The sequence below is a fragment of the Neodiprion pinetum genome, chromosome 3, assembly GCF_021155775.2.
Source record: "Neodiprion pinetum isolate iyNeoPine1 chromosome 3, iyNeoPine1.2, whole genome shotgun sequence".
Taxonomy (NCBI): Eukaryota; Metazoa; Arthropoda; class Insecta; order Hymenoptera; family Diprionidae; genus Neodiprion; species Neodiprion pinetum.
Genome location: NC_060234.1, coordinates 16,445,761 through 16,517,849, shown reverse-complemented (window position 1 = coordinate 16,517,849; position 72,089 = coordinate 16,445,761). Strand labels below are relative to the sequence as shown.

The window sequence follows — 72,089 nt, the reverse complement described above, 5'->3', positions numbered from 1 at the left end:
GCGAGCGGCCGTGTAAGCAGTCTCAATACTGCTTCCCAGCGTAACGCACGCCTAATTTTGCTTATATATAAATTTAATATCACGCAACGCCCGCACTCACCATTGTTGTTATCAATTATGACGTAATTCTCTCTTTTGAATAAACGTATGAATATATACTATAATCGTTGCGTGATTTTCGCATGACAAATTTGGCGATCCTGCCGGGATTCGGTTTAAACCAACGAACGCGGCGCGCGTATTAAACGGCCGGATCATAGTGACGAACTTTGAAAGTGAGTGCATAAGCCCAATAAATTCACGCGCGAACCTTCGGCTACGCGTTTATAAGTAATTATTACGAATTGCACCTAGCAAGGGATAGAGTGAAAGGCCGCCTTGCGTAGACAATCAAGGACTGCGTGTAGACCGCTTGATAATCAGGGACTGAGTGTAGACCGCCCGATTCTACACTGGACAATTCCCATAGTAAACTTGTGTATTTATTGGAAAGGAAGCAAGTATAAAATTCTGCATCCTTAGATACAATAAACTTCGCGTTTAAACCATCTAAGTGAAGTGAAGTGAGAATAAGGACACTCAGACTCGAACTGCTCTTATATTCTCGCCCCCGGTGCCTGTCAGAGACTCCAGGACATCGAAGCCTCGTACCGACGGCTACGACGATCTTCGAGTGTGATGCTTCACACCTCAATTTGGCTACTCTTAGCGTGAGTACAAGCATTTTGTTACTAACTCGAGTCACTATAAACGTATCGAAGAAAAATCGTAATCGAAACTAAGAATTTGATGGTCAAACTTGAATCATTGAAATGAATAAAGACAAAGCTTGACTCAAAGTAAATTTAAAAATAAATTCACAATGGATGTAAACGAAAACAATGATCGGAGATCGGCAGTACCTCCTACTATTGTTGAGACTGCAGAAAATGGACAATCCGTCACTTCTGAATCCCGGTTTGAAGAGAGATTTTGGGATTTGACAAACCAAATGACTCAGCTTGTGAATAGGCTACAAGAAACCACCGAACGTAATGATTTAACTGCAATGGGCAGATACCGTCTTGGTCTAGAGCAATTAAACGGAGAGAGGTTAACTGCGCGTCAACTTGCTCCCCGTGAAGATTTGCCTATAGAAGAGGTTACCCGTTTTATTCAATTGAGAAATCAAGAACGCCGTGAACACGACTTCATTCGTCGCAATAATGTGAAAATAAATCGATAAGCAATCAATAACTATTATCGCTTAACAACTAGCGATGATCCGAATGTTTCTAATATTTTGAGACCGCCCGGAAACCATACCAGAGCAATACCGCGAATTCAAGTAGATACCGCGCGTCTCGTAGAATCAGAGGTGGAAGGTCCCACTCAGATAGCTTCCTCAACCGTAACAAACCCACCACGTTACTCGGAATTATACGGGCTCGCTCAAAACCGATTGCTGCCACCGACACCGCGCATCAATGAGGTCGGCTCCCCAGCCAATTCAGACTTGGATCATCAAGGTATAAATACGATGCCTATACCGATCCCTCACCAAAATCGCTTATTAGAAAACGACTGATTCTCCACCGCGCGAGCCAATGTAAACCATGATATCTTGTCGGATACGGATTCGACACTGCAACGCGTTCTCCAGGAAAGCCGACGTTCATCACAGATGCCGAACGTACGCCTTACACCAAGGCCTAGTCCACAGTGGCCTATTGGTCCGACGTATTACGAAATCCCACAAGGCACTGGTAGCAATACCCGTGGCAACGTCCCGCGTCGTCGTCTAGAACAGCAAGAAGAGGACGAACTTCGAAGAGCCTTGGAAATGTCTGCTACTTTACCACATCGTCGTCCGGACACTGTGACGTTCAGTATGACCCAGTTTCTGAGTGATCCCGAAGCTTTACGCGAACAGCAGGAGATAATAAGGAACATTGAGGAACTCGCTCGAAGAAACCAAACAAGAATTCCCCATGCTTCCCCCTCGGAATCCAAGAGACCCAGGCCCGTATGCACGAACGGAAGCTTACTTGAACGATGTCAGCCTACGCCCCGATGCTGCTGGAAGATACCCTGGAGAACCAAATCGCCCAGCGGACGAGCCCTATGCGATCCAAGATTTCCTACCCGCGTTTCAAGCCATCAAGATGATTGATTGCAGACTGAAAGGAAAAGCAGGCGAAGACGTACACGCTTGGATCATGCAAGTGAAAGCCGCCGATATGGTAGTTATGCCAACCCAACGTTTCCCGTTTTTGAGCATGGTAATCAGCTTGAAGACGGGAAGAGCTCTTCAGAAGACCATCAAGCAGAGGAGACCTCGTACAATCCCAACTTTACACAAAGTCATAAGATCAGCCGTCATTGTCGAGAAAAATGCCACCACATTGGAAATAAAGCTTGGCAGAACAGGCCAAAAGGGCGACACTGTGGACGCCTACAACCTCAAATTCAATCAGATCTACCAAGATCTCGTAGCTGCCTTCTCGAATCAACAACTGCGAGTGAACATCGATCCTAATCTTCAAGACCTCGAAAATAGAGTGTGCCAGTACTATCTGTACGGACTCAATCCGAGGATATTCCATCAAGTCAATAACCGTCAGTACTTCAAGTTATGAGAAGCCCAGAAGGCCGCGAAAGAAGCCGAAGGCGAGGAATTGGATTTCCGAATGCATCAACAACAGTTGATGAACACTAACGACACAGCCTCGAAACCCACGTTTTGGAACAAGTCCCAAATTTACGGGCCAGGCAGCGCATAAGATACGCAAAGATTCTAGGTACAACAAAGAACCTCGACGAACTCGCCGAAGTCAACTCCTCGATCACCAGCGTCTGTCCACCACCACGATGAAGCGGAACAATATAAAGATAAAGAACTCCAGAGATGTGAATGCCACACCTGTAACACACATCGGACCGCCCATGAACAACAAGCAGTATGTGATAACTGCGGAACCAAAGGACACCACAGCCAGAACTGTTACGCTCCGCGCCGACCACAGAACGACCAACGCAACGCCGTAATACTAATGGTAATAAGCGAGACGCAAATTTTCAAAACGCCAGCCTCAAAGACAAACCGCCCAACGACCAAGTCAATTGCACGTCAGAGGAATAAGATACACCACCTTAGTAGCGACCGAAAAGTTCGATTTAAACCAAATTCGGTGAACAGAATTGCCATCGATACCGACGAAAAGAATCTCGATCTCATGTTACTGTTTGGAAGAGACCGCGAATTTTGGTAAAGAGTGATCGTAAGGAAAATCGAGGATGGAAAAGATGAATAGGCCGCAAATAAATCGAAGAGTCCGCACACAGAAATTAACATAGAAATATAATTGAGATTTATTCTCCCTTGATTTTGGATTCATTTTAAATATGTAAAATTGGGTAACTGAGGTCGCGCGAACGATGGCGAAGCCTTCCGCGCACACGCGTTTTTTTTCGTCTGGAAGAGCTCAACGAATATTTATAAACTGAAGAGACCGAAAAACGAAACAATATCGCGGAACGGATCGCGGGCGTAAATCGCGAGAGTTCGTTGATTTAATTTGACGAAGTGAGCCAGGGATGTTTTAGTAAAAAACTGTTGGAAAACTGAAGAGCATGAGTTGAACGTATCGCGGCATTTCGAAGAATACCGGTCGAAGAAGATTGCGGCGGAGCCTCATGTCGAAAAGTCAAAAAAAGGGGGGGGGGGGGGGGGGGGGGGTGGTTGTTCGTCGGGTTCGAAGTCCGAGCGAGGCGACGGCCAGTATGTGCCGCCATCTCGAGTGAACTCCGAACGCTAAGAAGAATCCTGAACATTCTCCCCGCCTTCGGCGACCGTTGTCGTTGAAGAGTCCACTGGAAGCACCGCCAGTTTCGAAGTTGGTCTCTTGAAGGTTGAAGTCGCCGTACAAAGTGTCACTACTCGGGTGAGGCCATCGGATCCGGGGTGAAGCTCGATCACTCGAGCAAGCGGCCATCTTGAAGGCGGAAGTCATTCATCCGTAATTAGCACGAGTGAGCCGAGTTGGATTTCGTGCGAAGGATGACGCCATTTCGAAATTGAAAGGCTCCGTTGAAGGTACTCCGTTGACCATCGCTGCCAGAAATGTTGAAGTGTGGCTTGAAGAAATTGCCAACTCGAAAGTCGAGATTTCGGAATCGTAATCAGCGATGGTTCTGGCATAGTTGTCAGCGCCTCTCCGGTCGTGAAGTGGCCTGGTGTAAGAGGCGAAGTGTCCTCAGGGTCGTCCGACAATGGACAAAGTAGCCTTGAATTGAGAATCGCCTCGACTTGCGTAAGAAGAGTCGTAAATTCTTCATACGTGAGCGAAACGTCCACGATAACCCGACGAAGATAAAATTTTGCAGATTATACCGCGGCCTCCCACTTTCCACCCATGTGAGGTGCGGCCGGAGGATTGAAGGACCACGTTGTTCCGAGGTTGGTCAGAGAAGTGATTGTAGAGTTCATTTCTGCTGAACCAGCCCTGAAGAGAGCTCGAAGTTCCGCGTCAGCTCTGATGAATTTAGTACCACAGTCGCTGTACAATGTGTGGCAGATGCCTCGCCGTCCTGAAAACCGCCGATACGCGGCAATGAAGGCTTCTGAAGTGTAGTCGGTGACGAGTTCGAAGTGGACTGCAGAAGTTCCGAAGCAAACGAAGACGGCGAGGTAGCCCTTGTAGGTTTTCGCTGCTCGTCTGCGCCAAGTCTTTATTGTGAAGAGACCTGCGTAATCGAGACCGGAGTGAAGGAAGGCTCGTGAAGGCGTGACTCAGGCGGGCGGAAGTTGTCCCATAAGCTGCTGAGCTTGAAGTCCGCGAAGTCTTGCACAGGTGATGCATTGAACAATGTCGGCGCGAACCGGAGCTCGGCCGCCCAAAATCCAGTACGACTGTCGAAGATAGCTCAAGGTGGATTGCGTGCCACCGTGAAGGGTCCGGGAATGAGCGTCAGAAATGACCAACGCTGTTAGTCGCAACGTTCGTGGTAAGATCGGGGGGTGTTTTGCTTCGGGCTGCAGAAGTGAATGCTTGAGTCGGCCGCCCGCTCGGAGGGTTCCCTGTTGATCGATGAAGGGGGTAAGGTTGGCAAGAGGGTTGCTCTTATGATGAGATCCTTTCGAAAGTATTTTCAACTCAGCCGCGAAGTATGTTTGTTGCACGAGATGTATCCAGATATCCAGAAGTGTCTTGCCTCATCCACGTCCCCAGGGGTGAGCGGATAGCTCATTGAGGTGCAAGGAAGACGTCTGAAGCGCGCGACAGCTCGTTTACACACTGCCGTGATTCGAAGGAGTTTTTTTAGTGAAGAATAACGTCCGAGAAGGTCCCAAATCTGTCGGTCAGGGTCGGAAGTAGCGATTAAACCGAGCCCCGGTCTTAGTTCGAGGTCGGCATCCGAGGGAGGGTCCGGTGGAGCGTTGGGCCACGATCTTCGTGGAAGGGAGAGCCACTCAGGCCCGTCCCACCATAGTCGATGCTTTGAAAGTTACCGAGAAGTCATCCCGCGCGACGCGCAGTCCGCTGGGTTTTGTTTTCCTGCGACGTATCGCCAGGTTACCTTCGAAGTGAGCTCTTGAATCGAGGCAACCCGATTTCGGACGAAGTCTTTTCATCGTGAAGGATGCGAAGTCATCCATGTCAGGGCGACTTCAGCGTCCGTCCAAAGGGAAACCCGAACCTCCGACAATTCCAGCGTTCTCTGGACGCTTGACATCAATTTTGCCAGTAGAAGGGCTGCCGACAACTCAAGTTTCGGTATTGTGAGTCGCTTGAGAGGTGCGACCTTGGTCTTTGAACAGACGAGGGTGACGGTTGTTGTCCCATCGGCCGACGTCGATCGAAGATAAACCGCTGCTGCCATCGCATGAGTGAGAGGTCACTCAAACTCTCTCGAAACCGGAGCCATTTTTCTTGAAGTTGCACCGGCAGTTTGTTATCCCAATGAAGCTTTGCCAACTACAGTTCTTGCAGGAAAGCCTTCGCTTTGACTGTGATCGGTGAAATGAAGCCTAACGGGTCGAATAACGACGCCGTCTCCGAAATAACGGTCCTTTTTGTAACGTCTTGATGAAAAGATGTCTGAAGTGTGAACTTGAAGTTGTCCTAGGTCGAATTCCACACGAGGCCGAGAAGTTTGAGGTTGGGATCTTCCGAATTGATCGAGACCACGTCCGTTCGGGACTCTGAAGTGACGTATCGAAGGGCGTCCTTTACATTGGCTGACCACTTTTGAAGTGGAAAGCAGCTGCGCTGACAGATTTCTTGAAGTTGCCTTGCAGTCTCTTGAAGATCTTGAAGGGTATCAGCGCCCCCGAAGATATCATCGACATATCTTCCCTTTGTCAAGGGCGAGATAGCCAACGGGAAGTCGTGACCCTCGTCTTCGACGAGTTGAAGCATGAGCCGGATGGCGAGGAAGGGAGCGCAGCTTAGTCCGTAAGTCACTGTTGTCAAACAATATGGAACGACTTGATTATCAGAGTCGACCCATAGGATTTGTTGAAGAGCCCAGTCGTCCGGGTGGACTGCGATTTGTCGAAACATCTTTATTACGTCCGTCGCGAAGATGAAGCGATGGCGTCTAATCCATAGAAGAACGTCGGCGGTGTCTTGTTGAAGTTTGGCCCCGGTGTGAAGAATATCGTTGATCGACACGCCGCTTGTCATTTTGAAGGATCCATTGAAGACGACGCGAAGTTTCGTTGTGGTGCTGTGGGCGCGAAAGACGCCGTGATGCGGAAGGTAGAATCGTGATCTTGAAGAGTCCGTGTTGGTCGCACGAGCCATGTACGATAGCGTTTCGTATTCTCGAAGGAATTCGTTGTAGAGCTCGGGATACGGATTGTTCGTCGAGAGCCGCCGAAGAAGTTGATGAAGACAACGTTTTGCGCCAGCAAACTGTTGTAATATATGTGTTTATTATATTTGAAGAAAGATTTGTGTACAGGTGCGCTCTCGGTGAGCCTCGCGTTCAGAATAATCTACACAGATCAACGGTGGTTCGGAACTGTATACGGTAATTTGGGCGTTGCCAAAATTACCATCTCATACACACACACACTCATACACGCATACATCGTGCGACGCCTTTTCCAACACTCCCACTCGGCGTACGATGTACACATTATCATACTACTCGCATATGTTCACACATTCAAGCGCTCGATATTTTTCACGAATTTGTCGCTATGGAGAGCTTTTGTAAAGACATCGGCTAACTGGTCGTCACTGCATACATACTGCACTTGCACTATTTTGTCTTTATTTGCCTCTCTCACGTAATGCAGATGCACATCGAAGTGCTTGGTTCTGGCGTGCACTTCCGGATTCTTGATTAGTCGCAGCGTACTTTGATTATCGATGTTCAGATCAATTGGGTCTCGCAACTCCTTTCCAACGTCCTTGAGGAGCTGTCTCAGCCAACACGCTTCACGCGCACCCTTACAGCTGGCGGCATATTCCGCCTCGGTAGTGGAAAGTGTGACTTTCTTTTGCCTCTGACTTCTCCAAGTGACAGCCCCGCCGCCTCCCATGGTGAAAACGAAGCCTGTCGTCGATTGTCGAGTCTCCATGCCAGCAAAGTCTGCGTCAGTATATCCGACGATACCTGTCGCAGAATTGTACGTGATGCCAAACTCTGAGGTCGATTTGAGATACCTTAAGACTCTTTTGACTGCATTTACGCGCTCAGTGCTGGGTTTTTCAAGGAATCTACTGGCTACTCCCACCGCATACGCAACATCTGGCCTTGAAACCATCGCAGCATACAACAGTGACCCCACGACTTCACGATAAGGAAAAACACTGGCGCAGGTCTCTTTTGGAGCGGTCAATCGAATGTTTGCATCAGACGGCGTGCTTGACGGCACATCGTTCACCATGTTGAATTTTTCGATGAGTTTTTCGATGTACGATTTCTGCCCGATACTGAATTTTCTGTTGTCTCTGTCTCTTAATATCTCAACTCCGACATAATATCGACATGCTCCAACGGTCATTTCAAAACAGCTCTGCATATATTCAATCACCTTTTTCAAAACAATGCCACTCTTTGACAAGATGAGTCCATCGTCTACATAAAACAACAGAAATACATCGTGTCCATCCACTCTCCCACTGAACACACATGGGTCTGCTGTACTGGCCACGAAATTAAATTTTTGTAAACACGAAATGAATTTCTGATTCCACATTCGCGAGGCCTGTTTCAGTCCGTATAAATTTTTTTTCAATTTGCACACAAAGTCTTTACCTTCTATATCAAGTCCTTGTGGCGGTTCCATGAAGATTTCCTCTTCAAGTTCCCCATTTAAGAAAGCACACTTCACATCGAACTGAACAATCTCTAAGTCGTCTTGCGCGGCGATACACAACATGATTCGAACCGAATCATATCTCACCACGCGGGAGAAGACATCTGCGTAGTCAACTCCTTTTCGTTGTGAGAATCCTCTCGCTACAAGACGAGCTTTTGCTCTCACTTCGTTTGACCCTGGTGCGCTTTTCACTTTGAACACCCACTTGCACGTCACTACATTCTTGTGCGGCGGTCTTGCAGTCAGTTCCCACGTCTCGTTCCTTTTGAGAGCATCGAGCTCCTCACATATGGCTTGCCGCTATTTGTCAGCATCTTTAGAAACCATTGCCTCTTCATACGTATTGACTTCTTCGATGATCGCGCTATGTCCGTTCTCTTCATATCGATCTGGTTCATATATATATGGTCTCAAGTTGGAGCGTGCTGCTCCTTCACGGGCGTCCTCAACTGCATCAACAAAAGTTTCTGCATCGTTTTTATCATCGTCAACTCGCGTGTCTGCTGGTCTATGGTTCTCTTCGTCTACAGCGTCTTCATCAGCCAGGACAACGATGGGTGAGCTTTCTTCCTCGGACGTAGCGACACAGTTTTCGTTGATCACAGCGTCGCAGCTCACAATTATTTTTCTTTTGCTTGGGTCATACAGTCTGTAATTCTTCGCACTTGACTCGTATCCTACGAGGTACATCTTTTTGGCCCTGGCATCCCACTTTTTTCGACCGGTCTCCTTGGGGACGTACACGTACGCTTCCGAGCCAAAGATTCTTACGTGGCCCAGATCGAGCTTAGACTTAAACCATAGCTCAAAAGGAGTTTTTGATGGATTCTTGGCGTTGGGGGTTCTATTCAGGATATACACCGCTGTGCGAACGGCCTCAGACCACAAGCTCATGTGTAGGCCGCTGGTCAGCAACATCGTCCGGGCAGACTCTTGGATGGTCCTATTCTCACGTTTCACGCGGCCGTTTTGCTCAGGCGTGTAGGGTGATGTTCTTTCGTGGACAATCCCTCTCTCTCGCAGTACTTTCGACATATCTTCATTCGTAAACTCCAAGCCGTTATCCGTCCTGAACGATTTCACCCGATTTCCAGTAACGGTTTCGACTGCACTGACTTGCTCTTTTATTTTACTAACGACGTCAGACTTCTGTACTAGGAAATGCACGTATCGAAAACTTGTGGCCTCATCTTTTACCACCAGGATGTATCTGAACCCTCCCACTGAGGTCACATGCATTGAACCACAAGCGTCCGCGTGGAGTCTTTTCCCAGGTCGGCACTCACGGATTTCGCAAGATGGGTGAGACATGCGGTGCATTTTTCCCACAACACAGTCCGCACAGAAGAACTTATTTTTCGCGACGAATGATACTCCATTTACACTGTTTTTGTTCACCATGTTCTGCATCATTTTAAAACTCAAATGTCCCAGTCTCTGGTGCCACCTACTGCACGATTCAGTGGTCACATTGTATGCTTCGCATAATCGATCTACTTGCAGGCCTAAACGATATTGATTCATGCTGTCTTTGATACCGACAACTGCTATTTTTCCGTCCGAGAATCGCACTTCACACTCGTGCTCTCTCTCGATAACAACAAATCCGCGAGACGTCACCGTTCCCGTCGAGAAAAGGTTCGGTCCTAGACCGGGCACGTATTGTACCTTCTCTAACACACATGAGTCCCACTGAAAACCGTTCCACATCGATGCATGAATATTGCCCACGCCATGTATCGGTAGCTTGGCGTCGCTCGCTACACGCACATATCTCCCGGTCGGTGTCTCGTCGAGCTCACTGAACCAATCTTTTCTACTCATCATGTGCTGCGTCGCTCCTGAGTCAACGATCCATACGTCTTTCAGCGGGCTACTTTTGATTCCATTCGGCATTGCTACGAAAGCTGTCTCGTTCTTGGGAAAAATACAGGCTTGGAAAACCGTGTAGCTCTTGGAATTTTTTTTGTCTGTGTGCTCGTTGTTTACATTTTCGTTCTCTGAACATTCTCGATGCCAGTGTCCCGTCTGTCCACATTTATGACACTGTGATTCCCTTTTCCTTTGCGCGATTGGTTTGTAATCTTGCTGTCTCGACCACGGCTTTTGTTTTCCTCTTGCTGCGAAGGCACCGTCTTCAACGGCCTTGGTCTTGTTTATTAGATCCTCTTCTTGCCGTAAGCGAGCTAATAGGCTATTGAGATCTCGACCCTCTCGTATGTTGTACCACACCGTCTTGAAATTTTGAAATTTTGGCGTGAGGCTACTGATTATTCTTGACATTTTAATATTATCAGATAACTTTTCCCCTTGATCCTCAATCTCAGCTGCAATTTCATCACCTTCGAGACGTATGTCGTTACAGATTCGTCCTCGGACATTTTCAGGGCGAAATATTCTTCATAAAGAGTCATCACACTCACTTCACTTCTCTTTTCATGAATAGCACTCAGTTTTTCATAAATTTCTTTTGCTGAATTGCATGTTAACACATTCATTGCTTGGTCGCTTTCCAATGTTGCAATTGAGATGGCCATCGCTTTGCCATCTTTTTCGTTGAACTCATCGACTTCTGCTGAAGTCGCGGTTCTTGCAATCGTCTCATGGACGTATTTGTTTAGCTCTTTTCCACGCAATATGGCGTCCACTTGAAATTTCCACAATTTGTAATTGCTCTCATTGAGCTTGTGGACAATATTGGTCGACCCTGTGTCTGCCATTATTTTTATTCTTATTTTTACACCGACTTCGACGGCCACTAGTTTTATTCTTTACTTTGCACTCCTGGGCCCATAACCTGTTGTAATGTATGTGTTTATTATATTTGAAGAAAGATTTGTGTGCAGGTGCGCTCTCGGTGAGCCTCGCGTTCAAACTAATCCACACGGATCAACGGTGGTTCGGAATTGTATATGGTAATTTGGGCGTTGCCAAAATTACCATCTCATACACACACACACTCATACACGCATACATCGTGCGACGTCTTTCCCAACACAAACGAATCTCTGAGAGAAGACGGAGGTGCCTTAAAGGGAAGCCGAACCACGTAACGACCGTTGTTGTCTCTCGTATGCGTGTCCTTGAAGTGTTGTTCGCAAGATGCCTCTTCCGGCTCGGGTGTAGGGGCCGAATCCGAAGGAAGTTCCTCTTTTTCCCAGAACTTCGTGAGCAATAAATCGATCTTGTCGTCGATTGAAGTGTGCTTAACGCGAACCGAACTTGAAGTAGAATCGTTGACCGGGCCGAGCACGATCCATCCAAAAAGTGTCCGTTGGGCGATAGGCTCAGTGGCTCGACCCTTGATAATTTCTGGCTCGACTAAGAGACCATACGAGTCAGCTCCGATGATGACGTCGATTAGTCCTGGTCTTAAGAAGTCTGGATCGGCTAGAAGAAGTCCTTGAAGATGTTTCCATTGGATTGAAGTCGTGAACGAGGGGAGCGTTAGAGTGAGAACGTTGAGAACAAACGCCGTCACTTTGAAGGTTGAAGTTGAATAATAGATTGAAGACAGGGTGACGGTGGCAGCTCCCCGCGTACGGCCCGCAGACCGACTCCCGATTCCGAGAATATTGATCGAAGCGGCCATCCGTTTTAATCGGAGAAGTTGTACCGTGCGTTCTGAAATAAACGAAAGTTCAGCACCGGGATCAATCAGTAATCGGACTCGATGCGAGTCGCCGGAAGGTGACGTCAGAACTGCTTGGCTCGTTGCTAGTGGGACTGATGGCCTAAAAACCCGTGTCGTTGAAAGGTCCCTTGAAGTTGCGAAAGGGTTGAAAGAGTCAGAAGCGACCGAAGTCAGAAGTCGTGCCGGGGTGTCGAGCGAGCCAGTAACCGCGTCGCATAAGTGACTGTCGCTGAGTCAAGCCTGAGGCTCGTTCGGCGACGAAGTGGCCACTGGCTTCGACGTCGGTGGTCGGTTGCTCGAAGTATCCTTTGAAGTTGACTGCCTTAAGGTTGAAGCGGCCGGTTGGGTAGAAGACGGGAGGTGGATCATCGTATGATGTTTCCCGTTGCATTCGAAGCATCTTCCCGTGACGCGGCAATTCGTAGCCGAATGCGGTCCGAGGCAGTTGAAGCAGAGCCGCCGTTGTTCAGCGACGAGGCGGCGCTCCTGGGGGCTCTTTTGTTTGAAGAGGCCGCACTTTGTTATGAAGTGAGACCCGAGACAGAAGTGACAACACTGTGTCGCGTTGCCGGCTGGATTCAGAGGGGCTGTCGCTGCGACCGCTGCCGCTGTGTCGATATTCCGGCTTCTGCCGTCCGCTTAGTTGGCCTGCGGATTGGTTGTTTGCGACGTATACGCCTTGACCGAAGAAGACGACCGTTTCTGTGGTATATTTGAAGTGCCCGAGAATTTTGGCCGTGGCGAAGAGGCTTTTCCGATGTCGATACTCTCGAGGGCTCGAGCTCGGGTTGTCAGAAACTCTCGTAGCTGCGGAAGTGTCGCCGGTTCCGTTGAAGAGCCCAATCTCAACTCCCACTGTTCTCGTAGGTGATGGTCAAGGCGAGAGACGATGAAGTGAACCAGTATTGTGCCCCATTCGTCCACCGGCATTTCCAGAGACCTCAACGCGTTTAGAACCTCACTCGTAGTGTTGATGAGCGCGTTGAGGGACTTGTAAGATTTTGGTGTGATGGTTGGGATTCCGAAGAAGCGGTCCAATTGGGAAGTGACCAAGAGGCGCTTGTTTTCGTCCCGAGCGACCAGAAGATCCCAAGCAGCAATAAACGATTCTGAAGAGACCGGTAGATTGGCGATGAGCTGGGCGGCATCGCCTTTCAGGGAGAGCCAAAGATAATGCGTCTTTTCGACCGAAGTGATATCCGGGTTCTGGCCGACAAGGAAGACGAAGAGATCATGAAATGACCTCCACGAATGAAATTTTCCATCGAAGTCTGGAATCTTGATCTTTGGAAGTGCACTTCGCATGTGCGAAGATCCCGGAACGGCCGAAAGATCAGCCAGGTTAGCCCCCGTGGAATCGACCTGCTCATAGTGCTCCTTGATGGCGAGCAAAGCCACCTTGGCATCCTGGTACGCCTGCTGGCATTGGGCTTCGTGGCAATCCTTGAAGTATTCCGTCTCTGCCAAGTTCTCGCAGTTCATCTCGAGAAGAATGGCGTGCTCCCGTTGAAACCTTTCCCAGTTGGTTTCCAACAACGATAGGCGTGTTGTTGCCAACGTTGTATTGGTATTCTGCGGGGTTGACGCAATGGTCTTGTCCGCGAGGGTCTTAATGCACTGAAAAGTGCTGATGAGCCCGGCGATGCGACGCTCCCTCTTGGCGATGTTGCTCGTCATCACGGAAGTATCCGGATCTTTGAAGGAACGCGAAGTGACCGAAGAGCTCGAACGAGTTGCGGCACGAAATTGTCAGACGCGAACCACGCCCAGACTCGAGCAGATACTGTGTTTGAAAATTCACGGAAGGTCACTGAAAGTACTCAGGTCAAAGGGACCGGCGAATCAGAACGCGAATCGAGGCAAAATTGTCCAAAAAAAATCTCGAACCAACCGTAGCCCGAAAAACCCGAAATGTCACAAGGTCACGTAATACACTCGCAATTTGTCCCGAAAATATCACCCGAAGTATCGAACAACCGCACGGTCGAAGGAAAAAAACCGAAGCGCCCGAAGGACGCGGTTGTCGCGAACGCGAGTCACGTGAGCGCGCGATCTCAGCCGCGAGTGCGAGAGAGCGCGTATCACCGTTCGAAGTGTTCGAGTTCACTTGCACTGAGCCTCTACTGAATACGAGGCGTATGACGCAGCAGTGTACCGTAGAGCACGAGCGCGTGTGTGTATAACGCGAAAGTCGCGAGGGAGGTCGATCTCAGCAACGAGAGCGAGAGAGCGCGCACCATTGTCCGAAGTGTCCTATCCACACACACAGCTGAGCCTCCAATGCGTGAGGCGAAAAACCGTTATATTTGTCGAAGCACTATACCGACGAGCACAAGCGCGTGTGTATATAGCGCGAGAGTCGCGAGGAAGATCGATCTCAGCAACGAGAGCGAGAGAGCACGCACTATTGTCCGAAGTGTCCTATCCACACACACAGCTGAGAGAGTCAAGAGCGACTTGTTTACGAATGGCCGCACAAAGAGGAGACCGATAGCTCGAGCCGGCGTGACGAACGCGTGTTTGCGACGAAGAAACGCCGGTTCTCTCGCACACTGTAAGAAATAAACCCGAAATACACACGAAATTTCCTTCCTTTTCTTCAGCAAACACTTGAAAATCGCTCACTGTTCACTCGGATCCGGCTCGAAGGACCAGTAATGTTTGGACGAGACCGCGAATTCTGGTGAAGAGTGATCGTGAGGAAAATTGAGGATGGAAAAGATGAAGAGGCCGGAAATAAATCGAAGAGTTCGCCCACAGAAATTAACAAAGAAATATAATTGAGATTTATTCTCCCTTGGTTTTGGATTAATTTTAAATATATAAAATTGGGTAACTGAGGTCGCGCGAACGATGGCGAAGCCTTTCGCGCACACGCGTTTTTTTTTTTGTCTGTAAGAGCTCAACGAATATTTATAAACTGAAGAGACCGAAAAACGAAACAATATCGCGGAACGAATCGCGGGCGTAAATCGCGAGAGTTCGTTGATTTGATTTGACGAAGTAAGCCAGAGATATTTTAGTGAAAAACTGTTGGAAAACTGAAGAGCATGAGTTGAACGTATCGTGTCTTTTCAAAGAATACCGGTCGAAGAAGATGGCGGCGGAGCCTCATGTCTAAAAGTCAAAAAAAAGGGGGGGGGGGGGGTGGTTGTTCGTCGGGTTCGAAGTCCGAGCGAGGCGACGGCCAGTATGTGCCGCCATCTTGAGTGAACTCCGAACGCTAAAAAGAATCCTGAACAGTTACGCATGGTCTATGAAGACGGAATGCCTATGGAAAATATCCTAGTGCAGATTGTAAACACGAACAATCATGGGACTGCTTATGGAATCATCACCACTGGTGAAGAGGAAGATATCGAGCTCGGACTGGAGAACGTCCAAGTCCACCGAGTAAAGAGTATGTCAACCCCGGGTGTATAGCAACAACCACGTGATGAAAGAAAGCAGGCGCATCAACATACTGTCGACTAGAAACACATAGCGGAGGAGTACCAGAAAGAAATTTGGAGTATACATCAGGATTTCAGCGATATCTTTGCCTTACAGGAGGAAGACATGGTCAATGGAACTTCAATGACTGAACATCGCATCGAGTTGTCAGATCCTCAACGCATTGTAAATGTGAAAAGTTTCCGTGCTCCACAGGTGCACCAGCAGGTTGTGAAAGAGGGAGTAAAGAAAATGTTGAAACAAGGAATAATAACGGAATCCGAGTCGCCGTACAACTCGCCAGTTTGGGTTGTACCCAAAAAACCGGGCCCCGACGGAAAAACCTAGTATAGAAGTGTGATCGATTTCAGGAAGATAAATGAACTTACCGTTCAGGATTCTTATCCGATACCAATAATCGAGGATTTACTCGATCACATGGGAAGGGCCAAGTTCTGTACTACTGTCGACATGGCCGCAGGTTTCCACCAGATCAACATGGTTGCTGACTCCAAGAAATATACTACCTTCTCAACACCCGACGGGCATTTCGAATACCGACGAATGCCTTTCGGATTACAGAACGCTCCTGCGACCTTTCAACGCATGATGAACGATGCGCTGAGAGATTAAATCAGAAAATCTGTTGCGTCTACGTTGATGACGTAATAATTTTTGGTGAAACGGAGGAAGAACACCATCGAAATGTAAAAACCGTATTTCAGCGTTTAAGACAATGTAACCTGAAACTCCAGCCAGAGAAGTGCGCCTTCATGAAAACTGAAGTGAGATACCTCGGATATGTCATCACTGACGAAGGAAGCAAACCAGATCCGGAGAAGACCAGAGAGATGCAACAATCACCCGTTCCAGTCAACGTTAAGACGATTCGATTCTTCCTTGGTTTGACGGGGTATTACCGAAAGTTTATACAAAACTATTCAATGTTAGCGAAACCATTAACAAGGTTAACAAGAAAGGACACCCCATGGGATTGGTCAGCTGCCTGTCAAAAAGCCTTCGAAACCCTGAAAGAAAAGTTGGTCAAGCCACCGATACTTGTGAGATCAGACCTAGCTAAACAATACTTCGTTACCACCGACGCGTCAAACGATGGAATTGGAGCCGTACTATCTCAATACGGCCACCCTATATATTTCTTATCTTGAACCCTGAATGATGCGGAAAATAATTACAGCACGACAGAGAAGGAGATGCTTGCTGTTGTATAGGCCGTCAAGAGACTAAGAGTACATTTGCTCAATACACCCGATAAACCCTTCATCATCCGCACCGATCATCGTGCACTCGTATGGCTGAAAAATTGCGTAGAACCCAGTCAACGCCTGTTGCGTTGGAGACTAAGATTGGAGGAATACTCATTCCTGATAGAACATAATTCGGAAAAAAGTAACGTAGTAGCGGATGAGTTATCTAGAGTCCTTTGCACAAAGGAATAGATTTTCGGAAAACTCACCGAATTGGAAAAGGGACTATACGGAATCACGCCAATTGATAGGAATCCCGAATGGGTCCACCATATTGCCGCACCCCACATTGACATCGAGAGATTAACACTCACAACAGGCAGAACGAAATCTCACATCAAACTCGTTCCCAACCGAAATCGAAGAGGGGAGGACGAAAAATGGGTAATGATTACCTTCGAAGAAAAGGTTGCCTCTGACAACACCCTGACTATACCAAAGAATCAGACTGTTCGACGTGAGAAACTCAGAAACTACATTTATCCAAAAAGGTACGAAAAGATATACTTCTGGATTGACTCTAAGAAGATCACCAAAGAAGAAACCAATTCCATCATCGAAGATCTCAAGAGGATACGTCAGGACTCAGGTGCAGACATATCATTTTGCTTGACAGGAAAGGATGTGCCTAACAAAAAGCAACAGAGAGAAATCATGGCCAGTGCTCACAACGATATCAATGGACACTTCGGCCTAGCAAAAACAATTGACCGAGTAAAAGAAATAGCCGTATGGTCACATATAGAGAATGATATCAATTCCTTTATCCAGGCATGCCGTACGTGTCAGATGTATAAAAAAGAAAGGATACAAATGAAATCACCCGCTATTCTTTTCGAAACCTTTGCTGAAAAACCTAATGATCAAATTTCAATAGATATCGTCGGACCTCTGGTCGAATCTTGGAATGAACACCGATATATCCTCACGATGCAGGATTCAATAACTGAATTCATTAAATGTGCCCCACTTACGAACAAAACCGCGACAGAAGTTATCAAAGCTCTATCAGAGTACTGGATAGGTAACTTCGGGTACCCCAAAGTAATCCTGACGGACACGGGACAGGAATTTTGTAACGAGCTGACCGATTCCTTTCTCGAACACTGTAATATCAAACATATCACCACGACTGCATCCCCCACAGTCGAACGGCTCTATAGAACGAATGCATAGTGTCTTGAAAAACTATATCCGAACTGCCTGCAAAGAGAGACTACACACCTCGGACCAGGTTTCAACAGAAATGGCACGTGCCTTTAACACTTCCGTTCATCAATCAACAGGTGAAACGCCTCACAACCTTATGTTCTGTCAGGAAGACAACAATCCTGACGGTTTCCGCGAGAACCAATTGAAAACCGTGAATAATAAGAAAATGTTGTGGATACGAAAATGGGAGGAACGGTTCGAGAAAGCTCTGGTCTGGCTTACCAAATCCAGAGAAAAAAACCAAAAACAAGTGGACCAAGGAACACGACGAAAAACTCCTTTATATCAAGTGGGAGATAAAGTAATGATCAAGAACCATACACGACAGAACGCCTTGGAAAGGATTTGGAATGGACCATTCGTCGTCGTTGAGATCAACGAACAAAAAGGAAATATCACTTACAAGAAAACCACGGATGATTCTACAGCATCTTATTGGAAGACCCATCTGAATAATACCAAACCGTACTACGAATACGACACCGGACCAAGGGAAAACGATCCAATCCCTAGAATTAGATCAAAACGGGTTTAGGGTAACGATTGGATCTCCACGGAATAGAGTCTTAGTTTCTTTTGTTACAGCTGTAGCAGTCTATCCCTAGCCTACTTCGATGTCTTAGTTATCAAAGGGACTTTACTTCAGAAGGAAGTGGGCAAATTATACATGTACCAGGAAAGATGGAAGATATTCCAATCCATTGACGCAAGTGGGTTCACCAAACCATTACTCGACATCCAGAACAAACTCGGAGGCCTCCAGACGATACGGGATACCTGTCTGGACCATTGGAATCCTGGTCAGCGATCCCTCGCCCAGTCCGCCCTGGACGCTTTAGATTTAGGATTTGCCCGTGCCTCGTCACACAAGAATATTTTGGAAGTCATTTTAGACCTGGGTGTGCCTATTCCTCAAATGACGCGCCGCCCCTCTAAATTAAGGGAATCTCAATCCCACGGAACTAAAACAAGTACTCAAAAAGCGCTCGCGTCGAGCGATGTTACTCACGAAGCCTCACGCGAAGTTGAGGCAGTATTTGGAAAACATATCCTTCTGACGGGCCTGGCAAATGAAATGTATCCCCCAAGGAAATCTCATCTCTCGCCAAACATCAGACCGAAAAGAGGAATGTTTGACTTTTTAAGAACAATCCAAAAATCAATCTATGGAACTGCTAACGCGGATGATTTGGAAATAATTAATGGGAATCTTGCCTCACTAAAAAACGTAACGGACACTCTAAACCTTGTTGTAACAAAGTCAATCAAAGTCCAAATTAACATCTTGACTACAAATCAGCTCAAACTTAAACACTCTTTAGAAACTGTATGGGAACAATTAGAATCATTAAAAATAAAAGGTAACGAAACGCTTGCTTATCAGGAATACATGGAAGCTATAACTCTAAGTTTATTCGAAATTAAGGAATTGCAACGACTAATCGATCTGGTAATGACTGCCATGCAATTCGGGAGGCATGGTATCATCGATAACACCCTTTTTTACTCCAAAGAAGCTTGTGACAGCTCTTCGAGCTTTCGACGCCAATGACAAAAAGACACTAATACCTATTAAGGAGGAAAATTACGAGAAGTTTATTAAAATAAGTGATTTAACTTTACACCACAGAAAAAGGCAAACTTATCTATATACTCACAGTCCCTTACTCAGAAAAGGAACCTTGGGTAATAATTCAGAATACCCCGGTACCCGTAAGAATAAATCACACTTATGTAACGCTTAACCCAACATATAGTTTGAAATTAGTACGTAAGAATTTTATAAGAGAAGTCACATTTTCTCAACTGAAACAGATAACCGATTATTTTATTGCTGATTACCGTCATGTGGGACATCGCAACGATACTATTGAACTTTGTGAGAAAATAACTGATCCCATACCACGAGGATGCAACCTGAGTCGTTTTCTCGTCACAGATATTGCTTACATAAGGACGCAGGGATCACAAATAATCTTACCTTCGAAGCCAATTGAGGTAACCATAACATGCGCTTCAATGCAGACTTTTATTATTCAAATCACCAAGCCATCCCTGATAACCACGAATCAGAGCTGTGAACTTCAAACTTTGAAAACGCGAGTCAAATTAATCGTAGAACATATGACTTCTCAATTAAGGGCGTTGCTTATGCTTCGACGAGCGCGCGCAAACAGAGACTCACGATTTTCCTTTTCATTTCCTCATCTTTAAAGATAATTAGGTTCTTAGGGGGTCATTTTGAAGACAAAGAATAGATCTGTGTCGCCTCTTTTGCCGAATTTTTGATTTCGCTTTCAGATTTGCGAAAAACGTACTTAAAACTACGTTATCTTTGAAGTGAGACACAGCGGACAGTGAATTTTTTTTTTAAATTCGGCGAAAAAGGCGACACAGATCTATTCTTCATCTTCAAAATGACTCCCTTAGAACCTAATTATCTTTAAAAATGAGGAAATGAGAAGGAAAATCACGAAGCATAAAACAGCAAATTTTTCGTGCCAAAGGCGGGTGGCTGCTAGCGCCACGACCGCGTTGGCCGGCGACCATGCGAATTACAGGCGAGAAGAGTAGACTCAAACCCCCCCACTACAATTCCCCTCGTTCGAATCATAGCCACTCGGCACGTGAATAGTGTTCCGCGCTTTTATTTTTGCTTGTGTTTTTCTACCATGTTTTTTATTCTTTCGAGCCAGTATTTATTCCCGCGATGGCTAAGAAGAGGAGGAACCTGTCTTTGAAGAATAAGAAACGACTCGGCATAAAGATTTTGGCTAAATTTCAGGAAAAAATTAGGTAAATCGAATTATTTATATGATTGATGTCGCATTCTCTCCGACTTCGAGATTCAAACACTTGAGTACGAACAATCGCAGGGCTTCAATCTAATTGTAAGAAGGTAATTTCAAGAGCCGATATTGCTGTTCATAATATCAGTATAAATTCATTCTTAAGTCTGTTATACATACGAAAATATTAACTAGAATGCATTGTGACGTATGGTACTAGCCTGGCTTGCATTAGTCGCTAAAATATGTCATCAATTTGTTACGTGTTCAGGTTAAATGATCGAAATCAATATTCGGCAATTTGCATGAGTGTTTACACTTTGTCGATCATAAGGAATATTCTTATCACTTATTGTGACTACCTAAGTATCCAAGGTGAAATTACCATGTACCTGGCAGAATTTTCCATACAAAGTAAATACGGCGCGTACGTATTAGGCCACTAAAATACGCGCGTTTTGTTTTTATAAATAAACTTGACGTAATTCTGGGGTAATCATACATGCACACATTACTTACAAATCAGCCACCTGCAAAACTGTCATCAAATCAGATACTACTGCGAAGTATAATTTATTTAGAAACTCATGATGATTTTGATATACTATAACTAATGATGACAAAAAAAAAAAATTGAAATCACAATTGAAAATGCAAAAAAGAAAAAAACAAATGTGAAAAAAAAAAAAAAAATTGGAGTACATGGTACTTGGCGGGCCCATGTTTATATCGCCATTACAACGTCTATATAGCTCGACTTGTATTATTATGCTAAAAATTTGCTAGTCATATCGTTATAATTATATATCTGATTATTTATTCCAGGAATACTTTCTGCAGTCTGACCGAACTGCGTGTAACGGTGAGTCAGACAGGTTCAAAAGTTTTATTCAGGTATACAAAGACACTAGTTAAAATTTAAGATTTCAATATTAATATTAGGAGGTGGCGCATAGCACTTTTAGATTTTCCATAAGAATAACATAGGCTAAATGTTGTTTGCTTCTTCTAGTTTTTATAACTAGCTAACGAAGCGTCGTAAAACAAATCTAAAGACAGGTTTTTGTAGGAAATTAAATGCTCTACAAAAAAGCAAGCGTACATTTTACTTTAAATAGATGATAACTAATAATTAATTTCTGCAACAATGACGCACTACCTTCCATAGTTTGCGCTTTCTATAGAATTTATTTAGCCATATAATGTATACAATGCTCGATGCCTTGTTATGATATCAATTTTCTCTATCAAGATCACTGTCATGTTTCACTTATACTGTTTCAATTTAATTTCTATGAGATCCTTTTCATACAGATTTCGTGATTATGTTTTTTAAGTTTAAACGAGTTTGATTTCACTTTTATCATTTTATATTATTTTTTATCATTTTGTATTTTTTTGGTGCAAACCCGATCATGGTTGGGAGGTAGGGACGGGTTGGGTGGGTCTCTGTTTGATAGCAATCTCCACGTGGTGAGACCTAGGAGATTGATGATAATTTCGTTGTTATATCATACATTTGCTAACAGCTATTCGTTGCAATTTTCAATTTGGAAGGACCTGTGACGACGTCTGGCCGGTATTCATAAATAGTTACGTATCATTTTCGAGACTGTATTAGGAACAGCTCTCAGCCGATCAAGCTATGCTTTGAGCTGACTCAAGACAGTCCTGCAAATCGAACCTGACTATGAATACCGGCTATCAGACTATTACCAGTCACGTGATCGCATTGCGTAGAAATACGGACGTCGGTGAATATAATTTTCGTTGAAATATTAGGAATGTATATCTACATCAACATACGTATGGGGAATTCTACGCCACGTCAATCAAAAAGTGACCTCGTATTTTTTCAATCTATTCATACTTTTTTTCACATGAAATAAAGGTAAAAAGAATCGATACGCATTTTGGTGTTCGTCCGAATTATGTTTGTTTTCGAAAGTTACAAGACAATCATTCAATTTTGATGCAAAAAGAGCGCGCATATATCCGGTTCTAATCGACGTGAAGACATCGTTTACAGTGCATTCGGAAGGTGAACGATTAAGCTTTCATAAAAAAAATGTAATGTTAAACATTATTGAAAACCCCAATTTTTATAAACAATTCAAATGTTTGACGATTTTTACCTCATTAGTGACAAGTTTTTAAATTATAAAAAAAATAGTTTCGGGTTCCTTATTAAATTCTGTATTACTAGTAAATTTTTCAAGTGGAATCTGAAAGGAGTCTCTTTTTTTTTCCTATTATTCATCAGGTGCTGCGTCGTGCCGATCGCGGCACACTGGGCTGTTTAAAAGTATTTCAAACCGAACTGCCCGTGAGGGGTGGTGGAGGCTAGCCGCGTCACCCGCCTTACTCCGGCGACAGCTCGGCTGCTCCGTCTCATTTGTTTCTCACTCTCTCTTTCGCCACGGTTAACGCGGGAAGCGAAGTAGCCCGCGCTTTCTAGCTAGGCAACGCCCTTAACAGAAATGCATGCAGATACCATTTCCCCGCTGAACGAATTTGTAACAGGCCGGGAAATTGTATTGCATCACGTGATTAACTTTGATACCCTTAAGGATCAAGGACAAGCCATTTTAGCCCTTGAGAGTGTCCTCGCGAATAACACAGCGACCCTTCGGGTCAACAATACATGGGCTAACTACAAAAGTATAGGGATCCCATGAATAGCTGCCATTTCTGGAACGATATCCGTCTTGTTTATTCTACTCTTGCTGTGAAAATTTAATGTACCCACCTATATTTCAGCGTTCACCGGATATTGTTGCCAAAGAAATCCCTTTGCTTTGGTAGTATTAGAACGAAGGAAATTAAAAAGAAAGATTGAGGAACAGGCTAAACGTAACGAAAGAGTCCTACGAGAAATCAGAAGCCGCAGAGACGCTCCTTTGTCTTCGTCGGGGGATGTGATAGAGCTGGACCATTTGCGATAAAATGTAACAGTTTTATATCCTCTCGTCGGAACATGCCGGGGTTCTATTGAATGAGTACGAAATTCGTCGTGCAGCGTAGCCCGCCTTGCGCGCTTGGATTCCTTATCGGCAGCAGTGCTCAAATTACGCGATTATATGCACTTTATATGTACTTTATATGCACTGTCGTCGAGCCCGGCGAGAGGCCGTGTGAGCAGTCTCAATACTGCTTCCCGGCGTAACGCACGCCTAATCTTGCTAGAACATAAATTTAATATAACGTTAACGCCCGCATTTACCATTGTTGTTATCAATTATAACGTAATTCTCTGTTTTGAATAAACGTATGAATATATATAATCGTTGCGTAATTTCCACATGACAAGTTTAACATTTTGTACCCATCTCAAAAGTGCCAACCGCCGCTAAAGAAGTTTTCACTCTAAAAAATTTCACCATCTAATGCGTGTCCATGCGTGATGCTTTAACATTATACGTGAAAGGTTTGGAGAAGAAAATTGGGCTGCCGAAAATTCTAGGTGAAAAAGCTGAAGTCGTAGATTTGAGGGATTTGGGTCGTCCGTCGTTGCGGAAATTGAACGAAAAGTCAGATACTAATTCAAACTGTGCACATCATGCTATATTACGTCCACATTGTGCAGCTCAAAACGTATTGTTACTGCGAAATCTTCTGCTGAAAAATAGAAGCCGATGTCTACTCGAACAATTCTTCATTTCCATTGTCTAAAGCATGGTCACCATACTGTTAAGTAAGAAACATGAAATTAAATTCATGTATCAGCATTACGAATTCTATGTAACAATGTAGTCTTAAGTTTTTTCCAATAAAATATTTTTTATTATCAATATTATTATCAATACCAACCGTTTTGATACGGAACCTCTGTCATGCTGGTTAAGAGTTTATTTTAGAAACTTACAGAATTCAACGTCGCACCGGAATCCTTTGACCGTGGGCCGCTCAACGTCAAGTCAAATCTCGTCGGACGTTTCCGAGAATTGTTTGTGGACCTAAGATTTGTTCGAGGTCGTTGCATGAGCCTCCCAACGTCGTACCTCCCCCTCGAAACCACTTGATCGTCAGAGAATCTTCTCGAACCTTCTGGAAGCTCTCAAGACGTGACACGTGCGAGGATTCTTAGTCGAATGTCCATGGATTCACGGGTTGAGCTTGAACGCTCGAGGGTTCACGGGTGCGCTCGGTAATGTAGTTACTCGATCCCGCTCGATGAGCATGATAACCGAGAGCGTTATTTATCTGGTAAGAGTAATACTTGAGGTAACTGATAGCTAATTTCACACACTTCTTACCGACAAAGAACGCTCGAGGAATAAAAACTACGGCAGTTTCGGGGATTTCTTACCAACGATCACGGTCATCTGGGGGATCTTTTACCGACGATCATGGTCATTTAGGAGATTTTTTTATCTACGACCGATCAGCAGAGCACATTTCATCTTACGAGGAGTGGGGGTAACCGTCGAGGGTTTGCGTCTGGGTAACCTTCAAGAGTTTGCGTCTGGCTTTGCCGGTAAAGAGCAAGTCTGGAGATGATGTTACGAAGGCAATGGAATCTGTGCTTGTTCAACGACGGGTGCCGAAAAATTTACACGTCGACAGAGGAACAGAATTTTACAAGTCGAAATTTGAATCGCTTATGACACGTTACGGAATCAAACTTTACTCCACGTACAGTAATTTGAAGGCTTCGATCTGTGAACGTTTCAATCGAACGCTGAAAGGTAAAATGTGGAAACAATTCAATATGCAAGGAAGCTACAAGTGGCTCGATATCTCATCTGATTTGGTTTCGCCTTACAACAACGCCAAACACCGAATCATAAGAATGAAACCGTCGGAGGTCACCGTTGCAAACGAGAGGCTGTTATTACGTCAGGCGTACGGAGGGCTTCAAGTGATACCTGCCATATCGGTAAAATTCAAATCCGGCGACAAAGTTTGAATCAGCAAATTCAAAAATGTCTTCGAGAAAGGTTACACTCCCAATTGGACGACCGAAATATTCACAATAAGTCTAGTGAAAAATACTCATCCTGTGACGTACAAGCTCAAAGACTACCGAGATCAACCCATCGCTGGTGGTTTCTACGAAGAAGAGCTCCTTAAGGTTAAACGTCCGGATATCCATCTGGTGGAGAAGGTGCTCAAGAAGCGTGGAAGATAAATATACGTTGAATGGTTAGGTGTTGACAATACACAAAACAGTTGGATAACCGAATCGGACATGAAACATTTGGATAAATGAATTTTTTGTAAAAACGTGTGTGCCTATTTATTTTATACCCGACACATAACAAGTATGCATCTTTATTTTTTAGACAATCGACAGACATATGCATCGTTGTACAATTTTTCATATTTGGGAGCGTTTTTATTCACCATCCTACATAATAATATTTTATACATCATGTTACAGTTATAAATTTCAAAGCTGAGGTGCAGGCTTGTAGCCCCACGGGAGCGTGTCGGTTGTGTTTTGAAACACGATCCGCTTGTCGTCATTCCAGCTCAGTGCCACTTTCTGCTGTTATACGGTGTATACCTCGTGCTTTCGACTCAATATCAAATGCTGATTTAAAGACAAATTTTCACGGTTCAAAACACATTCCAAATAATCGTTAAAAGTTATTTTTCTCAACGCTGATCCTTTGACACCTTTGGCACGTTTATTGTCTTTCTCATCTCCCAAGACTCGGAATGCGTACAAATTAGCTCTTAATCCTACAAATTCGAGCATTATTTTTCCGTAAATTCTCATCTTTCATCAAGCCGCGAACTTTTTTGTTCGCTAGAGGCATTCCATAAACGTTGTCAAGCGGATAATCAGACGTATCGAATTTGTGCAAGTCCTCCTTCATATGTTCGTATATGTCGGGGACGGTAAAATTGTAAATCAAACTGTCGGTATCCGTATACATTAATTTTGCTCGGTTGCCCAATTTCCGTTTATTATAATTATAATGAAAATCGTAGATGTATGTTTTAGCCAGATCCATGATGGAGAAGCTTGCATACAACGGTTTATTTAACTTGAGTTTCGTCTTACTCATTTCGACGATAATTATATTTTTGTCCAAAACGGTACCGCTGTGAAAATTGAGTTAGGCTATAGCAGCTCCAGCACCGCATCTTCCATCCCATTTCGTGATCAGCCTGACATCTCTATACTTCCTAACATTTTCTATTGTTTTGTCAAAAACTGCGTTGTTCATCAGTTTGTAAAAATTTTTCTCGAATACGTTGTGAGATTGTTTGCGCAAATCGGTTTTCAAATCTATGTATTTTTTGAGCCACGGGGTTTGTCTGAATTTGAGAACTCTGTGAATTTTGAGTAATTTTAAGCCTAATTGTAAGCATTGTTTCAAAACGCTATAGTGAACAACGTAGTTTTTCTTGGAAAATAGCGTGGCCGTCAATTTCGGTTGCTCACTATTCGAGATCGGAGGTACGTAGTGCTCCGGACACGGTGGTAAATCCTTATGAATTTCATGCAGTTCCTCAGGATATTCCAAATCCACCTCCAGTATGTAACCAAACTCCGCATTGTCCGAGATGGTAAAAACGTCGCATTGTCCGAAGTCTGGTAACCATTCGAAGGAACTGTATGGCAGAGCAAACCTCATAGCAGCACCGTACAAATTATTGACATCAAAGTACATGAGATAAGATTCTTCGACCTCAGGATCGAATTCCTTTCCCATGTACCAGTTGTTAGCCTTTGCGTATCTGTTCGAACACTGTGACACACCACCACGGATACCTTTTTCGATAAACATAACCATATCTATGTCGGTGAGAAGCTCGAGCTCGATGTCGGTACACTTTAACATCGCATCAAACGACAGACAGGGCGCGGTGTAATAATGTAACGGGTCCAGGTTGTACGTTGTCCAACAGCTCTGTCAAAAGTTTTGAAAAACGTCGGCTAGTAAAAACACGTCCGTCTGTGAATACAAGTCCGAATACTCTCCCAAAGTCTGAACGTTAAAAGTGTGCCAAACTTTACATGCATGTGCATAGTCGTCATCTGATATATCCCGATCATTTAATTTCGAGTCAAATTGTTATTTGGATGGTAGCCGTCTGTCCTCGAGCTTCTCCTAACTGTCTATGTATTCGTACGGAAACACTCCTTTCCTGGTCAATAACTGAAATTTATCTGAGCTACGATAAAATTTTCGTGTAATCGATTTTTGATCATCACCGAGATACGTTGCTAATTTCTCAAGACTACTGGGCATAAAACGGTACGAATCTACGAATCTAAACTTTATATCTGTCCCCTCGACATATTTTGTAAAACGAATGTACTTTTCTTTGTTTACGGGTAGAAGTTCAAACGTGCCCTCGTACGATGTAGCCAGTGCTTTGATCAGGAAATGTGAATCGTAACCTGACAGATTGTGGAATATCCCTGGGATAGTGTGCGAATGTTGGTAATTTAGATTGCAACCTTGATTAGCAGCACCACGATACTTTCCCGTAAAATGGCGGTGATAACGATGTTTCACGTCTGTAAGTGTAAACGGTTTTTCACAAATGTGACCCACTGTTGTTGAATGAAATTCGTTGATTTGATTAAAATTGAGCGGCTACATTGGTACAACAGTTTTGAAATAAACTTCTAACGAATGTGCCAATTCCGCTAACTCATTTACAAACCATTGAATGCAAGTTTCTCCGTGATTATTTTGAATTTTGAAAGCGAATCGTCAAACGCACAATGTAGATAATGAGCTATACTATACGGAAGATGCTTCTGATAAATTGTTGTTGTACCCATCTTTTTGAGCGTAGGTTCCAGTAAACATTCGAGATCCGCGTAAATGCATGATGTAACGGTTTCTTCGTGCTTGAAATTTTTCAATTTCAGTATTTTTTCCTTATCTGTAGGTAAAATAACTTTGGTTTTGTTTAAATTCATGCAATATACATTGTGCTTTGTCAAACATCTTTAAGAATGAAAGTGAGTCAAACATCTATCACATAACCAAGTACGACATTTATGCTTAGAAATTTGAGATCTTGTTAATCGAGACAGATTTCGTACACATGTAAACTGAAAGATTCTATTTTTTTCATAATTTTCCATACCAACATCATCATCATCATGGTCAGTGATTTCAGTTTCTATCGCCAAAAGATGAATTACAGGTTTATCAGACTCATTCTGACTCAGGTGAATCGGTACTATTTCACTTTTTTTCCGATCACCTTGGTCTATTCCATAATAGACATTATGGTCATACCATGAACGTTGATTGAAAGACCGTTAGGCTTCTCAAATTCTGAAACGGTGTTTTTGTCTAGAGACATAGGAAACTTTATACCATCATACCGTAGCACCGAGCTGAAATGCTGGTTACGAGCTGGTCGCGTTAGGATGGTTGTTGTCAGTTGGGAACAGAGCTGCGGTGACCGACCAAAGAAAGCAGTAAGAGTCGTTGTTTCTGATGTTTACCACAGCCTTCTTATTACTGATATGCTTAGGTAACGGGGTGTATGTGACCACACCGCCTCGTAGTGGCACGTATTTGTTGATATTCACAGTCAAATTTATTATTTCAGTCAGCGACCAGCCTGAATTCTTTTCCTGGAAATCTTCCACCTTTTTCAACAAACGCTTCGTCGCATTTTCGATGAACCATTCGTTTATATCCGTTATCTGGAGGATGATTTCATTTCTCGTATTGAAAAATTTGATCTCTTCCACCGTGTCATCATCTTTTCTAACTTCAAATTTACAAGCCAGGATAACGTTGGCTTTCAAGCTCCTGTCTTTCTTCAGAGCGTTTTTCAGTCTCGTCACAGCTAGTACCTTTGCGTCTTCTAGAAATCTCTCCACATCATCATGCTTCAAATTGACGATGGATCCATTTCGAATTATCTTCTCGAAAGCTGATTCCAAATCTTCCCAGTGAACTCGATCGCTTCTTCTTACTTTCCGCGTACCTCCACCCGTTTTCTAAAGATGTTTGAATTTTTCCGCGAGCGCTTTCAAGAGTCCGATCGTTGTAATGATTCTCGTCTTTTCTCCAATCGATGAAGCCTTTCGTGAAATTTTGTTCAGAAGCCGAATATTTTGACTTTAAAATTTTATCCATTTCTGATTTTGTGCTGTTGATGATGATTTGTCCAAGATTTCATACGCCGATTCCATAATATTCATCAATCTGAAACACTTCGCGGATTCCATCTTGAGCTTTTTCCTCACGTAAACTTGACAAGTTGTGACTTAATGATAGTTTGCAGTGACGAGCGTTTTTCTTATAGGGCGGCTGTACGTCTGTTTGTGTATGCGCGCGCACCTTTCAGCATTCTTAGAGCGATAGTAACCCAACACCGCAGATCCATGGCTCTGAATGTGCCGCGGCTATCGGTCGACCTTGCACTCTGGTCTTGACTGAAACCGTCCAAAATTCATCGTAGAGTTCACATGACAGTTACAAGCCAGAAAGAATGTCACGTGGTTGATATCAAACTGACATCCGAGTAAGTGAAAAACAATTCTCAGAACCATTAATTTTGGAAAGTCGCGTGGTTGATAACGTGGGAAAGGAATTTGGAGTGGTTAATGTTACACATCAGCAGTCCTGTCGTGGGAAAAGAATGCGGGACGGTAAAAAAGTTCTCGTCCCCGCTGCACCCTCCACCGTTGGGAGACGAGTACTACATGCAGATTTTGACCTTCGGTCGGTAAGATTGTCGGTAAAACAGCACGATTTTGACCTTCGACCGAGAAGAATTGTTGGTAAAGCAGTGCGATTTTCACCTTCAACCGATACAACTGTCGGTAAGGTTGCACGATTTTGACCTCAAGCCGGTAAGGCAGACTGTGAAGTGATCGCGAAAAAGGGTTTGAGTCAGGGGAGCATGTGGGTAAGTGTCAGTAACAGGAATCTGCGTGTAGAACCCCCATTGCTATACTACTATTCGACGACAAAAAATTCAAAATGGCTGGTCACTGACAACGCAAAAATCTCATTATCAAACTGTCTGTCGGTATAATAAAGCAAAAATACAGGCGACGCCATCTATCATAGCACTCACGTCAGTAACACTATTGTAGGCTTACCCCTCGTGGGGGCACATACCGACTGTCGGTAAGGTAGAAATCAGGGGCAAGTTTGCCGGTATGCCGCCATTTTGTGGTCCAGAACCCTCTTATTATATCTACCACGCAGTCAACTTTGACATTCGTACTTTGTCGAAATTTATGGTTCCATGAATTTCCAATAATCACATTACCCGCGTTGCACTGATGACAAACTTAGACAGTTGATCGCACCACGTGGCACGTGTTTCCACAGGCTTCATGTCCTCTGTCACGACGGTCTCGTTGAAGGCGCTGGAAATATTGTACCGCGTGGTGTATTACCGTTTCCTATAACAAAGTAGTTATAGTCTCAGTGATTGAACATGTACTGAGCGAACAGCAGCTTTCACCCATACCTGAGACAATCCACAAACAGTCGCATAGGTTTTGGTCTTGAAACTTTAACTTTTAAATATTTGTTTATATCTTTTTTAGCACATTGAAATGAATAAGCTTCGAAGATTTTAGAGCTTTTGCTACGTAAGTCATAGAGAAGCACCTATTCTTGCTTTTTTCTAATATTTTTGGTTTTTTGAAGTTTTCATCTGACTAAATAATAAAACAAATAAATCAACAATACGATTTTTCATCTTTGACTATTACAATATTTTAAAATAGATTCAATGATAAAATTCGTTTTTTTTCAGCAGGCTCGTGGTTTGAACTTTGATTTACACGAGGAAAATTATGCCTCACCTGATGGTCAAAACTTTTAGGTAGCAAGGATCCTGGTTTCTCGAGCGGTGCAATCATTATAACCATCGAACCTGGTTGTTTCGTCAGACATCAGGTGCCAGAGTGAATTTCATCAGGCCATCGCCACCTTCTTGTTATCAGTTGAGGCAAAATTGAAGAGCGGGATATACTACAGATGATAATGGCTGAATATCCCATCATTTTACTCTAATCGAGCCAATAGCGATAAGTTTGTTACTTAGCCGTTGCTGCCAATTCATTCTACCGAGGAATCATTCTGTGCACCATTGTATTTCAAGCATTATCATTGACCAGCATTGTTTTTCAAACTTCATACCATTTAATTTGGTATCTTATTTTGAAGCTTACTTTTACTCTCTTTGGCATTAAATTCAAATCAATAGTTTTTCGAGTCCTCAATTAGATTGTAGGGTTTAATTTTCCTGGGGAAACCGAATCAATTTAAGTCTAGAATTGTTAAATAACTTCGGTTAAAAATTTCTTTAAATTCAATCTTAGTTGAGGGTGTCATCTGGCTAGCTAGTTGCACGATCACTTAAAACCGAATCCAATTTTACACTCTTTATAGGGTCCTACGCTGAGACTGAAAGCTTGTGAATCTCCATTTACCGCAATTATTTCTGCATTTCATCATTAAAAATTAGATATTCATTTATTTTGATGGAACAAGGAACACAATCTTGAATCCGATAAGTCAGTATCCTCGTAATAATGTTCTGACATTACTCTAAATCATGATTGTCCTTGAAGGTGATTGTGTCGTCAAAGCGCATTTTGAGAAAGTTGATTTTCAACCTGTGTCACAGGATGTGATCTACGTTCCTAAGTCCTACGCTTTCACTTAGATTTTCTCTGTTTCGAACCGCACTAACATAAAGTACGGAAATCATTCTAATAAATCTCATAATACTTGAATTTTCAATTTGAGTATTAGGTTTCCTTTATTTATTCAAGCGAACATCATTGAAAATTTGCGAAATGAACTCTGATAATCATTAGACAATTTTCAATAGTAGTAGCAATAATTTATTGATCGGAAAAATTCATTGACTATCGATTATTTGTAAATTTTGTTGAACTATTTTCGAGAAAAAAAAGATCAACAGTCCTGTTACAGATAGTGAGATATTTAAATTTCTTGAACGCCTGGTTTAATGTTTCATTTTCAAAAGTGATAAAACTCAATATTACCGCCTGAAATCACAAGAGCGTGAGAAAGCTGCTTAGTTGCTTGAAAGTGGCGATGATCTTTGTACGTGTGATAAATTGAATGGGCAGATAACAGTAAATATTAGAGATGTAATTATTTTGGCCGTATCACCTGTTGATAGAAAAAAATTCCATTGCTATTCCTAATGTACGAAATAATAAAATTGATCAAATAAAGTGTTTTCACCTACCTGCTTCGTTTCGTCCAAGCACCCAACATTTGGACAGATTTCTCATTTCAGTCGAATAAAGCCAATTTTCAAAGAGCATTAGCTTCAACTTTCCGAGTCACTACCTCGACTGTTAGAGATTCTAACCTCAAAAATTCGTATGAACTACATCGCCGTCAGAAACAGAGTTCGACAGCTGAAACTCGCAGTGGCCAGCCTGCTCTAGCAGCTGATAAAATTCGCGCATGCGCATTGTATGTATAGTTTCAAGAGATTGTCCCGGTATGTATGTACACTAATTCTACGCATGCAATTTACAATTAGATATACTAAAAATGCAAGAGTGAATTTAAAAAGATAAAATGAACAACGACAATCGCGAAACACTCGAAAAACACTCGCGGAACACACTCCAAAAGAGATAAACGCAGTAGAGATCAATGAACACGTGCGTCCCGCCGCAAGCCGCGAACTGATGCCACTGGAACTTCTGAGTTGCGGTGCTGTTATAGTCGTAAAACCAAACATGACAACAGTCGAACCAATTGGCCTCTTATGACGATCGAAAAATATATTCAGTACGGAATCAAAAAATTAAAAATTTATTTTAGTGAAATGTGACAGTCGCAGTAAAATATGATTGGTTATAACATTTTATGTTTGACCAAACATCAAAGGTGAGGTGTGGTAACAGTCGCGACAATTGTCGGGTGGATAAACACGGTGATTTTGAATCGCCCCAGGCTAATATCTCTGAAACTAACCAAAATATGGGAAAACATCTTAAACGAAACCTTTTGGGTGTCGAGGGGGAAAGGATACATGCAGTTATATTTTTTGTAGATAAGCGGGCTGAGCTGCGGTAGAGGTCAACTTGGTTTTCTATTGACGAAACGGTATTGTTTTTCTTGCAGAATCTGAAAGAACATCAGATTCTGCATTCAAAATATCTGGAAATATTTAGTATAAAAATAATCACGAGATAAGAGCTGAGCGGATTGGATCATAACAGGGTGGTCATGTTATTATAAAATACTCAAAGTACGAAAATGTATCACTAAATTAAAAATAAGAATTACACATATGTTTGTACATAAGTATAGCATTGACAACATTTCATGCAGATTTCGAAATTGATATCATAGAATTTACTATAATTTCGTAATGATTCATAGCCACGGGAAGAATTAACAGGTGAACTCTGCACTCAAATCTGAAAATAATCCTTTGCGAAAATTGAAAGTCCCCATAGTGTTCAAATTGGCACAAAATTCATCGGACCAGTTAGGACTAGATAGATTGCCGTGAGTGGTGCCCCCGAAGAGATATAAGAATAATAAAGATATAAAGTTATTGGCGGCGAGTCATATGTCGGCCCTTTTGTATGTGGAAACGTCCGCTGAATAGAGAAGGAAGAACGATCAGACAGCCGTTCCTCTCTCTCTTCAACGGCAATAGCGCGACAGGGACAGACATGGCTTAGGGACTTGTGATCTCATTCAATGCCCGGACGCTTTGAGCGCTGCCTCACAGCCTCTATCTTAATATCTCTATGGTAAGAATCAGCCGAAAGTGTAATATCGAAATGGAAGAAGAGAGAAGAACTAGTGTGTCACTGCTACCCTTGTTTAATAACGCGTGTTAAACAAAGCAACTGGGATGCACTGAGCTCCCCTTTTGTTGCCCCAGAAACTCCATTTCTTACATCTTGAGTGCCTCAAATCAGCTCTCACTTTCTTTTTCTACCACCCATTATTCAAATGAATTCTTTCTTTTTTTGAAAAATCAGCAGGAATTAATGAAATGAGTATTGTTAACGAGTTTGGCGTTATTTCGATGTCGAAGACCATTTTATTCGTCCCACTCGTATTCAAATCTGTGGTTGAGTCGAAGAGGTCAGGTTATGCCGCCCGCGACGTAATATGTATGCTTTGCTAGCTGTCAACTGGGTTAGGTGATACGTTTCTTCTGCTAGCTGTTAGTCGAGACTAGCTATATGGACTACGATTCACCGTCGATTGTTCGAATTTATCATTTTTTTTGAAGAAGTGGAAATTATCAAATTGAAAGACGGAGAAATTACATGCTTGTTGGGATTTCGATCCCAATGACAATTTTATTCGTCCTAGTTATATCAATTTTGCCGCATTGTCAGCTCCGTCAGGTTATGTGTACTCTGTGCTAGCTGTGAGTCCAAGGGGGCTGAATGGACTACGATTCCTTGGCGACTGTTCAAATCAATTTCGAGGGTGTAGTTCACAGAGTTGCCACGTGATTTGTTTGTGGCAGCACCAGCAATACTCGCTAGCAGAAGTTATTACCGAGCCGCCACTCTGTATCTGCGATGAAGGATGTAAAAGCATGATTTCGGTGTGTAACGTTAGTAAGAAATGTCGCCCGAATGAAATGTCGGTGTTTTTCGTAATTGCAAACCAGATCAGCTGCTATTTTTTCATCTCACCATCAAATTCTACCGCACAGGCCTAAAAATGTGTGTTACGTCAGCGCTAAGTGGCATCATACCGGATAGTTCGATCTATGCAGTGCAACTGTGAAAATTTTTTCATTGTGTGAGTGGTTACTGATCTGTAATGTTTTTTTCAAAATTCGTAAAAACAAAAAAGTCGCTTATTTTTTTCCTAAAATAAGGTATTAGTTGCCCAAGTGTCGTTGCGATCGCTTCAACGGTGTAGAAGTTTTGGCATCCCGCGTTTTCGAAGTGTACCACGCTCCTTTAATAGCACCTCAAAACTTGACTCCTCAGGCTTCGCCTAGGCAATTTGAGGTCAGAAATGTGATATGTGAAATATAGAAGGTGTTCTTCCTCTTCGAGACACAAATTTGTAAGAATGTCTGTAAGTGTTTACATTTTGGTATCTTACGCTTCTTGGTAAGGTGAGGAAGAACACCTTCTATATTTCACACATACTATTACAGCACAAGAAAACAAATTTGAACTTACTGGTGATGAGAGGAATTAACGACATCAGAGTCAGGGCGGCTAGGTGGTCTGGTGGAGTAAGGCTCCGGTAAAGCATCGCTAGATACCAGGTTCGATTCCTGGCTCCGTCGTTAATTTTTCGAATTTACCAGTAGTTCAAAAATTATTTACGATTCACAAAATGAATATTGCCTCGTGATTAATATTAATGTTGAGGATGCATATCCGCATTTTCAATATTAGACGGTCATTGACTGTCTTACGAGCTTCGCACCAAGAAGCGTAAGATACCAAAATGTAAACACTTACAGACATTCTTACAAATTTGTGTCTCGAAGAGGAAGAACACCTTCTATATTTCACACATACTATTACAGCACAAGAAAACAAATTTGAACTTACTGGTGATGAGAGGAATTAACGACATCAGAGTCAGGGCGGCTAGGTGGTCTAGTGGAGTAAGGCTCCGGTAAAGCATCGCTAGATACCAGGTTCGATTCCTGGCTCCGTCGTTAATTTTTCGAATTTAACAGTAGTTCAAAAATTATTTACGATTCACAAAATGAATATTGCCTCGTGATTGATATTAATGTTGAGGATGCATATCCGCATTTTCAATATTAGACGGTCATTGACTGTCTTACGAGCTTCGCACCAAGAAGCGTAAGATACCAAAATGTAAACACTTACAGACATTCTTACAAATTTGTGTCTCGAAGAGGAAGAACACCTTCTATATTTCACACATACTATTACAGCACAAGAAAACAAATTTGAACTTACTGGTGATGAGAGGAATTAACGACATCAGAGTCAGGGCGGCTAGGTGGTCTAGTGGAGTAAGGCTCCGGTAAAGCATCGCTAGATACCAGGTTCGATTCCTGGCTCCGTCGTTAATTTTTCGAATTTACCAGTAGTTCAAAAATTATTTACGATTCACAGAAATGTGATAGTTTTCGAGGGTTTTCTCTGCATTGTCTGCAAGTATAACTACTAGTGGAGATAAATGTAGGCAGGACCAAATTATCTGGGGGCGAGTTTGGAACTATACTTATTAATTTTGCTATAAAGTTTCCTGTTTGGATGTTACACTTCGTCGCCGGGTTTGAGCGTGGATACGTCATCGTTGACGCGTTTATGATATTGCGCTTGTTGTCTCTCCTGTGCGCGCTTTATCTCGAACTAGAAACGATGTCGCAACTCGTCCAGCCGTTGTACACGATCCAGCCACTTCTGGTTCCTTGCGGTCTTTCCCGGTGAGTAGGTGTCTCCAGGTCTTCGTGGATCCCAGACATTCAAGAAATGAAATGAGCTGACTACCAGAGTGGAGTGGATTGCCGTGTTATACGCCTGACACAGAGGCGCGATTAATTCATCCAACATGTCGTGATTATCGTCGTGCAAAAAACTTGATAGCATCGGGTTTATGTTCTGATTCGTTCGCTCAACTGGTTTGGCCTGCAGATGGTACACGGGCGTAAGCACGTGCTCGTTGTCGTGTTCCTGCTTCAGTTAGTTTATGAATTTGTCTACAAATTCGATCCCGATATCCGTTATCACTCACTCTGGAAATCCCCATCGGTAGAAAACTTGCTTTATAGCCTGAGCAATTGATTTTTCGGTGGCAACTGCAAACGCTACGCATTCAAACCGTCGAGAGTAGTAGTCGGTGATCACCAGGAATACGGTTTTGCCTCTTTTCAATCTGGGCATCGGTTCCACGATGTCGATTGAGATGCTCTTCCAAGGGCGTCAAATTCCCTCAGAGCCACTTATCCTCGTTTCTTCGAGTTATCGGCCTTGTTCTTCAAGCGTGTCTGGCACTGTAAGACAAAGTCGCTGACGTCTTTGTACATGCCGGGCCAGTCATACTTCTCTCAGATGCGGTGATACGTTTCTTCAGTGCCCCAGTGACCCGTGTTGATTGGACAATGATGTCTCTCTAATATAGAAAGAATTTCTTTCTCTTCAACGACCATTTTCCAGGCCATCTTATCTTCCAGGATGCTTTTTAACGGGTGTGGGCGGCAGTAATACAGCCTTCCATCGGTTCCGATCTTGAATTCCGGGCATACGCTCGGTTTCTTGTTCACAATCTCGATCTTTCTGTTAATCCATGAGTTTGATTGCATAAGACGCAATCTGTCTGTTGTCGCGGCGGATTGTAAAATTTCTTGCCACGTGGCTTCTTCAGTTTGGCCTTCGAATTATTGAGATAGGTAATCCGGGGCCTCATGTTCCGAGCCTTCATTCTATCGTGATCTTATGCAACAAGAGTTTCAGTGCCCACCGGGCAAGTCACGTGGTTGGATTTTCCATTGACACAAGGTATTTCAGGCAGTTATGATCGGTCACAACTCGAAATGGTGATCCCCCGAGATAGCATCGTAGCTTATCCACTGCCCATACGATTGCGAGGCGCTCTTTCTCCGTCGTCGTGTATTTTGTCTCGGCTCCTTTCAATGCCCTGCTGAGAGAATAAGTCAGGTGTTCTTCGTCCGGTCCTTGCTGGGTGAGGAGTGCCCCTATTCCTGTGTCGAAAGCGTCGGTGTAAAGTATGAATGGTAGCTTCGGATCTGGTGTTGAGAGAGTCGGAATGTTTTCTAGCGAATTTTTGATCGCTTGGAAGGAGCTTTCTTCTTCTTCGCCCCATTTCCAAGGTACTCTGACGCTCGTCAGTCTGTTGAGAGGTCCTTGGACTCTTGCTATGTCCTTGAGGTGACGGTGATACCAGTTCACTATCCCGTTGAAGCGGCGTAGACCTCGTCGCTTCCTCGGCCTTTTAATGTCCTTTAAAGGAGTGATTTAGGCCGAGTCCGGTCGTAGGGTATCTTTGTCAAGGATAAACCCAAGGAATTTGACTTCGGGCACTGCGAAGTGGCTCTTCTCCAGGTTGACTTTGAGTTTCGCTTCGATTAAAACGTCGAACAGCGTCTCCAGGAGTAAAATATGGTCTTCGAAGGTCCTCGTGGCGATGATCCAGTCGTCGAGATAGACGAATATCTTGGCGATCAGATCTTCGCGGTCCATCGTGATCAGTTTTTGCCGAATTTTTTCTCTGAGTTTGTCCATGAACTTCTGAAACGTCGCTGGTGCTCCGCAAAATCCGTGTGGCATCCTTTTGTATTGAAACAGTCCTTTGCCCTCGAAGATGAAGGCTGTCAAAGGCTGTGACTCTAGATCCATGGGAATTTGGTGAAAGGCTTCGCTAAAATCGATGGTGGTGATGAAGATTTCTTCATGAAGAGCATCCAGGATTGATTTCATATTTGGTAGCGGCCACACTGACATGACCGTCTTTTCATTTAGTCTTTTATAATTGATGCAGAAGCGGAGTTTTCCATTTGGTTTAAGTACGAGGAGCGGAGGGGTGGCCAAGGACTTTGGCTTTTCTCCACGTACTCTTTGGCACGCAGACGATCCATTTCTGCATTCAATGCGTCACGTATAGCCGGTGGTCTTCTGTACGATTTCAGTTGTATGGGCGTGGACTCGGTTAGGATGATTTTATGCGAGATTAGGTCTGTGCAACCCATGTCGTATGCGTTGAGTCACTCTGACACCCACGACAACAAAGTATTCAGCTGCTCTGTCTCCGGCGCTTTGAGACGTCGCATCTTATTTGCTGATACTTTGTACATTTTGAACGGAATTTTGACAGATGACACTACGACACTTTATGTGTTGTTATCGTAAACTCGTATACCCCAGTTAAGCCAAAAGTCCGTGCCAAGTTTAATCTCGTTAACCAACTGTTCCATGATGGAGAACCACTGGATGCTACCCACATTCACAATGTCAATCATAAATGATATGTGCATCTGGGGAACAATTCTCTGATTGTCGGCTAAGGTCACTGGTGCTGTGATTGTGTCTTCTTTTCCATGTTCGATCGCGTGGTGTTTGATCGACTCATATACGTCTCTATGCACGAAGGAGAAATTTGCGCCTGTATCGACGAGAGCAAGAAATCATTTTCCACCGATAAATACGGTTGTATACTAAGTTGCTGAGCAGGTTGGAGGCTGCTCTGGTATAGTCGAGATTATCCCCCTCGCGTATTTTGGTGCTTTCTCTCTCAGTGGTAAACATCCCGGTACTTTCGCGCCGCCGAAGGTAGTTATCTCTGGCCCGCCGAATTTGCAGTACAATTGTAGTCTAGCGCAGATTGCGTCTTCTTCGTCGCTGTCTGAATTCCTCTCCTCCTCCTTCTCTACGCGACTGGCCCAGCGGATGCTGGCGTTGCCTGCAGCAGCCCTTCCATCTCTGGTCCCTCCCGAGCGTGCACGCTCGTGTGGCGTGGCTAACCGCTCCTTCGCTTTCCCGGGATTTTTAGCTCTTCCCCGCCCCTCTGCGTTTTGGGTTTTCATCTGGTGAAGATTCATCTTCTTCTTGGGACGCTTCCCTATTATGCGGTGTAACGTGGCATTTTTGATGCCCGTTACAAGGGGCTCCTTGAACCCTGGGCGGAACCAAAATTTAGGAATTTCCTAAATTAAGTCGCGAAGTTTCTGCAAAAGAGCGCCAGGACTAGAGTCACGCATCCGAAACTACGAGAGGGGACACCTTAGCGAATAGCGTAAGATATTTCAGATTTTTTTTGTTCTTTTATTTTTCGAGCTACAACGACATCAGGCAAGAAGTCGACACCGAATTCGAGGAAAGTGCGAAGTGGCGGACTAGCGACAATTGCGAAGGAAGGATGTCGAGGCTGCGGAGGGGGAGCCGACGCAGATCCCCGCATCGCGGGAATCCAAGGTGGACGCGATTTCCGCTGGCGGCCGGCGCGCCGCAGCCTCTCCCCCTTCACCCCGCCAACAATTGACCAGCGAACTTGCGACGGACCGACTAGCGACGAGGGAGCACCACGCTCACCGCCAAGACGTCATGGAGCTGCGCGGAGGACGAGAGTGCAATCTAGCTTCAAGTTCTGCGCAGCGATGCTACTGAAGGTGCGCGTCGAGTTGCGTGATCGACGAAATCGATGACGGATCGATTGTTGCGTATTCTTGTGGGTATGACGTCACGTGTGGGATGGCGTATCGAGATCCGTGTTGCGGCAGGTCGTACGTTTTTGAAACCACTCTAGTTCTGGCGGTCGTGATGAGTAGTCACGTTTTGGGGAGTTTCGCGAAGTAATAGAGTCGCCCAAAAATAGCGAGGGGAATGGAAAGGGGGTTGCAAGGATATAGAAGGTAAGCGCTGCTTCTATCCCTGCTATTGAATTTCGAGCATAATTGCGAAAGGCTTGCCGAGTACCGGATAGCCGTTTTGGATTTGCGTTGTAGAGAAGTACTCGAAATTCTTTTGCCGATTCTTTTGCTTGATGACCGTAGCCTGAGTACGCGTGTTAGAGTAGAGTAAATTTTGAGTTCCTGAGAAAGTTGAGTAGAGTCACGGGTTTTAGTTGAATCTTTCTCGTTAGTGAAATCAAGTATAGCCGAATTTCGCTGTACCGGGTCGAGCCGCGTTATCGGGTTTTTTAAGTCTCACCTCTCGAGTCGGTCTGGAAGTGCCGAATTGGAGTGCTCGGATTAGCGGGTAACGTCTTGGAGGATTTTGAAAAGATTTGATTTCGGATGCGTTGCGATTGCGTATAGTTTAGGTTACGTTTAGTTGCGCCTGCATTGAGTTCCGTACCCGTTAGTTAAGATAATGTAGATTGAGTTGCGTTACCTTGAGCTTGTGTTTAGTTGAAGTTAAATGTAGTCGTGCTTGCGCTTAGTTGAATTGCCGTTCAGTTAAGATAGTGTTTAGTCGAGTTGAGGTGATGTATAGTCGAAATTGCCGTTGCGTTAAGCAGCAGTTGAGACGAGAAGTTTGAGCATTGAGTTTTGGTTGCGTTTAAAATACAGTAACGTTTGCGGATTCGTTTAGATTCAGGGCAGCTCGCGGTAGCGTCGAAGCTCCGAGTCGGGTGGGATCTCGGGTGAGATTGAGGACGCTGTCTGTTCGGTAGTCCGACGGCGCACCGTCGAATAATTAGTTTTGGTTTCGTTTTAAGCAATAATCGCCATGGAGAACAAATGGCGAATCTGCAAATTAAGAATTGCGTATGAAGATTTTGTGATCGTTGAGTGACGTTTTAGTTAGGGAGCCGCGAGCTCATTAGAGTAAGAAATAGAGTAGGTTACCTGTAATTTTCTGTTTAATTTTAGACTCGCGATGAGCGATTTTTGAATTATATTTTTTTTGTTTTGTATCACCGCTATTGGGAAATATAAGATTTTATTTTACTTTTGTTACATAGCGTGTTTATTTCGAGTGTCTCTCTCTCTCTCCAAAAATTACCCCTCCCCTCTCCGCGGTACTGAGCTATCGAGCATATGCCCGAGGAATAGCGCATTAATGATTTCGAGGCGTGTTAATCACGCCAGGCGCCCAACAAAACTTTGCGATATTGTTTTAGATCCAGGGTACGTCGTGGACGCCAAATTATTGTGCACGCGGTAAATTCTCGGTCATTTTCTCCGAGTGATCGAGGAGCGGGAAAAATCCACGTCACAGCGCACACCACTTCTGGAGGTTTGTGCCTCTGTATCCCTCGTCGTGGGCTCCGTGGCTTTGTTGCGCACACCACTTTTGGACCTGTTCGCCTCTGCGCTGCACGTCATGGGCTCTGCGTTTTTCTTGGTGCCGGGTGTTACTACATATTTTCTTCGGCATCCGCCTGCAGGTGGTTCAACCAAGATCTCCTCTATAGGAAGGCCGGCCATCGGCTCCTCAGCTCCTGCCGTCTGTTTCCTCGGTGGGCTCACCTCCTCCTCAACAATCGGGACAGCGCGACTGTTGTGTTTCGTTTGAGTACGTCCTTGTGATTTGGAACGTACGTCATCAGAACCTTCGTCCCCCGGGCTCCCCGGTGTTGAGTGGACTCAGGCCTTTCGACTGTGGTAAATTGTGTTCGCGGTGTTTCTGACGTAAATTGCTTCGCATATACAGCAGGTTTTAACTCGGTGTTGGATCTTCGTTTTTATGGTTTTGCAGCCTTTCACTTCTCCGGCAAGTTAGCTGTGGATTTGCCGGGCCGTCTTAGTTTTTTGGTTTCCAGTCTTTGTTGAGTGGGCACTTGCAGGTTGCATTGTTTATGCTCTTTTTATTGGACCTGAAGCAGCGTTCGACCATCGGTTTTGTGCAATGGTCAGATCGCCGTCCTCGTTCTAAACAGTTCCAACAAATGGCCTCCCTCAAAGCCTCGAGTCTCGTCTCGTCCAGGTTTTCGTTTTCTGGATCAACCGTAACCGTTGTCGGGTGTGCTGCGCCAGACTGGCTTGATGTTTCGCTGTCAGATCCGCTAGACGTATATTCCTCCTTTGTTCATCGAGGTCTCTTCTTCTTGTTGGTCCTCTTCGCGAATCAGATCATCTTGGGTGGTGGTTTGTATCGTCTGGGATTGGTATCGCCGAGGTCTCTTTCTTCGATCGCTGCGGCTTTTGCTAGCTGGTCGAAGATCTTGAATTTACGGTTTTTCAACTTTTCAAAGAATTCCGGTCGAAAATGTCGCACAATCCAGTCAATCCGTACATCATTCGTGGGCTTATCCCTGAGCAAGCTAAATTGCTTGTCGCACCAAACAATGAATTCGCGTGCAGATTTATTCGCTCTCTGTTCACTTTCTACAATCTGAGCCCACATTGAGCTGTCGTCAAGTTTCAAGGGGGGAGCCTGCTTTAGAGGCTTCGAAAAATCGATTTTTTTTTTTCATAAATGTCTTCCTAAACTATCCAAGAATGTGTCCCTAAAATTTCAGAAGCAAATTCGAAATATTTTCGGAGTTACAGAAGAAATAATGAGCAAGCGTCGAGCAGGTATACGAACGGCCGGATCGGATAATCGAGTTTCTCTCTGTGTTTTTAGCAATTTCTGAGTTAGTTATTTGCAATTCGTGTAAACAGAGTCTGAAGGGCAACTCTATGGACCAGAAATCCCTGATTAGCATATTAATGCGGTAAGTTTGAGAAAATTACGATTTTTTTCTATACGAAAACTTTGACGCGTGATTTCTCGGTTTTTTATTATTACGATTTTTCGTAATTGGCGGGAAAGATGAGTAAAAAATCGAACGTCCTATCGAAACAAGACAAAATGGATTATATTCAGGATTAAATTCTCTTCTAGTTGAACCTAAAAAACTTCAAGAAAGTTAAGATTGACCCACTTTTTGAACAATCTGAAGTGAATTCTTTTTTCAATTTGCAAAAAATTATTGAATTTTTCACTTTTTGTTGAATTTTCTTGGTTTAACTGGAAGCTAAACTATTGAAATATAAAATTTTTTTGGGTTCTTTGTTTCAGATGGAAATTGCGACCTGCATCTTTCCCGCCGCACGACAAATGCACACTCGCGGCGCCTCGGCGAAATGCTTGTACCACGCATAATATGACATGTATCTCAATGAAAAAATTTGAGAAGATTGTTGACATATATAACAATGAAACCTCAAAGTTTCGTTTCAATCGGATATTCCTTTCCTTCCAAAAAATCCTCGTAGAAAACGATTTTTTGAAGCCTCTAAAGCAGGCTCCCCCCTTAATAGCGAGAGAAGTGATTCATGTGACATGGGAGGTGTGTCTCTGAAGAGTGAGACGTAAAATGTATTGAGTTGATCGGGGGAGAAAAAATGTAACGGGAATGATAGACTCGGCTTAGTCAGACCTAAGTATGCTAGTTCTTTCCAAATACGAGGTGGTTCACAGGTATTGCTGAGTTTGGCGTACAGGAAATCATTTTTCGCTTTTCTTAGTTTAAGTGTGACCTGGTCTCGAAACTGCCGATATACTGCAAATCCCAAAAGGCTGTTCGAACGCTTAGCGTGCTTATAAAGAGTGTTCCTTATCCTAATACTCGATTTAAGTTCTGGAGTAAGCCATGGTGTCACAGGTTTAACAACAATGAAAGAGCGAGGTAGAGCATGTACATCGAAGGCAGTACAGAATGACAAGCTCATAGACTCGACCAGTGAGTCCAGAGACTTAGTAGTAGAAAGACCAAGAAACGTAGGTTCGATGTTGGAAGTGAGCATTGAGTTTAAAGTGGATATAAATTCAGTATCACAAAATTGACTTCTGGAACGGCGTGTAATTTTTAGAGGTTCAGAGAGAGCCAAGTCGAAAGCAAACTTACGGTGAAACATATCATGACCAGCAATAAATGGTGCTTCAGATTTATTAAAAGATAGTAATTCATCCGCACTATCGAGATTTACTACGTCGAGCCAAGAGTCAGAATGAGCAGTGTGATGAGTAGCTTCAGACCGTACAGGGAAGAGTGAGTAAGAATGAATAAAATCTGTGAGGGAATTCGATTCGAAAGTATCCAATAATAAATTGCAATTTAAATCACCTGCAATAATAATGTTTTTATATACATGACTAAAGCTAGTAAGACTAGAAATATAATCGTTGAACAATAGGCTTTAGGCCTCCTATACATAGAAGTAAAAAGCACCGATTCGCCATTCGGTTGAAAGATATCAATAATCAGAAGTTCTGGAGAGTTTGAGAACTGACTCGGTGGTGAAGCGAGAACACTTGCTTTAAGAGATATATGAATGACGTATGCTACCCCACCACCTATTTTACCCTCGCGATCGTTCCGTATAATGAAATAATTTTTCAGTTTGACCAGATCATCATGAATGCTCGAGTGTAGCCACGTTTCAGAGATCGAAATAATGTGAAAAAAGTGCGTTTCAAAGTTAATTTTTATTTCATCTATGTGGGCTAATAAAGAATTTGCATTGAGCTGTGCTATTTTAAGGTGAGGTGGCAATGGAGGCGGAGATACGACAGTAGGGGCACAGGTCTGGTTCCTAACGATCGGGCTGGTGAATGGCCGTCAAATCAACTTCTCCAGTTCAGCGGCAGTACACATACAAATCAAAGGCTGACCATTATCTTTTCTTACGAAAATACTCAAATTTCGTGTCCAAACGAATTTATAGCCGCACCTCGTTGCAAGTGCTTTATTTTGGCGTGAAAGATTATAAAGATCTGACGGAACTAGATCGTTAATATGGATATTCTGATTATTTTTTATGCCAAAGACCTCGCTAATTATTAGTTCACGTTTATTACGTTTAGATTTTATAACAGCCTTTCGAACTGCAGAGAAAGTGAGCCTGACAATAAACGATACAGTCGTACGCGTCACGTTATGATCAGATGGAGCCTGAATCTTCCGGCTGACAGACTGATTTTTCCTTTCTACTACTCGCACAGATAGTATGTGGTTCGAGAGATCGCCTATTCCCAAGCTCACGAATATTTTTTTGACCATATCAGTGGGTGATAGCTTAAGTCCTGGAGAAAGACCGGCAATAATGATCTCATTGGATACGGCTGATTGAGACACGCTTAGTTTTGCGTTTAAGTTAGTAATATTGCTCGATGATTGAGTACGAGTTTTCGCGAGGTTCATGATCTGAGAAAAATGATTAGCAACAGTTTGAAGAAGCTTTGGCAATTCTTTCAGTGTGACGTTTATCTCATTTATGACACGTTTGTGTTAGTTAGCAAAGGCAGTAAAATTTGATTCAGAGTTACGAAATATTGTAGCTATGGACTCCAGAGTAATTGGTTGCGTTGTCTGGGATTGGGAAAAATATAAATCGAACAGGCTCTGCGACCCGGGAATATTTCCAAACATTGTCGCAAGGTTGTTAGCACAGCAATTATTTGCAGATTTATACGCAAGGTAGTAGGTAACACAACCGGGATGAAAAACTCGAGAGCAGTCTATACAGGATAAGTGATTATGAGCTATAGTTTTTTGCACTTGTAGCAAAGATTCGACATGCGAATAAAATACCGATATTATCGACGAGTTAACAGCAACAGCAGCAATGATCCAGGCGTCGGATAGATGGCGATAGTAGTTTGGCTCGTTGATCGATGAAGTAGATTTAGCGTAGTCGTCGATTTGAGATGACAAGCTGTCGACGAGAAAAAAAGAGAAACAAAAGTAGAGGTGAAAGGATAGGTGTGGGGCAGGATGACAGTGCGCTGTCTGCAGATTACACACGTCGTTGATGTTGATGGCTAAATATGATACACTGACACACAGCTCAGAGAATTATACCCATGCGCCGTTGATCACCAGAGTACGATATCGGTGATAACGATCATTCTTCTATCCAGGACGAACAGTTCAAAAAAAACCACAGGAACCCTCTAAAACCAGGAGAAGCGTGTCAAAATGTGATAAACTTGAAGCAATAAGCAGCGTGCTTAGATCTGCAAAATACTAAAGAGAGAGAAGGACTTCCATTTCCGGTTTGGATGTGAGTGTCTGGTGTGAGATCTTTCTCCTGTGTAAGTGGAAAGGCGAGAATTAGCGGAATAGAAAAGGTAAGGAGAGAAGGAAATAGGGCAGAGAAGCAGCGGGGAGGACCAGGACGGGCTGACGATTGAAGGGAATAGGGAGGCAGGAGCAGAAGGGACGGACAGGTGAGAAAAGGGTGAGAGTTGTTTGAGGTTAGTTGGAGCGAGCGGCGGACGGCAGGGGGGAAAGATAATATAGAAGAATAGGCGGGGACATCTAGGGAGCAGGAAGGATAGAGCAGCGACAGATGGGCGGCAGGCAGATAAGGTGGGGAGCGGTGGCGGAACGAAAGAATATGAGCAACGCGGGTGGCCAGAAAGAAGGGGCAAAGAGAGTAGAGGCGGAGAAAAAGAAAGGGCGGCCGGGTGTAGTAGCAGCGATAGGGAGGTAAAGGAGTCATAGCTTGGGATCGGCGATGACGGTGATAGATTTATGAAAAAGAAAGCGGGAGAAGGTAGCGGAAAAAGGGGAGGAGGGTGCAGATGAGATACAGGAGAGAGAAAGAGCATTTGGGAAAAGCAGGAAAGTTCACCGGTCGCCAGAGGGCAAGGCAGGGGAGGAAGGGCAGGAAGAGGGAGGGAGTATACAGGATATGCTAAGGTTGATTAGAGAGGAGTTGAAGATATGGCTAGAGGAGGTCAAAGGGCAAGGAAGCGGGCTCAGGGAAGAAATGGAGAAGATTAAAGGGGAAATGACTAGAAGGGAAGAGCAGTGGGAAGTAGAGAGGGGGAAGATGAAGGAAACAATAAGGGACCTAGGTAAAAGATTAGAAGAGGTAGAGGGGAGGAGAGAGGGGAAGATGAAAAGGGTAGAAGAAAGGCTAGAAAAATTAGAAAAGAAGCGGGTAGAAGGTGGGGGGGAAAAAGTAGGGACAGGGGAACGCAGAAGTAGTGCAGGCAGCAATAGAGAGGTTAAAAGAGATGGAGTGGGCCATAGAGAGGAAAGAAAGGCAACAAAGAAGGGGAAATATTGTATTGAGAGGAGCGAGAATAGAGAAGGTAAGGGAAAAAGAATGGTTGAAAAAGATTATGCAGGTGATAGGGGTAGAGGTCGAGGTAACGGATATGTGGGAGGTAGGCGCAAGAAAGGGTGGAGAAAAGGGGATATAGATAGCAAGGCTAGGGAACAGGGAGAAAAAGAGCCAGGTAATGGAAAGAAAAAGTCTACTGAAAGGGAGAAAGGAGAGAATAGAAGAGGATCTCACCTGGGCAGAGAGGAAAATGAAGTGGTATTTGAGGGAGATAGCAGCTATTGAGGAGAGAAGGGGAAACAGAGTAAGAATAGGGTATGCAAAGATTTGGATAAAAGGGAAAATGTGGAAGTGGGATGACATAGGACAGGTGCTTAGGGACGGTTCAGGGAGAGAGAGGGAAGAGGGGCGAAAAGTAGGGGAAGGTGATAGGGATGGGACAACGAGCGACGAAAGGCAAGAGGGAGGTATAGAGGCACAGGCCGGGGGACGTAGGGAAAGGCAGTCTGGGAATGGGCAGTGGGGAGGGGCAGAGGCAGGGGGGGCGGGAGAGAAAGAGGAGAGCGAGGGGAGGAGGTGAGACGGAAAGGGAGGGTTGGAGAGTAGTTTTCTGGAATGTCGCAGGGCTTGCTAGAAAGGACGAAGATTTTTGGAGGGGTCTAAGGGAGTGGGATGTGATATTTTCAATGGAGACATGAACAGAGAAGAAGGGGTGAGAAAGGATTAGGAATGAGTTGCCGGCAGGGTATGAATGGGAAGTACAGTATGCGGTGAAAAGAAATAGGAAGGGAAGAGCAATAGGTGGAATGCTGTCAGGGGTAAGAAAGGAGATAGTCAGCGGGGAGGGAGGGAGAGTAAAGGTGAATAAGGGGATGATAATAAGGAAAATAAGTGTAGGGGGAGAAAAATGGCTGGTAATAGGAATATACGTAAATGGGGATCTAAGAGAGTAGATAGGGGAATTAAAGGAGCAAGCAGAAGAGGCAGATGAAGGAACAAAGTGCTAGCGGGGGGCGATTTCAATGCCAGGACAGGGCAAGAGGGGGAAGGATGTTGGGGAGAAGGAGAGGAGGAGAGTAGGAGTAGGAAATCAAAGGACAGGAAAATAAACTCAAAAGGTAAGCAGCTGGTGCAATTTTTGGAAGAGACAGGATAGGCAATAATGAATGGGTACATAGAGGGTGATGAGGAGGGAGAATTTACGTATGTAGGAGGGGCGGGGGTGACGGTGATAGATTACCTCGGAGACAGCGAGGTAAGGGATAGGATCAAAAGGATAGAGATTGAGGATAGGATTGACTCGGACCATCACCCAGTAAAGGTGTGGATGAGGGGGAAAGTGGCTAGGACAAGGAAGGGAAGAAGGGTAGGGGAAACTAGTAAAGGGGACCGGACCGAGGAGGGTAGGATGAGGTTTAGAACGGGGGTCAAATGGGAGGGGGTAGAAGATGCGGATGTGGCTAGGAGATAGAAAAAAGAATAGAGAAGTTTAGAAGAGCTTTAGAGGTAGGAGGGAGGGGGAGGGAAGTAAAAAAGGGTTGGTGGGATGAGGAATGTAGGCGAAAGAAAGCGGAAGTTAGGCAGAATCCAAGGAACTGGAGAAAGGGGGAGGGGAAAGGGGAAGCGTATAGAAAGGAAAGAAGGGAATATAATGAGCTATGCGAGGAGAGGAAAAAGAAAGAAAATGAGGGATTCATAAAAGAGGCAGCGAAAGCAGGGACAGTAAGCAAGGTATGGGAGATAGTTAATAGGGAAAGAAAGAAGTGAAAGAGGGTAAATGAGGAAATAGGCGAGCAGGAGTGGAGGGATTATTTCATGGGATTATTAGCGGAAGTGGAGAACAAGGTAACAGAAGACGGGGCGACAGCAAATAGGAAGGGGGACGGGGAAGAGGAGATGCAGCGGGAAGAAATTAGAAAGGTTATAGAAAAGCTGAGGGACGGAAAGGCACCAGGGGGGGATGGAATAGTTAGCGAGGTATGGAGGTATGGGGGGGAAGAGATGGAGCAGTGGGTATGGAAAACATGTAGTAGAGTTTGGGTGGGGGAGGGCTGGACGGAGGATTGGAGAGAAGGATTGATAGCGCCAATAGTAAAGAAGGGGGAGGGGAAAAGGGTAGAAGAGTATAGGGGTCGACGTTGATGCCAACATTATATAAGGTGTATGCGATGGCACTAGCGGAAAGGTTAGAAAGAGAGGTAGTGGAGAAGGAGATGATACCACATAATCAAACTGGCTCCAGGAAAGGAATGGGCACAATTGACAACGTGTATGTGCTGAACTATTTAATCAATAGACGGGTGGGAAGGGATAGGGGAAAGATGGCGGCGTTCGATTCGGTGGACAGGAAGGTGATGTAAGAGACTATGGAAAGATGAGGGGTGAGGGAAGGGCTAAGGCTAAGGATAGAGGAAATTTACAAAGAAACAAAGAGTCGGGTGAGGAGCGGGGGAAAGGTAGGAGAGGCGTTCTGGACGGCGAGGGGGGTAAGGCAGGGGTGCCCGCTCAGTCCACACCTATTCAACCTGCCGCTGGCAGATTGAGAAGAGGAAATGGGGAGAAGGAGAAGGGTTGGAGGGGTGAAGTTGACTGGCAGCAGGGTATGGACGTTAGCGTATGCTGACGATATAGTGCTACTAGCGGAGCGTGAAGAGGAGATGGAGGTAATGACTAGGAAGTTAGAAAGATATATGGATAGGAAAAGGCTGACGGTAAATGTAGGGAAATCAAGGATCATGAGATTTAGGAAAGGAGGTGGCAAAAAGAAAAAAATAGATTGGAGAAAGAAAGGGAAAAGGAAAGAGCAGGTTAAAGAGTTTAGCTACTTAGGGTATATAGTAAAGTGCAATGGGGGACAGGAAGCACACGTGAAAGAGAAAGTATGGAAGGCAGGGGTAGTAATGAGGCAAGTATGGGGGATAGGAAGAAGAAGGTTTGGGAGGGATTGGGAAAAAAGAATTTGGTTATTTGACAGGCTAGTATGGACGGTAATAGAGTACGCATCATAGATATGGGGGTGGAGGGAGTGGAGGGCGGTTGGGGCGGTACAGGATAGATTTTTGAGATGGACGTTAGAAGTGGATGGGCGAACACCGGGATAGTCAGTAAGGGAGAAGCTACAGAGGGAGAAGCTAGGGATTAGGGCAGGGAGAAGGGCATGGAATTTCGAAAGGAAGATGGAAAGAGGGGAGGGTAGCGAGTTAGCTAGGAGATGCTGGGAAGAGATAAGGGAAAAGGTAGAAGTTAGGAGGCAGGCATAGAGATAGGAAAGAGAAAGAGAAAGTTTCTTTGCGGAAAGGGGAGCAGCGAGTAGAGAGGTAGTCGCGAGAAGGGAGAGGGGAGAGGTGGTTTTTAGGGAAATAGAGAAGAGAGAGAGGGAAGAACAGAGAAAAGAGAAGTAGGAGAAAATAGGGCAATCCAGATACAACAGATGGTACAGGTTGATGAAAGGAGAAGGGAAACCAGGCTATCTGGGAAAGGGCTGGGGGGAAAAGTGGTGGACCAGGGTGGCAAGATTCAGATTAGGAAGCGAGATGAAGGAGGCAAGGTACTGGGAAGAAGAGGAAAAGAGAAGATATAGGGTGTGCGGGGGGGAGGAGGAAACATGGGAGCACGTATGGGAAAGGTGCGTGGGATGGGATAGAAGGGGGGAAAGCTGGCAGGAGGTGGTAAGGGAGATGTTAGGTGAGGAGGGGGTGGTAGAAGTCTGGATGAGAGAACTGGAAAGGATCAGGAATGTACGAGAGAGTGAAAGAGTGAGAGATGAATGGGGAACGGAAGTCGAGTAGGATAACGACGAATAGAGATTAGAATAAGGTAAAATAGGATAAGTTCAAGTAAAGATAAGGATAAAGAATAAGAAACAGATAAGAGAGAAAGTAAGGGAATGGCAATGCAACGGCACAGGGCACAGGCAATCAAAGAATAAGTAAGGATAAGGTGAGATGTAAGAACAGGATAAGAACAGGTTAAGAAAACATGTAGAACCACTGTAAAAGGAGAGAAAAATGGGAGTCTTTGTAACCCCAAGGGGCACAATGAATATTACATACATACATTGTGACGGGACACCTGGCTGGCGTACCGACACCTAAAGTTCAACGCGTGCCCCCAAATATTGTGCTTGGAGGTGACAAGACCAAATCTCACTACCCACTCGATAACCCCACCACATACCGGTAATCCAACCAAATCGCACGATCTACCGTACCCCTTCTTCAGGGGACGCGACCAATCTCTATCCCCGAAAACGGCGAAACTAGACAGTGAGAGTATAAAAGACGAGCGCAAATGTGGATCTATTCATCTATCATCTATTGAGCCACACGCCCAGGTAGATCTACGAACGATTTAACGCGAGGACCCATCCGTGTTTATATTCACGGAGCATCCCACGTATACGAGGAGCCGGATATCGACGGACCCACGATCAGGAGACGTGGAGTTGTCCTTCCAAGAATCCTCACACACCACTTCCCATCAAAGGAGGGCATTCAACGTATTAACATTTTTACTTGTTTTTAATTAAAATTCCTTAGGTACTAAGGAGCCGTGTCTGAGTAAAGAACAGCATTGCGTCTGACCTTATAGCTCAGATACGGTGATCGTCTTACAATTCTCTGAACCATAGGTAGGGCACTGGAACTTGTAGAGAGTCTCGGTCATTGCGACTGAATGTCTTAATACAGGTGACGGTATGTTTGCGTAGAATTCCCTTTCATTTGACTACCACGCCAACAATATTCAGTCTTGCCATACGCAAACTGAACTACTGTTTAAGTCCTCCTGACTACCATGCTATCTTACAAATAATATTCCGTCTTAGTACTAACTAAACGAATAATTATTAATATCGAAACCAACTGTCAGTAACGACTCCGCATTGTCGAATACCGTCCCTCTGACGACCAGGCTATCACGTAAATAATATTCAGTCTAGCCATAGGTGAACCGAACTATTATCTAAGTCCTTCCGACTACCATGCTATCACGAAATAATATTCTGTCTTAGTTCTAACTAAACGAATCATTATCAATATCAAAACCGACTTGTCAACGACAATCCAGCATTGTCAAATACCGTCCTTCTGACCACCATGCTATCAAGCAAATAATATTCAGTCTAGCCATAGGTGAACCGAACTATTATCTAAGTCCTTCCGACTACCATGCTATCACGAAATAATATTCTGTCTTAGTTCTAATTAAACGAATCATTATCAATATCAAAACCGACTTGTCAACGACAATCCAGCATTGTCAAATACCGTCCTTCTGACCACCATGCTATCAAGCAAATAATATTCAGTCTTGCCGTAGGCAAACCTAATTATTATCAAAGTAAATCAGGAAGTGCTATTCCTTCCTAAGTTACCACAAATTTCTCAAAGATAAAAAGGAAAATAGATTCAAAACTTTACATCCTGTCTCTTATCCCGCCTCACAGGAACAAAACATTCACTCATTATTTCAATACTTTCTTTCCGGAAACAAATATTTCGCATCACGAGACATCTTCTCATAGCGATCGATCTGTGCGTGCTTCACACACACACAGATCAAGTTTGACCCCAACCGTTTACACGGCCTATGATGATGGGTTTATTCCACTCGTGCCTTTGCACATGAGGGTGAGGAAACAACTTCTGAGGCTATCTCGACAACCAAGTTGAAGCGGTCAAACTGTTCAAACTTTTCCAGGAGTTGATCACACAATCGACAAGTAATCATTCTCCACCTTCCTTCCGAGTCCAGAGACCGAATCCTGCAGCTCTATCCAAGAGACAGGAAATTCTCAAAATTAATATGACATTCGAGCTTGCGCGAAATCTCCACGTTATCTCACATGTTACGCGTGAAATTCTGACGAAGTTCAGCCCGTGAACAAACTCGAACCGTTTCAACATACATACTAAAGAGAAAGAAAGAGAAGGAAAGGGAGAGGGAGAGGGAGAGGGAGAGAGAGAGAGAGAAAGAGAAGTCTCGTTAAAGTCTTCGGGTTTTCAAATGAGCACCTTTTTTCACAGCCACTTTGTCAAACACCTGTTTCTGCACGAGGAATTTTTCAAAATGCTAGAGAAGTTTCAAACAGCTGTTCGAATTTGTACAAAAGGAGACACGCTCAACCTCCGCCGAGCAAAAACGAACCAGCCAATCGTTCATGGGGTGTACACCATGTGATGTGCAGGCATAAACGTAACGAGGGAATGGCATAAGCTGGGAAAATTTTCTCAAGAGCTCGCTACACGCTTTTTTGGTGATCGATTTTTTTCCCATCACATGCCCCACGATAATATGGTTGGAGGGTATGCAGGCTCAGATTTGCTCACAATAAAGAGTCATAAAACCCAAAAACTGTATGTGCACAAACCATCCGGTCAAGAGTTGGCAAGATAAGATTTTTCTCACGCCAAACACTGCTCACTACCTGCTTTTCGTTGACCGATTTTTCCCATCACATGCCCCCACGTTGATAAGGGTTGGGGTGTGCAGGCTGAGACTTGTTCCGTCATTATATTTTTTCATTCTTTAATGGCGGGGGTGGTCCAAAGCTTGAACCCCCCACCACCACACCCAAATTCTTGCGATCTATCGGCATATATCAGCTCAACGCATCCGATGGAAAATTATAGTGAGGGTGGGTGGTATATGAAACGTAAGCCTATTCCGATAGTCACTCTGTTCTCATCGTCTCTTAGCTTCGTAAGCGTTTTTAATTCCTTGCGGACGGATTTTGAGTGCAAGTAGATCGGCGAACCGGCACCCGGTTGGCCAAGCCCTGGTTGAGTTAGAGTACTACTCGAAATTCGTATGCCGATCTCCTTGTTGATGACCGTAGCTTGAGTTTTCCGCGATAACGCGTAAAGTCAATTTTGTTCCGGTAAAGTCTCGCGTAGAGTCGCGGTTTTGAGCTGAGTCGATTTCGGTTTTGAATTGAGTGTGGCCGAATTCCGCTGCACAGGGTCCCGTCGAGTCTGCGTATAACAAAAAGTGTCACCTTTCGTGTAGGTCGCGTATCATCGCGCGTGGACGCTCGGACTAGCGGGGTGGTTTGCGAACTGCTCGGGGATGACGACTACGACGGGAGTTTGGATGCGTAGTGATACGCTATAAGCAAGCACGAAAAGAAAAGCTTCCTAGAATTATTAATTTGGTCGCGATTAGCGCGTCGAGTCACGTTCTTTTGGTTTAGTTCATATATTATTGTTCATCAGTAAGGTGAAGATTAGCGCACGTAGGCATAAGGAATTTTCTAGATTTATTAACGATCGCAGTTAGCGCGTCGATTATGATTTCGGTTAAGTTTTTGTCTAGCGGTTTATTGTTACGTGACGATTAGCGCCGTGAATAGTAGAGGACGGTCGCGGTTAGCGCATCGAGTCACCTCCCTTGTTTTGTTTTTTTCTTTTGAATTATTGTTTGGCAGTAAAGTGGCGATTAGCGCCCGTAGAAATGAGGGGTCATCCCGATTTAGTCATTTAATTTCCTTTCTTCTTTTCTGTTATGTTATTTTCTTTTCTTTTGTTTGTTAGATCTAAGTAGTTGAGTATGAGTCGCAAATAGAGAATTACGAATTATAACTTCTCGTGGTATTTTGAGTCGCAGTGAGCGAAGTTTTAATAACTATTTTGTGTTGTATGGTTTTTTTTGTTAGTATTATCGTTCGAAAAAAATATATTTGTCGATTTTATCAGTGCTTTGTAGGATTACGTGTTGGCGTACGTGTTTCGTATCTCTCTCTACCCAAAAATTATCTCTTCCCTCGCCATGGTACTGAGCTGCCGAGTATATGGTCGCGGTATATCGCATTACCGATTTCGAGGCGTGTTGATCACGCCAGGCGCCCAACAAATTCTGCGTTATTGTTTTAGGTCCAGGATACCTCGTGGACGCCGATTTATTGTGCACGCGGTAAGTTCTCGGTCATCTTCTCCGAGTGACCGAGGAGCGGGAAAAATCCACGTTACAATATATACATATATGAATGTCAAGTATTATTGAATGATTATGATATGAATCTTATAAGGTTTAAAATATTGAGGGGATGTACTTAAGATTATCCACCATTGGTTCCTGAATTTTATGAATTATTTTGACGGTTATTCGATAAGTTAGTTTCACGAGTTAGTTTCATGAGTCAGTTTCACGAGATATAACATCATTACTTATTTGCGAAATATATTCTATGAATTCTGCTTTTACATTCCGATAAGATTGTTCACATGCAAAATTGATGGATTATATGTATTCATACGAGTTTCTGAAGATCTGTATATTTCAGTCTTTTTCTGATTTTTTACCCGCACCTCATTTTCAGTCACATCGTGTGTGGGGATTATTGTTTGAGCGGCAGAGAAGAAAAACGATCCTCGTAGTAATTGGTCAGTTTCATCTACCTCAAACATCATTGGTTGAGGCCGATGTGGGAAGGTTGAATCTTTAGGGTGCTAAGTAACCTATTTAAACCCGCATCGTCTGAAAACTTGCACCCATTTTTCAAACTATACTGACTGCAACAACGAATATCAGAAAAAAATGGTTCTTGATCTAGAGAGATTTCTGTAACTACCAAGTTTCATCATCTTGCTCATTATACATGTTTTTATCGTAATATGTTTAAGAGTTTTTGAGTTGTTTAATTATTTGTGTTTATATGTGCAAAGAAAAGGTTTGCAAGTTTTGAGAATTCTTCCTTTTGATTTATTGTTCATTGTTCGTGATAGTGTTCTGCGGCACATGGTTTTCGCTCTTTTTGTTTAAAGTGTTTGTGCTGCATTTTAATTTAAATTTTGTCGTTTATCCATGTTTACAGTACCTGCTGAGGACTCTAGGGTGAGTCAGTACAAAGGATTTTAAAAAACGCCGCCAAGAGGGCTGACAAAATTGTGAAAAACTATTGGAATTGTGAATCGTGTTAATGTTTATAATGGCCCGGAATATGGATATTTTTACATACGATAATTCTAAATCAATCTGTTTTGAATGACGTGTCGGAAATCAAATTATCGCTTCACATAATGTCATCGTAGTACGGCAATGTGGTTTAGAAAATGATGTGTTGCATATCGCACTTCCAACAGCTCCGTTAGTTCCTGCAGAATTTGCATTTTCACATCATGAATAAGCCAGGTTACATTACCCACATTGCGGGAGAAGTAGTACTCATAACAAAATGAGTACAAATAGACGTCGGAACAGGGAAAATGAACGAATGTTCCCAAGAGCTTCCCGTCTATAGAGGGAACGAGAGTCTTTTCATGTTACCGAGAACTCACATCTTGGTAAAATCAAATTCAGTGGAATATATTTTCATCTCCTGTGTTTAACATTAATAATGTATGGTATAGTACCTCATCGAATCCAATACCCCGCGATTGCTCCAGATGAAATGATGATATATATATATACAATATATATCATCATTTCATCTGGAGCAATCGCGGGGTATTAGATTCGATGAGGATGTTATAAACATTAACACGATTCACAATTCCAATAGTTTTTCACAATTTTGTCAGCCCTCTTGGCGGCGTTTTTTAAAATCCTTTGTACTGACTCACCCTAGAGTCCTCAGCAGGTACTGTAAACATGGATAAACGACAAAATTTAAATTAAAATGCAGCACAAACACTTTAAACAAAAAGAGCGAAAACCATGTGCCGCAGAACACTATCACGAACAATGAACAATAAATCAAAAGGAAGAATTCTCAAAACTTGCAAACCTTTTCTTTGCACATATAAACACAAATAATTAAACAACTCAAAAACTCTTAAACATATTACGATAAAAACATGTATAATGAGCAAGATGATGAAACTTGGTAGTTACAGAAATCTCTCTAGATCAAGAACCATTTTTTTCTGATATTCGTTGTTGCAGTCAGTATAGTTTGAAAAATGGGTGCAAGTTTTCAGACGATGCGGGTTTAAATAGGTTACTTAGCACCCTAAAGATTCAACCTTCCCACATCGGCCTCAACCAATGATGTTTGAGGTAGATGAAACTGACCAATTACTACGAGGATCGTTTTTCTTCTCTGCCGCTCAAACAATAATCCCCACACACGATGTGACTGAAAATGAGGTGCGGGTAAAAAATCAGAAAAAGACTGAAATATACAGATCTTCAGAAACTCGTATGAATACATATAATCCATCAATTTTGCATGTGAACAATCTTATCGGAATGTAAAAGCAGAATTCATAGAATATATTTCGCAAATAAGTAATGATGTTATATCTCGTGAAACTGACTCATGAAACTAACTCGTGAAACTAACTTATCGAATAACCGTCAAAATAATTCATAAAATTCAGGAACCAATGGTGGATAATCATATATGTATATATGATTCATTCATATATGTATATATATATATGTATATATATATATGTATATATATATATATATTTATATATATATATTAGGGTGGTCTTTATTTAGGGTCAAAATTAATTTTACCCTTTCCGCCCCCTGAATCGGTTCGAAATACGTGAAAAGTGAGGCTGTAATTTTTTCAGATTTTTAAACAAATGCTCAACCCTTGACCACAGGTGTTGAAGTGTTCTATTTAAAATACGTGGCGTTTTCCAGCGTTTGCAGTCACTATTTTACTGTGGGCCCAAACATGTTTGTAAAATCTTGTAATTTTCAGAAATTAGTTTGAAGGCATGTTGCTACATGGAAAAAATTTCTAAAACTACTACCCTTAAACTCTTGTATGACGTCACCATCATAATGATAATAATTTTTTTTATGTAATTTTTTTCATTATTTTGCTTCCTCGTTTTTTCACAAATGTAATAAAAATAGAATAACTTGCTAAGCGAGTTACAAATTCTAGAGTATTGTCTCCTTTTTTGCGTCGGGATTATTTTTTCGATATTCACTAACAATTTGTAAAATGAACCGTTTTTGTTGTTCGTTCTGTGAAAGTATTTCATTGTAATCAGTAAACAGACGAACACCTCTTTCCGCGACGTCGTTAATCACCGTTAATTGTTTTGTGATTTTCGAACCGATTGCGTAATTTTCATTTTGACTCCAAACGGATGGATCAGTTTTCAGGAACTCGTGATCGATTCCAAACCTCCGGAAAAAGTTGAGCGTTTGAGGGGTTACGAAATGATCTATTTCTTTGTCATGGTAACCACCAATATCTTTCAAATTGACTTGGATCCGTTTCGAGAATAATTCATCGATTTCTTCGTGTGGATTCAATTCCAAAACCATCTTGCGCTTAACGTCGAATGGCACGTTTTCGTCAAAAAATGACATTGCAGCTGCCTCAGCATTCAGGTACCATAAGTGGTTCCTGAATTTGTTAAGAGTGACATTCGCGACCTCTTGATCAATCGACTGATAGTTGTAGAGGTTTTTCAAAAACTGTAAATCGTTATTTGGCGCTGCTGACGCAAGTGGAGCAGTAAACCATACTTCAACGTATAACATCACGATAAATATCGATGTGTCTCGAACCGCCAATCGTTCCCCGTCTGTCATTGGATACTGTTCTCGAAACATGAACATTTTCAGGCAATATATTGCTTTCGCCATCCACCGTGCGTGATGGAATGCTCCCGGGTACATGAACGTGACGTTAGTGGATGGGACAGATTGAATAAAAAGGAGGGTCAACTCCAGGAACTCCTTGTAGTCGTCTCTCGGTTGAAAGTTTTTCAATGCATTCTCTGCAAATGATCTTATTCTTTCAACGTGGTTAGGTATCAAAATTCCTTTGACGTATTCATCTTCGATTCCACTTCTGTAACTGGTTGTGTCTATTTTTTTCCATGTGTCGCGGAAATTTTTGAAGAGTGGAACGTTTGGCCCAGTTGTAAGAGGCAATTTTAGTTCGAATACGCTGCGCAACACCAATTCGAAGATGTGGTGTCTGCAAGTCAAGAACAAAAGACGTGTTTGCAACAGGTTCTCTAATAGTATTGCTGCACCGTTCTTATTTCCCAAATTGGATGCCGTTGTGTCACAGCAGAGAGCCTTTACTGATTCGCAAAGTCCCCAATCTCTTAGGACATCATGGATCGCATTTGCTTGGGTTACCCCTTTGCTGTTTTCTAATGCTGGAACACCAAGGAGCTTTTCAACGGTACCATTTGTAACGACAACAGGTAGTCTATCAACCATTGCCCGTTTTGTTAGATCCATTAATAGTTTTCCATCCCACTGTAAAACGAGAGCGTCCAAAGTTTCAGTTTGGAAAACTTTTTTAATTTGATCAGCTTTTGCTGCACGCACTTTTTGTCGATATAATCGAATCGATGTCCGGTTGAGAATCAAAGATCGTAGATCAACGTTCAGAGCGTCCGCGATTGCAGCAACTAGATGTACTGCATCTCTATCACTCACTTCACATCTATCGAGGACGGCAACCACTTTGTTATTGAATATATTGATATTCCCTCGAGATTTTTTGCACGCTGATGGCCCAGCTTCATCTTCACTGTCGTTATCAAGAGAAATATTGGAGTATGTCCCGATACTTCCTTGAGTCAGAGTTTGAGAGATAGGGTCTTCTTCACTTGACGATAGTTCCACGAAATTGTCTGAAACGAATAATAATTTTTTTGGAATATTTTTCATCTAACGTTCAATGATTAAATAATATTATAAATAAAAGCTATCACTTACCTATCAAATCAATGTCCATTCGACTTTTGGATTGTCTTTTAGACATAATTTCGTTTCGCCTTTCCTCTTCTCTTTCCATTCTTTCGAAAAATCCTTCGACATTGTTGATAAATCCGACGCGACCATTTCGTCTTTGATTTTTAAGAAACGTCCTTCTTGTTTCATCAACTTCTTCGAGAACATTTCCATGAGCAATATCAAATAAATTATTCAGTTGAGAAGAAAAATGTTCTTCTTTTTCGCGATTTGAAGCTCTTGTCTTGTGTCTTTGCAAACCTGTCCATTCCTAATGCAAAGCCAACAGTTTGTCTATACAACGGGACTCGCTTTGAATCGGCAATCGCGCTTTGTCCCAAAAAACCTTCACTTCTCTTATGACTAATCTTGCACTATCCCGTGTATTTAATTTCACTTCTCGAATGTTGAAAAACAGAACTTTCAGCACTTGTTTTTTGAATGGCAACTTATTTCCATAGATCTGAGTATCAAGGTCGCCGAGTAAAAAAATATTTCGGCGTAGATCAGGCTGTACAGTCATTACGAAATAAGGTTAAGGCACATGCCGCTACAAGTCCGTGAGTGTTTTTATGAGGATGGTGACGGGTGAAATTACAGGGAAAACTGTCGTACGCTAGTTAGTTCTTATTTCCTATAGTCACACGGATGAACGTGCCGCGGATGATTTATCGTACAGTGATAGCTCGTCTCTAATTGAGACCAATATGACACGGAAAAGTTTTAACCTATGAGCGTGCGCGCGATATGTCGAATGTACGAGAGATCCGATGAGAGAGAGCGCGATCGGGTAACCAAATAAAAAAACAAAAAAAAAACAAAGGTGAAGAAATCTAGGAGACCTCTACGGCCTACGTGCGCTAGTCGCCGTCTTAATAATACTCTAATTCGCAAAAAAAAACCAAAAACCAAAATCGGACTCGATGCGCTGCCCGCCATCGTCCTCGACTACGACGCTACTCGTCACTTAATTATACACCGCTAAACAAAAACGTGATCTAGATCATACTCGACGCGCTAATCGCAATCGTGATTGAATCTAGCTAATATCTTATTTCTACGGGCGCTAGTCGCCACCTTACTGATGCACAAACATCCGTAAACTAAATCAAAAAGACGTGACTCGACGCGCTAATCGCGACCAAATTAATCACTCTAGGAAGCTTTTCTAATCGCGCGAGTGTATAGCGTATTATGACGCATCCGAGCTCCAGTCGTAGTCCCTATTTCCCCAAAGTTCACCACCCTTTTTACGTACGCAGACTCGACGAGACCCCGTGCAGCGGAATTTGGCCGCACTTAATTTCACTCCGAAATTGTTCCCCACTCGAAACCGTGACTCGACGCGAGACTTTACAGGGATCCCCTTGACTCTACGCGTTATCGCGAAAACTCAGGCTACGGTCATCCTCAAGGAGATCGGCAAACAGATTTCGAGCGCTACTCTAACTCTAAGATTACGTGGGCCGACCGTTTATCAGTGTGCCAATTTAACTTGCGCTCGAAATATGCCCGCAAAGAATTATAAGCGCTTACCGCTCCGCAGCCACCCGAGGAACTCTCCTACTCCAGTTTCTGCCATGTCACACACAAGTCTCTATTTCTTTTTTTTTTTTGAATTTTTGCTCTACTCAACAGTCGCGAACTGTCGCCAGGACTCAAGTGACGAGTCCTGCAAATCGGAGCCGCAATTCGAACATGCCCCGAACATAGGCGCCGTCCATAGTCAAATTTTTCCCGATCGTATTGGGGTTCTCGTTACGCAATTCTTACAATCTAGCGTATCGCTATCGTTGAATTCCGCTGTCGCGGGGTGTTGATTGGCTGGCCAGTCTCGGGTACCCCGTAGCTTGGCAGTGGCGTAGTGATAACTTCACGAGGGTACCTGTCGTCAGTTGGGTGACGGAGGGGGAGGGGCTACGGCTCGCCGGCCACCAACGGGAATCTCGTCCGCCTTGGATTCCCTCGCGGCAGAGCTCTCCGTTGACGCTCTCTCCGTAGCCTCGTGCGAGGCCCTTCTTTCGTCGCGATCCGCCGCGATTGCCATCCAGTAACGTCGTTCCGATTTGCTGCCGATCCCCTGTCTAAAGCCGCATTTACTCGCCACCCAAAAAAAAATAAACAAAAATCCTGAAAAGTCTTATTCGCTAAACCGGCGATGGTCCCCTCTTAGAGTCTCGGATGCGTGACTGTTGTCCTGGCGCTCTTTTTTGAAATGAGCCGCGGTCTGCTCCGCGTGCTCCCTAAGTCTGTGGTCCGTCTAGAGTTCGGGGAGCCGTGTGGAACGCGCAGTAAAAATGCCACGTTACAATATGTATATATATATATATATATATATATATATATATATATATATGCACCTTAGGTATATATATATAATATATATATGTATATTGTAACGCTAAATTCTGTTACTGTCGGAGGAGGACTTACCGTTGACACTTTTGCGCATTTTCCATTCATTCAAAATAATAAACTATAACAAAATCAATTAAGTTGGGCGCCAGACGCGTTAGCTTTGATTTTTAAACAATAATACGAATCAATGAAAATAACACGAATCCGTAAGAAAAATAAATAGAGAACCCGTTGTATGGCTGGCTAGGCTCAGGTACGCACACGCACACGAAATGGTAGAGTGGCGGTATTCAAGGCAGCTGACAATAATTACAGAATTAAAGAAAATAATGAAATAAAGAATAAACTCATGTCAGAAGGAAAATGAACAGGTCGATCGATCATATATTGTCGAGAAGGTTACATAGTCGAGACAGGCAAATGAAATGGTATCGACAGCGGTAGCTAATAAAATAAGCAATTGTTGTTTACAATAATTTCGGTAGAATAGAACTAAACGGTAGCTTTGAAACGAGAGACGGCAGTTAATAGAGAAAAGTGAACGTAGGTCGGGAGATGCGATATAATGCAAGAATTCACTTCAAACTACATGTCACTGGGCGACGTGATCTTACCCAAGGTGCAAATGACGCTGCGAAAATTATTATTCTGTCAATTGGAAACGAGAGAACTTCACTGCAATCGGTAGAAAACAAGGTAACGATAGCTTGGTAGATAATACGACGAATGTACCATAGGTTATAACCAGTACGAGAGGTTGACATTCATTAACAATGTACAAAATCTGTAGCGTAAACGATCGACTAGATAACTTTCGGTATAATTTTTCATAAACGATAGAATCAATAATTTATAATAATTACGGACCGGAGGGATTGAAAATTAAATTAATATATATATATAATGTGATTTATTTTGGAGGTTAGGTTTTGCAAATTAACAAGACGTGGCGTTGCTCTGAAAACAAAGATTTTTATTTTATCCTTTTTTTTCCTTCAGGGATCTGTGCATCTTATTATTTCATCAACAAACTCTCACCTGAAAACAAAGAAACGACATTCATGTTCTTTGTTTAATTTGCCGATTTCTCCTTGACGTTTCACTATACTGTATTTTATTTTGAGCCTCTTTGACACATGGCTCTTCTCTCTTATCTCTACCGTCTATAGCGACCCCGGGTTTACCGACATGGCGCATGCGCCTTTCAAAGAAATATATTTTCTTTACATATATATATATATATATAGGAATTTCCATTCTCAGCGAAAAACTCGAACATTCTTCTCTCTCCGACATATATATATATACATATATATATATATATATATATATATATTGATCTATATTTTGTAACCAATTTTTTTGAGGTTGAGAGTAAAACGATAGAAATGAGATAATTGGTTACCCTACGGCGTAGTCACGAACCTGAATAATTAGACATAGAAAGAGATACGATAAGAGAAAGATATGATTGTTGGGCGCCAGACGCACATGCGTCAAAAATAGATAATTAAAGAAAAAGATAAAGGTAAAGGTAAAGATAAAGATAATAGGTGAAGGTAAGGTCAGGTTCTACGACGGTTGTGCGCAGCTTGCTAAGTATAGACAAGATGATGGTAGAGGGGAGGGGTCGAATCCAATAGACAAAATAAGAAACAGGTGAAGCAGGAATAGTATCAAATATATCAATTAAGAAGCGATAAATTTAATAATAAGCCAGTAGCTGAAGAGATTGAGATACAATTACGATAAATGCGATAATTAACAATATTTACAGCCAGAGAAAAGTTAAGCGAGAGATTTAACAAATAACGGACCGTTTTTTGAATGAGCGGGAGATATGCGTAAGCTCACGATACTATGATTCGAGGTAATAACTAATACGGTTCTATAATGAATATGCAGAACGGAAAAGATATACGGTACTTAAATCAAGCATTAAGCAAGTAAACCATAAAATATGAGAAGCGATTATAAAACACATGCGAAATACAAAAATTGTAATAGTTATCACATTACCGGAATGATCAGAAATAGGCAAAGACGGGGAATTATGAATTACAAGGTAAATTCAAGGCAACAGGTCAAGTAGAAAATTATTAGAAAATATAGGTACTAACAGATAATACGTAGTCTCCAGTTTGCGGTAAGTGCGAGAGAAAGAGAGATAATATTCGGTACGATAAAAGGAAATTCAAGATAAGACGAACAATATTCAAGATAATTAATATGCACGTACGGCAAACCAAAGAGGCTACGGACAACTACGATCAGCGATGTTAGCGAAGAAAATAATGAAAAAGATGTTATGCGATACGGCACAATAGTCCAATGTCAAATGAACGACAAGCGGGACCACGCAGCGATGTAAGATCGCGCACGCGGTACACTCACTAAGATACGATAATCAACGGTAATAGGTAAAGAGACAGATATGAACTAATCAGAGAAAATATAACGAAATAGCTATGCTCAATAGCTAAGATAAAAATTGATCCTTTAACGGAACGCGCTGCTAGACAGCGGGTTTAGACATTCAAATTATTCCAGAAGAGAAAGACAATAAAATAAAGCAATAGTCACTACAATGCGTGAGTAATAGTCAACCAGTCGCGAAGTTACTTGCAATAAGACAGAGAAAGGGACAAGATAAGAGATAAGAGAGAATAAGGTACGAGCCCAGGTGGCTCAAGCAGACCAACTGCAAGATAGAGAGAGAAAGAGATAAAGGCAAAGGTACGATATATTGCAAGTAATCTCGTGGCTTCACAAAATAGAAAAGGAACCTCACTTACGTAAAAGAAGATATAACAGGTACTAGAGAATGCGGTACGATAGCGAGAACTAAATCTGCAGATAGCGGTAATGGCACTAAATATTAGGATAGCACGTCGTTATTATTCAAGAACTGAACGTAGAGTGACGAGATGAGCGATGATCCTGATTTTCGTCGAGCTGCTGTCACGTGATTGTTCCTCAAATTTGCGGTATTCTAATTGGACCAGCAGGTCGCGTAGGTCTGGTCTACGGGTAGGCGGCGAAAATCCCTCGCCGCTTGTTTTTCTTCTCCCTCGACGACAGGTATGGAGGTATCGGGACGTCGGAAGGTGGTCAAAGATGTTTTCCGTCAGCTGTGCGGTATCGTTGGTGAGAGGGGAGGTCGTACCGCTCATGTGTTGCGATATTCAGGTGTGCGGATAATATTACGTCACCGATCTCTTGGACTTGCGACCGACTGTACTTCACTCCTTGCTTTACTGGTACTCCCCGTTGTAGCTATTTCGTCGGTGCTGCATCCCGGCCCTCGCTCATTGAAGCCCTTATGCCGGAACGATCTGGTGGTGATGGCCCTCAACCCGGATCCCCACACTATATCCACCAGATCCACGTGGTCAGCATATCGTAGCCTATTTCATGCCGCGGTCCTTCGATAGGACGGTTCGTGAAGAGAAAACCGTCCTCTATTTGATAGACAACGACTTAGTAGGTGTTAGGGTCGGTTCAGCTCCAGGCTGATAAGTATCATCGACGGGAGGCTTTGTTGTGTTTTTGACGCACAGCCCTGTACGCCGCCTGAAGATGCATCCGAGCGGTAGAAGCATTCATTCGTGGTTCAGCTTCTGGCCGATAAGTCTTAAATAATCGGAGGTACTATTTGTGCATCACGCACGACCCTGTTCGATAACTAGATAGGCATCCATCGGGAGTGGTTTCAGCGGTATTCGTTCGTCCGTAGTCGGTGGTGGTCGATGGTGAGCTGGTACGTGACCCCTGTCAGGCAGTGTCCTGGTATCTTGACGCGAAGATCTCGTAGATGGTTCTCGTAGAGCGTTACAGAATTAGAAAATAACATAAAATTAGCTTAGTAAAGAGAATTCAACTTAAAGATAATTAGTCGTTCATTTTTGTAGTATTGGCCTCAGACGTGCTTTCGTTATTTTTAGCGATATTTGTACCTAGGGGAATGCGATAATTAAACAAAGTGACGGGGTACGAAATACCACGTCACAATATATATATGTTACGTCCGTGAGTAGAGTTTACTCCTGAACGGAAAGAGTAACCTGGTTGGCTTCGCTTTTAGGTTTCAGGTCAACCGGAAATCAGGATGGGGATTGAATAAACTTGAGTATGTTTGATATATCGATTATATGTTCATTGCGTAGAACTTGAGATACCGGTAGGAATGAATTGTATGGTACGAAAGACATATAAGAAGTCTAGATGTGGAGTTGTCGAGAGTTAGAATAGGAGTGTCTCTCGAGACGTAAAACGTACGGGTGCAGAAAAGGTGTGACAATGCTAGAAGTAGGGAATGGAATTTGATGAGTAAGCGCGATAGTAAATAGCGTGAGACTACGTAGAGATAAAAGGACAGGACAGAGACCATGAGATTGATGTAAGAACTGTGGGAGAGTTAGCGAGTAGGAAAAATAGAGAGAAGTGGTATGCTGGACGTAACATCCCCGCCCCGTCAGAGGGAGCATGGCGGTAGATATGGTCCCGAATATGGAAAGCAAGAAGGTGGAAATGTCATATACAGTAGTGAAACATGATTTCAAAGTATGTGCTTAAAATTAGCTTTATAATTTTTCCTATTATAGGTAGTGTACGAGGTGTGTTCAAAAAGTAAGGTGACTTTATATTTTTATGAAAAACTATTTATTTATTCATCAATATTTATGTTGTCCCCTTCAAAGTAATCCCCCTCAGATATAATACACTTGTGCCAACGCTTTTTCCAATCCTCAAAGCACTTCTGATAAGCACTTTCTGGTATAGCTTTGAGCTCTTCCAGCGATGCAGTCTTTATCTCCTCAATCGTTGCAAATCTCCGTCCTTTCATAGGTCTCTTCAGTTTTGGGAACAGGAAAAAGTCGCATGGGGCCAAATCCGGTGAATATGAGCCTTTTGAGTAAATCAGGATCATCATTGACGTCATTCAACAGCTCCTGAGCGATGCTCATGCGACGATTCTTCTGGTCAAAATTAAGCAGTTTCGGAACAAACTTCGCTGACACACGTCTCATACCCAAAACATCCGAAAAAATTTCATGGCACGAGCCAACCGATATGCCAACATCCTCAGCAACTTCTCTGATAGTGATTCGACGATTTTCGAAAACAATTTTCTTCACTGCTTCAACGTTTTCATCTGTTGTTGACGTGCTGGGGCGTCCAGAGCGAGGTTCGTCATTGGCATCTTCTCGGCCATCTTGGAAGAGCTTGTACCACTTATAAACGTTTTTTTTACTAAGAGTAGACTCACCGTATGCCACTGTCAACATTTCAAGTGTTTTGGAGCACTTAATTCCATTTTTTACACAAAATTTGATGCAAATTCTTTGATCCATTTTTCTTGATAGCAAAAAATCGCCGAGCACACCAAAATACGTCTCACCTTTGTATCTGTCAGAAACAAACTAAACATGCTATACACTTGAAACTGTGTACAGATGTTCGGGACAAGTGTACCAACATAACATAAAAAAAAATCGAAGATCGAACGGACATAGCCCGCGAAATTAGAAAAGTCACCTTACTTTTTGAACACACCTCGTATGGTATTTATAATCTGAATATAATATGTTGTACGTATACAGGGTGACCACGATAAGGTGGCCACCCCCCTCCAAAATCTAGCCGTGTGATAATTTGAGAAATTTTTTGCATAATTTTTAAAGGATTTGCGACGATCTCTCCGATAGTGAAGTCAAAATTTTTTTAGAAACAACCGTTTTTGCTCGCGAAAAAAAAATTTTCGATTTCGAGACCAAAAATAGGGTTTAATTTTTTTTTCTGAAAATACGCAAAATCCTGAGCGCGGATATCAAAAATTTTCCGGGATTCGTCAAACCAATCACCCAGAAATAAATCTCAAAATTCGAACTTTTTGTCGAAAATTCGGTACTAACTGGCGGAACAGGTGGAATTGAAATATCTGGCAAAATCGACCAGCGCCAACTTCACCCGAGTCCAGGTAGCGGTATACGATATGTCATTGACGATTCTGCGCAATGAGTTTCGTTGGACTGACTTTCTCTGTTTGCAGCTAGGCGAGCAGCAAGATTAGTAGTTTGAAAATATCTGCATTGAGAAAAGCGTGACAAAAACGTCCGCATTTAAAATTATCAATGATAATTACACGAAAGCAGCATAACGGGAGGTTAACAAGCATTTTGTTATCATCGGTTGCCAGTGACAACCGTTGTAGCACGGAGGTTAGCGAACGCTCGCGCGTGGCCGATCCGGCCGATCAAGATCCCGCTATTACCGTTTGCCGACGCGGCGACGTCGAGATGATGTAGCGCAAAAATTGAAATTCTTTCGAAAATGATCATCGAATCATCCCGATTCCGTCAAAGTGCAGCATTATTGACAAAGGCTTATCACTCTTATTTTACACAAAAATGATTTGAAGAAACGAACAGAATCCACCCGAATTTTGACAGTGTATTGCTTGTTCGTCGCAAAATTCTAGGTCAGTTTATTCATATTCTGGAGAACGATGCGCGAAAATTGGTTAATTCTGACACCGTGTATTTACTTTCGTACGTCGAATATTTCCGCGGCAACAAAGCACATGGGTGGCCGACTTTTCTGTGATTCTAGTAGTAACAATGAGCGCAATATTGCCACGACCCAGCGTTATTTTCACGCAATGATCAAACCGGGGACAGTAAACCACGGTTCGAAATTATTTTCGATGAAAATATGCCGTTGCATTCTGGAATTTCGTTAATTGTCCGACAAATTGATACGTAATGCGTAAGAACGAAATGACTCGCATTTGTTTAGAACGAAACCCTTCCATTGCTCTTTACTTCAATACGAAAATCGTACTATTCTTATCCAGATGACATAAGTATGTACGAAGCACGACAGGCTGAGGTATCGTTAAAGTACGGCGAAAGTATGGCCGATGTTATGACAGAAGTAGAAGCATGAAGGAATAATCGTCAGGTTATGATTCATCTACCTTTTACCTGTGATTTTTCCATTTCGTGGGCGACAAAGACAGTATTTTTTCGTAAATGCGATCGCTACGCTTCACTTTCCATTTCAATTCAATGACAGTTCGTCAATGACAATAATTAGCAAACTAATATTGAGTTTGTAAACCGATGCAGAGATTTGATACTTAATTCTATACAATTCCTTACAGATATGGTAATACAAATGTTTGATTGGTTTTTACATGTGCAATGAAATATTTTGTTTTATTCAAAATATGTACAATGCGTAAATTCGGGAATCCGTTATTTTTTCGGATCGCGCATAGTATTGCACAACAGAATTATGCACCTTCGATACTCCTCTTATGTTAATCCGTCCTCCTCGCTGAAAATTTTTTCAACGAATGCTGAAATTTACAGGGACGCGGGCATAATATTTGCAATGTTGCCCGCTACATTTCATACATTGAATAATGCGTAATTACTTTTCACTGCGTAATAAATATTCTCCGGCATTGCTTCGTGTTTGCCTTTCCCGGTTGGACTCATCTCTGTCAAACTATCGTTGTCTAAGATAATTTTGAAGAGTGCTCGGTTCGTTTCTTTCCGACTCTTGTACATAATCTCTGTGACGGCGGCCATTTGCACATTGTCAACCCACACGTCGTACCCTATGCTTAACCGTACTTGATGACAATTTAAAAATGATAATTATCTTATCAAAATTAGTGACCATTTAGTGTAAAAGTATTACCAACAGATCGTTTTCCGCTACTCGGTGCTGTTACTTTCAGGACAATTTGAAAAGTGTTCCATGAATTCGTTTGATTAACGCATTTATTCGTTTCTTTGTTTTAATTGCGACTGTAGTCGCAGTTTCATAATGTAGCTACACAACATTTTGTTGGAGACATTGAATTGATGCATTATTTACTGAAAATTTAATGCATTATGAAACGGACGCAGCATTATTGTAAATGGTGTATTTTTTCACAGATCACGAGTGCACCACCTCGACATACAAGTTTGAATTTCTGAATCGACGTGATCTGAGATACTGTATTCGTGCGTGTACATATAATTATTTTTAATTATTTAATTTATTTATTTATTTATTGATTCATTCATTCATTCATTGATTTAATTATTCATTGATTCATTCATTTATTTATTCATTGATTCATTCATTGATTCATTCATTGATTCATTCATTTATTTATTCATTCATTTACTTATTTATTTATTTTTTTTTTTTTTTTTGTTCTTTGCGTATGGCCAAATCGGTGGGGAAATCCTTTATGGACCGCCCTAGGTAGGGTACCGTCACTCCCAGGAGTGTGGGACTCGCCTTACAGAATACCCACTAAAACCACCACCAAAAACCGTTCCTTGCTGTCGTCCACACCCCACGGAACTGTCGTCGTACCTGTTTTTGAGAATCAAATATCACGATTAGAACAATACGAGGCAAATATTTTGATAAAATTAAATCTAACAAACGGATGTGAACTAGACTTTTCACCATTTTCGTGACACCATTCTCGCGTTACAGAAACGCTGAAACTCAGGTTTATTTGCAATAAGATTCATTAGAGTTCAGTAGTATTCAATACGAGCCTGTAGTAAAAAGAAACTTGTCTTGTATTTCATTTCTGGTCTCGTTCTGTGTTATCGTCCGCCAAAAGCCATTCCTAGCTGTCGTCCACACCACACGGAATTGTCGTCGCATCTGTTTTTGAGAATCAAATATGAGGATTAGAAAAATACGAGGCACATATTTTGATAAAATTTGATTTGACATTTTTGAAACTACAGATGCAGTTTAACGTGCATCAAAAACAAGCGAATTTACACTCGACTTTTTACGATTTTCGTGACACTATTCTCGCGTTACAGAAACGCTGAAGCTCAAATTTCTTCGCAATAAGAATCAATCATTAGAGTTTTGTAGTGTTTAATACGAGCGTTTAATGGAAAGAAACTTGTCTTGCATTTCATTTCTCGTCTCGTTCTGTGTTATCGTCCGCCAAAAGCCATTCCTAGCTGTCGTCCACACCACACGGA

The 72,089-nt window shown here is 43.0% G+C and overlaps 3 protein-coding genes across 3 annotated transcripts; 1 reads left to right on the top strand and 2 right to left on the bottom strand.

The window, feature by feature from the left end:
* Positions 1-12,590: 12,590 nt before the first annotated feature.
* LOC138190613 (uncharacterized) lies at positions 12,591-13,628 on the bottom strand. Its single transcript, XM_069134364.1, has one exon. The coding sequence runs from the start codon at positions 13,626-13,628 to the stop codon at positions 12,591-12,593; it is 1,038 nt and encodes a 345-aa protein (XP_068990465.1).
* A 34,039-nt stretch (positions 13,629-47,667) lies between these two features.
* LOC138190612 (uncharacterized) lies at positions 47,668-48,330 on the top strand. Its single transcript, XM_069134363.1, has one exon. It carries the CDS (start codon positions 47,668-47,670, stop codon positions 48,328-48,330), a length of 663 nt encoding a protein of 220 aa, XP_068990464.1.
* Positions 48,331-67,886: 19,556 nt separating this feature from the next.
* Positions 67,887-68,357, bottom strand: LOC124214374 (protein GVQW3-like). The gene has a single exon (XM_046616643.1). It carries the CDS (start codon positions 68,355-68,357, stop codon positions 67,887-67,889), a length of 471 nt encoding a protein of 156 aa, XP_046472599.1.
* Between the last annotated feature and the right edge of the window lie 3,732 nt (positions 68,358-72,089).

What these genes read in the sequence shown, in the direction of transcription:
- LOC124214374 (XM_046616643.1), bottom strand. Translation starts at nt 68,357, where the DNA reads ATGTTGACAGTGGCATACGGTGAGTCTACTCTTAGTAAAAAAAACGTT.
- LOC138190613 (XM_069134364.1), bottom strand. Translation starts at nt 13,628, where the DNA reads ATGACGAGCAACATCGCCAAGAGGGAGCGTCGCATCGCCGGGCTCATC.
- LOC138190612 (XM_069134363.1), top strand. Translation starts at nt 47,668, where the DNA reads ATGCTAAGGTTGATTAGAGAGGAGTTGAAGATATGGCTAGAGGAGGTC.